This window comes from Coregonus clupeaformis, chromosome 8 (assembly GCF_020615455.1).
Source record: "Coregonus clupeaformis isolate EN_2021a chromosome 8, ASM2061545v1, whole genome shotgun sequence".
Taxonomy (NCBI): Eukaryota; Metazoa; Chordata; class Actinopteri; order Salmoniformes; family Salmonidae; genus Coregonus; species Coregonus clupeaformis.
Genome location: NC_059199.1, coordinates 29,020,047 through 29,092,135, shown reverse-complemented (window position 1 = coordinate 29,092,135; position 72,089 = coordinate 29,020,047). Strand labels below are relative to the sequence as shown.

The window sequence follows — 72,089 nt, the reverse complement described above, 5'->3', positions numbered from 1 at the left end:
TTTTTTATTTAGGCAATATGGCATTTTGGACTATCTGGACTGTAAATCAGGTTTTGATTTAGGGGAAGGCGAAGATGGGTAAGGCTGACCTTTTTTTTTTAAATTTAATTTGAAGATTGCACTGGTAGTACATGAGAAAGACCAAGGTTGTTTTTTGAATTTGATATGATATGGCCTAATTGTAGAGGTCGGGTATATTATGACTTAAAAGCTGTTACAGTGGGGAAAAACAGTATTTAGTCAGCCACCAATTGTGCAAGTTCTCCCACTTAAAAAGAGGAGAGAGGCCTGTAATTTTCATCATAGGTACACGTCAACTATGACAGACAAATTGAGGGAAAAAAATCCAGAAAATCACATTGTAGGATTTTTTATGAATTTATTTGCAAATTATGGTGGAAAAATAAGTATTTGGTCACCTACAAACAAGCAAGATTTCTGGCTCTCACAGACCTGTAACTTCTTCTTTAAGAGGCTCCTCTGTCCTCCACTCGTTACCTGTATTAATGGCACCTGTTTGAACTTGTTATCAGTATAAAAGACACCTGTCCACAACCTCAAACAGTCACACTCCAAACTCCACTATGGCCAAGACCAAAGAGCTGTCAAAGGACACCAGAAACAAAATTGTAGACCTGCACCAGGCTGGGAAGACTGAATCTGCAGCTTGGTTTGAAGAAATCAACTGTGGGAGCAATTATTTGGAAATGGAAGACATACAAGACCACTGATAATCTCCCTCGATCTGGGGCTCCACGCAAGATCTCACCCCGTGGGGTCAAAATGATCACAAGAACGGTGAGCAAAAATCCCAGAACCACACGGGGGGACCTAGTGAATGACCTGCAGAGAGCTGGGACCAAAGTAACAAAGCCTACCATCAGTAACACACTACGCCGCCAGGGACTCAAATCCTGCAGTGCCAGACGTGTCCCCCTGCTTAAGCCAGTACATGTCCAGGCCCGTCTGAAGTTTGCTAGAGTGCATTTGGATGATCCAGAAGAGGATTGGGAGATTGTCATATGGTCAGATGAAACCAAAATATAACTTTTTGGTAAAAACTCAACTCGTCGTGTTTGGAGGACAAAGAATGCTGAGTTGCATCCAAAGAACACCATACCTACTGTGAAGCATGGGGGTGGAAACATCATGCTTTGGGGCTGTTTTTCTGCAAAGGGACCAGGACGACTGATCCGTGTAAAGGAAAGAATGAATGGGGCCATGTATCGTGGAGATTTTGAGTGAAAACCTCCTTCCATCAGCAAGGGCATTGAAGATGAAACGTGGCTGGGTCTTTCAGCATGACAATGATCCCAAACACACCGCCCGGGCAACGAAGGAGTGGCTTCGTAAGAAGCATTTCAAGGTCCTGGAGTGGCCTAGCCAGTCTCCAGATCTCAACCCCATAGAAAATCTTTGGAGGGAGTTGAAAGTCCGTGTTGCCCAGCGACAGCCCCAAAACATCCCTGCTCTAGAGGAGATCTGCATGGAGGAATGGGCCAAAATACCAGCAACAGTGTGTGAAAACCTTGTGAAGACTTACAGAAAACGTTTGACCTGTGTCATTGCCAACAAAGGGTATATAACAAAGTATTGAGAAACTTTTGTTATTGACCAAATACTTATTTTCCACCATAATTTGCAAATAAATTCATTTAAAATCCTACAATGTGATTTTCTGGGGAAAAAAATTCTCATTTTGTCTGTCATAGTTGACGTGTACCTATGATGAAAATTACAGACCTCTCTCATATTTTTAAGTGGGAGAACTTGCACAATTGGTGGCTGACTAAATACTTTTTTTCCCCACTGTATATAGTTCGGAACGATTCGCTTTTAAGATAAAACGGAATAAATATGAATAGATCTAATGTAGGGCTAGGATTATATAATTAACAACCTGCCTAGGTTATCTATTGGAGTAGAACTATACGATCCTAAAATAATTGGTGTCATTATCCTTTTACATTAAAAAAATTAATCTCAATATAAAAAATTTAAAGGATATCTATTGTTCCGATACACACTGGCAAATGTATTACGTATTGTCAACAGGGTTGTTGTCTCTATTAGTGTGTGGCGGGCTGGTTAACACTGGGATGAACTGATTAAAGTTAACGGTAGAACCAACACAATAACTGGCTTATGGAAGTACTTCTCTAAGCAAAAGGTATATTATATATTTCTATATGAGCTATTTACGCTAACTTTTATATTGTTGATCCTAATGATATAGGCATTTTACATTTGACATTTTAGGCCTATGTGTAAGACAGCTGAGGTGATAGAGCAATGACCCTGGAATAAAAACTAAATGTGTGTGGGTGGAGAGAGGGTTGGTTTTACAGGTTTAATCGCTCTGGATTGTCAGTACTGCATGCCGTTAGAATCTATGTTCCTTTTTCCTTCTTTTTTTGTCGGAATAAAACAGGCTATAATGAGGACTACATGAAATAGGACATATTCTTGTTTCTCATGGTCTGAGTCCTTTAGGTGCCTTTTGGCAAACTCCAAGCGGGCTGTCATGTGCCTTTTACTGAGGAGTGGCTTCTGTCTGGCCACTCTACTGTAAAGGCCTGATTGGTGGAGTGCTGCAGAGATGGTTGTCTTTCTGGAAGGTTCTCCCATCTCTACAGAGGAAATCTGGAGCACTGTCAATGTGACCATCGGGTTCTTGGTCACCTCTCTGATCAAGGCCCTTCTCCCTTGATTGCTCAGTTTGGCTGGGCAGCCAGCTCTAGGAAGAGTCTTGGTGGTTCCAAACTTCTTCCATTTAAGAATGATGGAGGCCACTGTGTTCTTTGGGACCTTCAATGCTGCAGACATTTTTTGGTACCCTTCCCCAGATCTGTGCCTCCACACAAGCTCTACAGACAATTCCTTGACCTCATGGCTTGGTTTTGCTCTGACATGCACTGTCAACTGTGGGACCTTATATAGACAGGTGTGTGCCTTTCCAAATCATGTCCAATCAATTTAATTTACCACAGGTAGACACCAATCAAGTTGTAGAACATCTCAAGGATGATCAATGGAAACAGGATGCACCTGAGCTCAATTTCGAGTCTCATAGCAAAGGGTCTGAATACTTAAAAAGCACCATGATGATTAAGTGTCCATAAAGCTGTACCATAATATTTGCACTGTTAAGCATACTGTAGCTGCAACTTTGTAAACCTCCAATTGTCCTAATATTCCACCCACTAAAACCTCCCCTCATATCTACAGTGCATTCGGAAAGTTTTCAGACCCCTTGACTTTTTCCACATTTTGTTATGTTACAGCCTTATTCTAAAATGTATTAAAAACAAAAAAATCCTCATCAATCTACACACAATACCCCATAATGACATAGCTAAAAACAGGTTTTTAGACATTTTTGCAAAGTAAGGTATTTCTGTTTTGCAAAAATGTTAGGACTATTATATATTAGGACAATTGGAGATTTACAAAGTTGCAGCTACAGTATGCTTAACAGTGCAAATATTATGGTACAGCTTTATGGACACTTAATCATCATGGTGCTTTTTAATGGTAAGTTTACAAACATTGGTTGTGGTAAGTATAATTGAAACTTGGGTATCATTATGGTAAATTGGGAAATAAGTATAGCCAGTTACAATTGTAATGGCTTAGCAGATCATAAAAAAATAAGATCAATGCTTACAACAACAGTGAAATGCTTACTTACAAGTCCTTAACCAACAATGCAGTTTTAGGAAAAATAAGTGTTAAGTAAACAATAGATAAATAAAAAATAAAAGCAGTAAAATAACAGTAAAAATTATAGTAGCGAGGCTATATACAGAGTCAATGTGCGGGGGCACCAGTTAGTCGACGTAATTGAGGTAATATGTACATGTAGGTATAGTTAAATTTAGGGCCTTCCTCTGACACCGCCTGGTATAGAGGTCCTGGATGGCAGGAAGCTTGGCCCCAGTGATGTACTGGGCAGTACGCACTACCCTCTGTAGTGCCTTGCGGTCGGAGGCCGAACAGTTGCCATACCAGGCAGTGATGCAACCAGTCAGGATGCTCTCGATGGTGCAGCTGTATACGTTTTTTGAGGATCTGAGGACCCATGCCAAATCTTTTCAGTCTCCTGAGGGGGAATAGGCTTTGTCGTGCCCTCTTCACAACTGTCTTGGTGTGTTTGGACCATGATAGTTTGTTGGTGATGTGGACACCAAGGAACTTGAAGCTCTCAATCTGCTCCACTACAGCCCCGTCGATGAGAATGGGGGCGTGCTCGGTCCTTCTTTTCCTGTAGTCCACAATCATCTCCTTTGCCTTGATCACGTTGAGCGAGAGGTTGTTAACCTGGCACCACACGGCCAGATCTCTGACCTCCTCCCTATAGGCTGTCTCATCATTGTCGGTGATCAGGCCTACCGTCAGCAAACTTAATGATGGTGTTGGAGTCGTGCCTGGCCATGCAGTCATGGGTGAACAGGGAGTACAGGAGGGGACTGAGCACGCACCCCTGAGGGGCCCCAGTGTTGAGGAACAGCGTGGCATATGTGTTGTTACCTACCCTTACCACCTGGGAGCGGCCATTAGGATGTCCAGGATGTTTAGTCAAAGGGTCCTTAGCTTAGTGGTGAGCTTTGAGCGGCACTATGGTGTTGAACGCTGAGCTGTAGTCAATGAATAGCATTCTCACGTAAGTGTTCCTTTTGTCCAGGTGGGAAAGGGCAGTGTGGAGTGCAATAGAGATTGCATCATCTGTGGATCTGTTGGGGCGGTATGCAAATTGGAGTGGGTCTAGGGTTTCTGGGATGATGGTGTTGATGTGAGCCATGACCAGCCTTTCAAAGCACTTCATGGCTACAGACATGAGTGCTACAGGTCTGTAGTAATTTAGGCAGGTTACTTTAGTGTTCTTGGGCACAGGGACTATGGTGGTCTGCTTGAAACATGTTGGTATTACAGACTCAGTCAGGGACAGGTTGAAAATGTCAGTGAAGTCCTGGTAATCCGTCTGGCCCTGCGGCCTTGTGAATGTTGACCTGTTTAAAGGTCTTACTCACATCGGCTATGGAGAGCGTGATCACACAGTCGTCCAGAACAGCTGATGCTCTCATGCATGCTTCAGTGTTGCTTGCCTCGAAGTGAGCATAGAAGTGATTTAGCTCGTCTGGCAGGCTTGTGTCACTGGGCAGCTCGCGGCTGTGCTTCCCTTTGTAGTCTGTAATAGTTTGCAAGCCCTGCCACATCCGACGAGTGTCGGAGCCAGTGTAGTACGATTCAATCTTAGTCCTGTATTGACGCTTTGCCAGTTTGATGGTTCGTCGGAGGGCAATGCGGGATTTCTTATAAGCGTCCGGGTTAGAGTCCCGCTCCTTAAAAGCAGCAGCTCTACCCTTTAGCTCAGTAGGGATGTTGCCTGTAATCCATGGTTCTGGTTGGGGTATGTTCAGTTGAAGTCGGAAGTTTACATACACTTTGGGTGGAGTCATTAAAACTAGTTTTTCAACCACACCACACATTTCTTGTTAACAAACTATAGTTTGGTTAGGACATCTACTTTGTGCATGACACAAATAATTTGTCTAACAATTGTTTACAGAAAGATTATTTCACTTATAATTCACTGTATCACAATTCCAGTGGGTCAGAAGTTTACATACACTAAGTTGACTGTGCCTTTAAACAGCTTGGAAAATTCCAGAAAATGATGTCATGGCTTTAGAAGCTTCTGATAGGCTAATTTACATATTTTAAGTCAATTGGAGGTGTACTTGTGGATCTATTTCAAGGCCTACCTTCAAACTCAGTGGCTCTTTGCTTGACATCATGGGAAAATCAAAAGAAATCAGCCAAGACCTCAGAAAAAAAATTATAGACCTCCACAAGTCTGGTTCATCCTTGGGAGCAATTTCCAAATGCCTGAAGGTACCACGTTCATCTGTACAAACAATAGTACGCAAGTATAAACACCATGGGACAACGCAGCTGTCATACCGTTCAGGAAGGAGACGCGTTCTGTCTCCTAGAGATGAACGTAATTTGTTGCGAAAAGTGCAAATCAATCCCAGAACAACAGTAAATGACCTTGTGAAGATGCTGGAGGAAACAGGTACAAAAGTATCTATATCCACAGTAAAACGAGTCCTATATCGACATAACCTGAAAGGCCGCTCAGCAAGGAAGAAGCCACTGCTCCAAAACCGCCATAAAAAAGCCAGACTACAGTTTGCAACTGCACATGGGGACAAAGATCATACTTTTTGGAGAAATGTCCTCTGGTCTGATGAAACAAAAATATAACTGTTTGGCCATAATGACCATCGTTATGTTTGGAGGAAAAAGGGGGTCGCTTGCAAGCCGAAGAACACCATCCCAACCGTGAAGCACGGGGGTGGCAGCATCATGCTGTGGGGGTGCTTTGCTGCAGGAGGTACTGGTGCACTTCACAAAATAGATGGCATCATGAGGAAGGAAAATTATTTGGATATATTGAAGCAACATCTCAAGACATCAGTCAGGAAGTTAAAGCTTGGTCGCAAATGGGTCTTCCAAATGGACAATGACCCCAAGCATACTTCCAAAGTTGTGGCAAAATAGCTTAAGGACAACAAAGTCAAGGTATTGGAGTGGCCATCACAAAGCCCTGACCTCAATCCTATAGAAAAGTTGTGGGCAGAACTGAAAAAGCATGTGCGAGTGAGTAGTGTGATGTTGTTCCCCTAGATTATGCACCAAGTTGCACACAAGGACAGTTGAAGTAGGCCAGGTCAAGAGGGGATGTTAATAAGTTAATAATAATAATAATAATTCAATGTGTTTTCTTTATTTTATTATAGCTGCATAGCTAACGTAATTTTTTGGTGTACAAAACATTTTTATATATCTATATTGTAAATACACCTAATTGTAAAAGTTTTGTATATTTTGGTTTGGTCCATCGCGTGTTATCTGTACTTACGTACCCTCTTATTGTTTTATTTTGCCTGACCTTCAACTAGCAAGGTATGTTGTCCTTGGCGCTGTAATTTGTCAATATAAAACTGTGGTAAAGTTACACAAAGTGCTGTTACGCAACTATAGGTTTTGTTTCAATGTGGACAATATAAAGATTTATGTTAACAACTTTCACCGAGCTCGCTAATTAGGGTACCTATTGTAACTCGGGAGTATTTGGGACAGTGTTTGAGTGAGTTTCTATGTGCTCACGCAGGTGCCCGAGAGCTGTGACTGCACCAAGGGCTAACATATTGTGTGTTGTCTCTTCGTGTGCAGGTTGAATAAAAATTATCCAACCATCAGAATTCCAGTTGTAGCAGTGTCCTAAGTAAAAGTACACAATGCAGAACGAACCACACTACACGAGCAAGGAGGCCTACAATCCTGACTCAGTTACACCAGCTCTGTCAGGAAGAATGGGCCAAATTCACCCAACCTATTGTGGGAAGCTTGTGGAAGGCTACCCGAAACGTTTGACCCATGTTAAACAATTTAAAGGCAATGCTACCAAATACTAATTGAGTGTATGTAAACTTCTGACCCAATGGGAATGTGATGAAAGAAATGAAAGCTGAAATAAATCATTCTCTGTACTATTATTCTGACATTTCACATTCTTAAAATAAAGTGGTGATCCTAACTGACCTAAAACAGGGAATGTTTACTAGGATTAAATGTCAGGAATTGTGAAAAACAGAGTAAAAATGTGTAGTATTTGGCTAAGGTGTATGTAAACTTCCGACTTCAACTGTACGTACGATCATTGTGGGGACGACGTCATTGATGCACTTATTGATGAAGCCAGTGACTGATGTGGTGTACTCCTCAATGCCATCGGAAGAATCCCGGAACATATTCCAGTCTGTGCTAGCAAAACAGTCCTGTAGCTTAGCATCTGACCACTTCTTTATTGACAGAGTCACTGGTGCTTCCTGCTTTAGTTTTTGCTTGTAAGCAGGAATCAGGAGGATATAATTATAGTCAGATTTGTCAAATGGAGGGCGTAGGAGAGCTTTGTATGCGTCTCTGTGTGTGGAGTAAAGGTGGTCTAGAGGTTTTTTTCCTCTGGTTGCACATTTAACATGCTGGTAGAAATTAGGTAAAACTGATTTACATTTCCCTGCATTAAAGTCCCCGGCCACTAGGAGCGCCGCCTCTGGATGAGTGTTTTCCTGTTTGCTTATGGCCTTATACAGCTCATTGAGTGTGTTCTTAGTGCCAGCATCAGTTTGTGGTGGTAAATAGACAGCTACGAAAAATATAGATGAAAACTCTCTTGGTAAAAAGTGTGGTCTACAGCTTATCATGAGATACTCTACATCAGGCATTGTTCTATCTTGCTGATGCAGCGTAAACTCCGCCAGCTGTATGTTTTCCATGTCGTCGTTCAGCCACGACTCGGTGAAACATAAGATAATACCGTTTTTAATGTCCCGTTGGTAGGATATCCGTGATCTTAGTTAGTCTATTTTATTATCCAATTATTGTACGTTGGCTAATAGGACTGATGGAAGAGGCAGATTACCCACTCGTTGTCGGATCCTTGCAAGGCACCCCGACCTACTGTACGTCCCCGATATCTCCGTCTCTTTCTCCTGCGAATGACGGGAATGTGGGCCTTGTCGGGTGTCTGAAGTAAATCCTTCGCGTCCGACTCGTTGAAGAAAAAATCTTCGTCCAGTACAAGGTGAGTAATCACTGTCCTGATATCCAGAAGCTCTTTTTGGTCGTAAGAGACGGTGGCAGAAACATTATGTACAAAATAAGTTTCAAATAACGTGAAAAAACACACATAATAGCACAATTTGTTAGGAGCCCATAAAACGGCAGCCATCTCCTCCGGCACCAATTGAACATTATGAAACATCAAAGATACCATTATGCCAGTATGAAAAATTAAAAAATGATGTATGCACTCACTAACTGTAAGTTGCTCTGGATAAGAGCATCTGCTAAATGACTAAATTGTAAAATGTAAATACCATGCCTGGTCTTCATAGCAGATTTTGAAAAGGTGTTTGATAAAGTACAACTAGAATTTATATATAAATGCCTGGATTACTTTAATTTCGGTGAATCTCTTATACAACGGGTCAAAGTTATGTACAGCAACCCCAGATGTAAAATAGTGAGTAATGGTTACTTCTCAGAAAGTATTGAGCTTTTAAGAGGAGTAAAACAAGGCTGTCCATTGTCTCCATATCTATTTATTATGGCCATTGAAATTCTAGTGATTAAAATTAGATCCAACAAGAACATCAAGGGGTTAGAAATCCAGGGGATAAAAACAAAAGTGTAAATGTATGCCGATGTCTCATGTTTTTTCTTAAGTCCGCAATCTGGATCCCTGCACAGTCTCATTGACGATCTTGATCACTTTTCTAGCCTCTCTGGACTAAAACCTAATTATAACAAGTGTACCATATTACGTATTGATCGTTAAAAGACAGTGTTTACACTACCTTGTAGTTTACCGATAAAATGGACGGATGGTGAAGTAGACATACTTGGTATTCACATCTCAAAAAATATAAATGAACTTACAACAATCAATTTCAATTGAAAGTTTGCAAAAATAGATAAGATTCTGCAACCATGGAGAGTTAAATCACATTGATTAACTCTTTGGTCCTGTCACAGTTTACTTACTAATGGCGCTGCCTACTCCAGACGACTCGTTTTTTAAATCATATGCGCAAAAAATATTTCATTTTATTTGGAATGCTAAGCCAGACAAAATTAAATGTGCCTATTTATATCATGAATATGAGTTTGGGTGGCTAAAATTATTAAATATTAAAGCTTTAAACCTCTCACTAAAAGCTTCATACATAAGTTATACTTGAACCCAAAATGGTTCTCCAGTAGATTATTAAGAAAGATTCATCCTTTGTTCAGAAATTGCCTTTTTGCCTTTATACAGATTACAACATCTAATTTCCGACTAATTGAAAATGAAATGTTGTTTAAAGTATCGCCCTTTCGTAAACAAGCCATACAAAGCTGGTTACAATTTCAATTTTATCCTCCAGAACATATAGAACAAATATTACAACAAATGTTATGGTTAAACTCAAATATACACTACCGGTCAAAAGTTTTAGAACACCAAATCATTCAATGGTTTTTCTTTATTTTTTACTATTTTCTACATTGTAGAATAATAGTGAAGACATCAAAACTATGATATAACACATATGAAATCATGTAGTAGCTCAGCTGGTAGAGTACGGCGCTTGTAACGCCAAGGTAGTGGGTTCGATCCCCGGGACCACCCATACACAAAAAAAATGTATGCACGCATGACTGTAAGTCGCTTTGGATAAAAGCGTCTGCTAAATGGCATATTATTATTATATTATTATAGTAACCAAAAAAGTGTTAAACAAATCAAAATATATTTTATATTTGAAATTCTTCAAATAGCCGCCCTTTGCTTTAATGACAGCTTTGCACACTCTTGGCATTCTCTCAACCAGCTTCATGAGGTAGTCACCTGGAATGCATTTCAATTAACAGGTGTGCCTTCTTTAAAGTTAATTTGTGGATTTTTTTTCCTTTTTAATGCGTTTGAGCTAATCAGTTGTGTTGTGACAAGGTAGGGGGGGTATACAGAAGATAGCCCTATTTGGTAAAAGACCAAGTCCATATTAGGGCAAGAATAGCTCAAATACAGTGAGGGAAAAAAGTATTTGATCCCCTGCTGATTTTGTACGTTTGCCCACTGACAAAGACATGATCAGTCTATAATTTTAATGGTATGTTTATTTGAACAGTGGGAGACAGAATAAATAAAAAAATCCAGAAAAACGCATGTCAAAAATGTTATAAATTGATTTGCATTTTAATGAGGGAAATAAGTATTTGACCCCTCTGCAAAACGTTACTTAGTACTTGGTGGCAAAACCCTTGTTGGCAATCACAGAGGTCAGACGTTTCTTGTAGTTGGCCACCAGGTTTGCACACATCTCCGGAGGGATTTTGTCCCCTCTCCTCTTTGCAGATCTTCTCCAAGTCATTAAGGTTTCGAGGCTGACGTTTGGCAACTCGAACCTTCAGCTCCCTCCACAGATTTTCTATGGGATTAAGGTCTGGAGACTGACTAGGCCACTCCAGGACCTTAATGTGCTTCTTCTTGAGCCACTCCTTTGTTGCCTTGGCCGTGTGTTTTGGGTCATTGTCATGCTGGAATACCCATCCACGACCCATTTTCAATGCCCTGGCTGAGGGAAGGAGGTTCTCACCCAAGAATTGACGGTACATGGCCCTGTCCATCGTCCCTTTGATGCGGTGAAGTTGTCCTGTCCCCTTAGCAGAAAAACACCCCCAAAGCATAATGTTTCCACCTCCATGTTTGACGGTGGGGATGGTGTTCTTGGGGTCATAGGCAGCATTCCTCCTCCTCCAAACACGGCGAGTTGAGTTGATGCCAAAGAGCTCAATTTTGGTCTCATCTGACCACACTTTCACCCAGTTCTCCTCTGAATCATTCAGATGTTCATTGGCAAACTTCAGACGGGCATGTATATGTGCTTTCTTGAGCAGGGGGACCTTGCGGGCGCTGCAGGATTTCAGTCCTTCACGGCGTAGTGTGTTACCAATTGTTTTCTTGGTGACTATGGTCCCAGCTGCCTTGAGATCATTGACTAGATCCTCCCATGCAGTTCTGGGCTGATTCCTCACTGTTCTCATGATCATTTGTGACGACCCTCCCACTCTGTCTGCCGTATTCTCTCTCTTTACTCTTGTTTCCTTATTAGGATGCCGGTGGGCGGAGTTGGGAGGGTTGTCAGCTACATGGGAAACACCTGGGCCCGGGTGTGTCCCAGGATAAATGGACCTCTTCTACATTCATTGGGGAGACTCTCTCCATGCAGACACCTTGATTGATTTTTGTTGTGGTAGTTTTGTGGTTTTTGGTTGTTTGCTTTGGCACCTTTCAACACCTTGCATTATTACATTTATGCATGCATAACACTCACTTACACTGCTGATTACTGATTACACACACCATTGTTAAGTTTATTTAGTTTACTTTAGTTAATAAATATATATTTTGGTATTCCTTGTCTCCACGGTGTCTCCCTTTTTTTACGAACTTGAGCCGGTTCGTGACACATTGCAACTCCACAAGGTGAGATCTTGCATGGAGCCCCAGGCCGAGGGAGATTGACAGTTCTTTTGTGTTTCTTCCATTTGCGAATAATCGCACCAACTGTTGTCACCTTCTCACCAAGCTGCTTGGTGATGGTCTTGTAGCCCATTCCAGCCTTGTGTAGGTCTACTATCTTGTCCCTGACATCCTTGGAGAGCTCTTTGGTCTTGGCCATGGTGGAGAGTTTGAAATCTGATTGATTGCTTCTGTGGACAGGTGTCTTATATACAGGTAACAAGCTGAGATTAGGAGCACTCCCTTTAAGAATGTGCTCCTAATCTCAGCTCGTTACCTGTATAAAAGACATCTGGGAGCCAGAAATCTTTCTGATTGAGAGGGGGTCAAATACTTATTTCCCTCATTAAAATGCAAATCAATTATAACATTTTTGACAGGCATCTTTCTGGATTTTTTTGTTGTTATTCTGTCTCTCACTGTTCAAATAAACATACCATTAAAATTATAGACTGATAATTTCTTTGTCAGTGGACAAACGTACAAAATCAGCAGGGGATCAAATACTTTTTTCCCCTCACTGTATGTAGCAGAAAAGCTGTAAAAAAATAAATAAAAAGATGTGTCCTCCGAAGTGGATGGGTTAATAAAAATAAAATAATAATAATAAAGTATACTGGAGGACAATTTATTTTTAACTAAGACAAAATAATTTATAACAAATGTTCCAGTACAATATAGGTTCAGCAAATCCCCTTATTGTTTGGGATACCTTTAAATGTACCTTCAGAGGTCATTCAATTCAACATTCATCAATAATAAAAAAGCAGTTTCTGTCTAAAGAGACAAGACTAACAAGGGAAATACATGAACTAATAGTATAGATAGCAATAAAAACGATACTACAGAGATACTAAATAAGTTAGAGGAAAAACAAAAAGAACTGGACGAACTTATTCAAGAACGATCTAATGTATTCTATTACAAAAATAAAGCAAACTGGATGGAATATGGAGAAAAATGCACCAAATTCTTCTTGAATCTCCTCACCCTCTGAATGACGATTACTGTAAGGAATTCTTTCCAAATAATACAAAAAATGGAAAATTAACAAATGTACAAAAAGATCAGTGTGAAGGCCAAATTACAGAGGAATACCTTTTTGAGGATATTAAATCCTTTCAGTCTGAAGAAACCCCAGGGCTTGATGGCCTTTTTTTTGATATACTCAAAGCTCCATTATTAGCTTGTTTTACCAACTCTTATAGAAATGGTAGTCTGTCAGGTACTCAGCAGGAAGATCTGATTTCACTATTATTAAAACAAGACCAAGATGGCAAATATAAAGATCCAGTCTATCTAAAGAACTGGAGGCCTCTTACACTTCAATGTTGTGATGCAAAAATACTAGTGAAATGCATAGCACTCAGAATTAAAAAGGTTTTACCAGGTATTGTTCATCCTGATCAGACAGGGTTTTTACATGGACGATACATTGGAGATAATATACTAGAAATAGACAACTACTAGAAATAATAGAACAACATGAAACATCTAAGAAGCCAGGCCTGGTATTTATAACGGATTTTGAAAAGGCCTTTGAAAAAGTAAGACTGGATTTTATTTATAAATGCCTGTTTTTTTCAATTTCGGTGATTCTCTTATAAAATGGGTAAAAGTAATGTATAGTGTCGTGACAAGACTTGCATTAATGTGATGACTGTTATTTAAATGAATCATGTAACAATTAACTCATTAGGAATTTGGGGCACCACGGAAGAAGTTGTTTAACGAGTTACCATCTCCCGAATTAAACTCTTAGAAGATGTTACAGTGGCTTGGAATTTTTCCTATTTTGTTGCCTTACAACCTGGAATTAAAATGGATTTTTGGGGGGTTTGTATCATTTGATTTACACAACATGCCTACCACTTTGAAGATGCAAAATACTTTTTTTTGTGAAACAAACAAGAAATAAGACAAAAAAAACATAAAACTTGAGTGTGCATAACTATTCACACCCCCAAAGTCAATACTTTTTAGAGCCACCTTTTGCAGCAATTACAGCTGCAAGTCTCTTGGGGTATGTCTCTATAAGCTTTCCACATCTAGCCACCGGGATTTTTGCCCATTCTTCAAGGCAAAACTGCTCCAGCTCCTTCAAGTTGGATGGGTTCCGCTGGTGTACAGCAATCTTTAAGTCATACCACAGATTCTCAATTGGATTGAGGTCTGGGCTTTGACTAGGCCATTCCAAGACATTTAAATGTTTCCCCTTAAACCACTCGAGTGTTGCTTTAGCAGTATGCTTAGGGTCATTGTCCTGCTGGAAGGTGAACCTCCGTCCCAGTCTCAAATCTCTGGAAGACTGAAACAGGTTTCCCTCAAGAATGTTCCTGTATTTAGCGCCATTCATCATTCCTTCAATTCTGACCAGTTTCCCAGTCCTTGCCGATGAAAAACATCCCCACAGCATGATGCTGCCACCACCATGCTTCACTGTGGGGATGGTGTTCTCGGGGTGATGAGAGGTGTTGGGTTTGCGCCAACATAGCGTTTTCCTTGATGGCCAAAAAGCTCAATTTTAGTCTCATCTGACCAGAGTACCTTCTTCCATATGTTTGCCTCATGCCTTTTGGCGAACACCAAATGTGTTTGCTTATTTTTTTCTTTAAGCAATGGCTTTTTTCTGGCCACTCTTCTGTAAAGCCCAGCTCTGTGGAGTGTACGGCGTAAAGTGGTCCTATGGACAGATGCGCCAATCTCCACTGTGGAGCTTTGCAGCTCCTTCAGGGTTATCTTTGGTCTCTTTGTTGCCTCTCTGATTAATGCCCTCCTTGCCTGGTCCGTGAGTTTTGGTGGGCGGCCCTCTCTTGGCAGGTTTGTTGTGGTGCCATATTCTTTCAATTTTTTTATAATGGATTTAATGGTTTCCATGTGATGTTCAAAGTTTCTGATATTTCTTTATAACCCAACCCTGATCTGTACTTCTCCACAACTTTGTCCCTGACCTGTTTGGAGAGCTCCTTGGTCTTCATGGTGCCACTTGCTTGGTGGTGCCCCTTGCTTAGTGGTGTTGCAGACTCTGGGGCCTTTCAGAACAGGTGTATATATACTGAGATCATGTGACACTTAGATTGCACACAGGTGGACTTTATTTAACTAATTATGTGACTTCTGAAGGTAATTGGTTGCACCAGATCTTATTTAGGGGCTTCATAGCAAGGGGGTGAATATATGTGCATGCACCACTTTTCCATTATTAATTTTTTTGAATTTTTTTCAACAAGTTATTTTTTGAATTTCACTTCACCAATTTGGACTATTTTGTGTATGTCCATTACATGAAATCCAAATAAAAATCAATTTAAATTACAGGTTGTAATGCAACAAAATAGGAAAAACGCCAAGGGGGATGAATACTTTTGCAAGGAACTGTATATATCGATAACAGTCAAATCATTACCTCATCAGTCTCATTCTGAACGTTGCATAATCCTTGAACCTGCAAGAACCCTAACCTTATTGATGAATCAGCAATACACAAATTGGCTTAATTATTTATTTACTAACTAACTAAATAATAACACAGAATACAAACACACACACGGTATAGGTTACTGATTATTAACGTAATACAATGAAAACAGGTCCCTAGTGGACTGGACTAACAATAGCATGACAATAGCATGACGTGCTTCTACACCTGCATTACTAGCTGTTTGGGGTTTTAGGCTGGGTTTCTGTACAGCACTTCGAGATATTAGCTGATGTAAGAAGGGCTATATAAAATAAAATTGATTGATTGATTGATTGATGACTTCTTGGTTAGGGGAAGGAGGGGTCAATAGAAAGAGAGTGAATGGGAGAGACAGAGATTCAACTTATCGTTGTTACATTTGGAAACCACCACTCATTCGGATAAGAAATGCAATGCATATTTACGCGTAGCTGTCCTTGATCATTGTCTCTCTGTTGAACCACTTTCTCAAAAAGGGTTTGAGAGTCCTATCCCACTTCGGTGAGACTCGGCTTCGAATAGAGTGTGCGTTATTATAGATACTTCAGATGTACCAACGATTGTCTGAGAGGGATTGTCCTTCCCAACTCGTGTCTTTAGTGAAAGTTCTAGACAACTTTACATGTACAGCTGCAGACTGATATGATAAGGTATAGTGTGTGGTCTTCTTCTCGTGTAGAGATTGAGAGTTTAAGAGTTTCTCCATTTCAAACGTATGGACTAATGTCTCACGTTTTCTGGTCTGTAGAGTGTCAACCATTTGTAACATTCAGCTCCCGATGCACGTCGGCAGGTCTGTAGAGGTTCAACCATTTGTAACGTGAGCTCGCGCTTCACGTCGGCTGGTCTTTCTCATTCAAAGTTCTAACCATTCTAAACATGCAGTCGCCACTCTCACGTTTTCTGATCTAACCATTTTAAGCCGTGTAGCCACAGCTCCACGCTTCCTGGTCTAATGTTAAAGTTCTAACCATTCTAAACGTGCAGTCGCCACTCTCACGTTTTCTGGTCTAAAGGTTGATTTGTTTTTCAAGCCTTTATGCCCTCTTGGTAAAAGGGGCATTCCTACTTGCTGACACAATCTCTGATGGCACTTGGGGCGTGGCTAGTCACTGTGCATAGTTTATATGAAAAACTAATATCTCATTAGAAGACTAAAATCACATTCCTATCTTTACCAAAATACTCTCATACTTAATCATATATTTTATACAACATTTAGACGTAAACTTGATAGATAGAATATGTACACTTTACCATCCTTAATGACATCACAAAATAATAAACAATATGACATGATTATTCTTTAGATCCCCACTGACCATTCCAAACATTTGGAGGTCAGGAATAATGTTCCAATGTCCAATATTTTGATGTTATAGTTTTTAAGATCCCCAGATCCTCAAAAAGTTCTACAGCTGCAGCATCCTGACCGGTTGCATCACCGCCTGGTATGGCAACTGCTCGGCATCCGACCATAAGGCGCTACAGAGGGTGATGCGTACGGCCCGGTACATCACTGGGGCCAAGCTTCCTGCCATCCAGGACCTATATACTAGGTGGTGTCAGAGGAAGGCCCCAAAAATTGTCAAAGACTCCAGTCACCCAAGTCATAGACTGTTCTCTCTGCTACCACACGGCAAGCGGTACCGGAGCGCTAAGTCTAGGTCCAAAAGGCTCCTTAACAGCTTCTACCCCCAAGCCATGAGACTGCTGAACAATTAATCAAATGGCCACCCGGAATATTTGCATTGACACACTGCTGCTACTCGCTGTTTATTATCTATTCATAGTCACTTTACCCCTACCTACATGTACCTCGACTAACCTGTACCCCCGCACATTGACTCGGTACCGGTACCCCCTGTATATAGCCTCATTATTGTTATTTTATTGTGTGACTTTTTTTTATTTAATGTTTTTAACTTTAGTTTACTTAGTAAATATTTTCTTTACTCTATTTTCTTAAAACTGCATTGTTGGTAAGCATTTCAAGGTAACACCTGTTGAATTTGGCGCATTTGTGACAAATACAATTTGATTTGATTTAAGACATTGGCTCGAACGTAGGTTGTGCCTTTAGATTTCGAGAAAACTAAGGAAGAATTTTTCACTTCTCTCATTGACTTCTCAAAACCCCAAACCCCGGCCTGGACTGCTTGGTCTGTTTCACAAGCGTGCTTTTTTGTATATAATAGTAGTATAGTATAAATAGTGTTGTGTATTTCGTTAGTTGGGTAGCTACACTAAACAATAGCTAGCTAAGCTATACTGACATTCATTATTGTGTAAGTTATAACGTGTTGGATGTACGAAGGTAGCTAATGTTCAGTTGCAATATACTGCTGACTATCTACCAAGCTAGCTACTTCAGGGTAAGCGTAACATTTCTGACTTGTTATTGTTCATCAGTGTCAAACAGAGACAAGCTGAGTGGAGAAGTCAGCGTGAGGGCCTGGTGCTAAAGGTCAATGAAAAATAACGAGAAGCAACACAGTCTGAGAGTAGGGAGAAAGCTATGATATGATTGTTATAGTTTTGCAACCAGTTTAAGCAACCAGTTTAAGTTTAAATGTTGTAAATGATGGGCAATTACATGGCAGATTCAAAAGTTAGGGATGATCAGGGAGGGTAAGGGTTAGTCGTATGGTTACAAAATCTGCCTGCTGTATATCCACTGCCTAAAATGTTTGTTATGCTGTAGCTGTGCTCTTAATTCTATACTATCACACAGGCCTAAATTATCACTGTTTTTGATAATATCTGTAATCACATATTTTTTTGCTCTGGGATCTGTTTAGATTGTGCTTCGGGATTCTGACCCTGTCGTCCTCACCCATCACCATTGCACATGTGTAGCAGGCACTGCTCTCTGCAGTCAGTTGTATTGCTCTTCTAGACGGCTCAGTGTGCCAATTGTGCTTCCTGTTCACAGCTTTACAGAGGCAGAACAACGATGGCACAAACCTGGAACAACTGTAAGTGTTTTCAGTAAATTATATTGGCATTTAGAATGTCTAGATTTATCCACTGTGGCTAAATAACCTATCAGTGTTTACAAAAACACTGATAGGTTCTTATTCTCAGAGGTTGCAAACATAGCTCTGTATTGGTCTCACAGGGTGTGAAACCTGGGCCAATCAACAAGATTGTTATATCCAAGCCTACCCCAAAAAGCATGGCAGAAGGAGGAGTGAGGTAAGTTACTTTATTTTATTGTTTAAGATTGCATAATTTCTGTCTACAAATTCACTGATTCAGTGTTTCTATCTTGTATACTATAGAAGCACACTCTATAAAGGAATGGTTGGACTGTTGCCGGATCTGTCTGTGCTGAAGGTGGAAGAGACCTACAGGGATTTCCACATGTTGGACAAACCACTGGTGACCACCATGGTCATGACTGTTGACAGGCCTCTAGTGGAATCTGCTTTCGGGTTGGTGCAGAAGGGGAGTGTCCTTTCCTACCAGCAGCCGAAGCTTGCTACTAAGCACATCAAAGTCCACAAAGATGCTCCACCAAATCCATCCCTACCTCTAGTCGACTACTAGCTTTAACCAATGCAGTGCGTGTTTGTGTGCACTGAAGAGGAGCACTACCACCTAAAGAGCCTGAACGTGACCATGGACATGGCCCACAAAATTTAAAAAGCAATGAGGGATCAGAGCGCTGTCCAGGACTGGCATCACCTCAGAAATGCAAGAATTACATCCTCACATATTCGAGAAGTCTGCCATTAAGGGGGCAGAGTTCTGCAGAGTCTCTGGCGGAGAGGATCATCAGGGACACAAAGCAGACAGCAGAGATGAAGAGAGGGTCTGAGATGGAGTTTGAAGCAGCAGGATGAAGAATGTCAACTATTCCCGCTGCGGTCTCGTCATACACCCTGATGTCCCCTGGCTTGGTGCCTCACCAGATGGATTGATCTACGATCCCATGGAGTGCCCACCTTTCGGATTGGTTGAGATAAAGTGCCCCAATGTCAAAAACAATGTTGATTGTAAATATCTGCAAATGCAACATGGCACTGCTACTTTACAGAGGAGACATGCGTACTATTGGCAGGTGCAGGGCCAACTGCTCATTACTGGGCTACAGTGGTGTGACTTTGTTGTCTGTGCCCAAGAAGATGTGCTTGTGCAGCGACTGCACCTTGACCCGGAGGTCACAGGGGTGATCAGAGAGAAGGCAGACTACTACTACTACTACGTCAACATCTACATGCAGAATTACTTGTCTCTGAAGCCACAGCACTAAATCTGATTCAACCCAACTGCAGCCCCAAAATGTGTGAAGGCCTTAGATTAAATTGAACTGATTTTGGTTTTACCTGTTGTCACGCCCTGGCTCTGGGAGGCTTGTATGTTGAGCCAGGGTGTGAGTGTTCTTTGTTTTTCTAGTTCATGTATGTCTATGTTGGCCAGAGTGGTTCTCAATCAGAGGCAACGAGTGTCAGCTGTTGCTGGTTGTCTCTGATTGGGAACCATATTTAGACAGGCTGTGTTCCCACAGTGTTTGTGGGATCTTGTTCCAATTAGGTTTGTGTTTGAACCGAGGACATCACGTTATCGTTTGTTGTTTTGTTCGTGTGATTACTCATATAATAAAAATATGTTCACCTTCCACGCTGCGCCTTGGTCCTCTGTTCCCGACGATCGTGACAGAAGATCCCACCAAGACTGGACCAAGCAGCGTGTCCAGGAGCCATCGCCAGGGAGATCTCTAGCGGATCTCCTTCTCCTCCTCGACTGGGTCAAGCCGTGTGAGGAAGAGAGAGGCTGGACCTGGAAGCAGAAGGGCGAAAGTCTGGCGAGAGACATGGAGACCTGGTCCACGGGTAGGAGAGACGCCCAGAAATTTTTTAGGGGGGGGCTCACGCCGTGGACGACGGGGCAGCAGGAGGCCGCCAGGTTACGGGAGTCACTGGTCACCAGGGGGAAAGAGGATGTAGGGGCACGGCGAGAGGTACTGGGGTGTGTTACCAGTCCGGTCCGGCCTGTTCCTGATCCCCGCGTAGGGCCAGTGGTGTGTTCCCAGTACGGTCCGGCCCGCTCCTGCTCCCCGCACCAAGTCAGTGGTGCGTTTCGTCAGCCCGGTCCGGCCCGCTCCTGCTCCCCGCACCAAGTCAGTGGTGCGTTTCGTCAGCCCAGCTCGGCCCGCTCCTGCTCCCCGCACCAAGTCAGTGGTGCGTTTCATCAGCCCGGTCCGGCCCGCTCCTGCTCCCCGCACCAAGTCAGTGGTGCGTTTCATCAGCCCAGCTCGGCCCGCTCCTGCTCCCCGCACCAAGTCAGTGGTGCGCTTCGTCAGCCCGGCTCGGCCCGTTCCTGCTCCCCACACCAAGTCAGTGGTGCGCTCCGTCAGCCCGGTCCGGCCCGCTCCTGCTCCCCGCACCAAGTCAGTGGTGCGTTTCCGTCAGCCCAGCTCGGCCCGCTCCTGCTCCCCGCACCAAGTCAGTGGTGCGCTTCGTCAGCCCGGCTCGGCCCGTTCCTGCTCCCCGCACCAAGTCAGTGGTGCGCTTCGTCAGCCCGGTCCGGCCCGCTCCTGCTCCCCGCACCAAGTCAGGGGTGCGATTCGTCAGCCCAGCTCGGCCCGTTCCTGCTCCCCACACCAAGCCAGTGGTGTGCGTCGTCAGTCCGGCACAGCCCGTGCCTGTTCCACCGGTGCCTGGTTCGGCACGGGTCAGCTGCTTCACGCCGGAGCTAGAGCAATCCGCTCCACCAGTGTGCAGTCCAGCTCCGGTCAGCAGGGCCAGACCGGACCAGGGGTACTTTGGGGGGTTAGAGAGGGAGTGGGGATCATGCCCGGAGCCGGATCCGCCGCCAAGGCGGAGTGCCCACCCGGTCCCTCCCCTGTGGTATTTGGTTGGCGCGGTCGGAGTCCGCGCCTTTGGGGGGTACTGTCACGCCCTGGCTCTGGGGAGGCTTGTATGTTGAGCCAGGGTGTGAGTGTTCTTTGTTTTTCTAGTTCATGTATGTCTATGTTGGCCAGAGTGGTTCTCAATCAGAGGCAACGAGTGTCAGCTGTTGCTGGTTGTCTCTGATTGGGAACCATATTTAGACAGGCTGTGTTCCCACAGTGTTTGTGGGATCTTGTTCCAATTAGGTTTGTGTTTGAACCGAGGACGTCACGTTATCGTTTGTTGTTTTGTTCGTGTGATTACTCATATAATAAAAATATGTTCACCTTCCACGCTGTGCCTTGGTCCTCTGTTCCCGACGATCGTGACACCTGTTTAGAAGTTCCTTGCTAATTAGCCTGCTAATTGCAAGGTCCTGTTACACTAAGCTAGCAAATTTATTAGCCAGTTTGATACCTGAGGTAAATTGTACTTGCCACTGTGAATATATGCACATTCTGCCTTTGGTTAAATGAAGGTAATATTAAGTTATGACCTTTATCTGCACTTCTGCCTTCCGCCGTTTATGTTTAATATGTGAGCACTTTGGTAATTTATGTACAGTTGTTCTGTATCCTATTTCTGTATGTAACCTCGTCAGGGTATTGGGTTATTACAGCCTTGTTATTTGGGGCTTTTTTTGTAGAATTACAGTGCTTTATGCAACTTATTTGTCTCTTTATTGGAACTTTACATGTCGCCTGTTAATAGCTAAGATGACGGCTCCCGTCTTACACTGTCACGCCCTGGCTCTGGGGACACTTGTATGTTGAGCCAGGGTGTGCATTTCATTTGTTTATCGAGTATGTGTATTTCTATGTTGGCCTGAGTGGCTCCCAATCAGAGGCAACGAGTGTCAGCTGTCGTTGGTTGTCTCTGATTGGGAGCCATATTTAAACTGTCTGTTTCCCATTTGTGTTTGTGGGATCTTGTTTCAAGTCTGTTTATGTTAGACCGTGAACTGTCACGTATCGTTTGTTGTTTTGATCGTGTCTCTTAATAAAGAGTATGTTTGCCTGCAACGCTGCGCCTTGGTCCTCATCTGTTCTGGACGATCGTGACAGAAGATCCCACCTCGACTGGATCAAGCAGCGTGACGAGGAGAGAGGATGGACCTGGGAGGAGATGAGTGAGAGTCTGGCAAGAGGGATGGAGGCCATGAGCACGGGGGAGAGACAAGCCCATAATTTTTTTAGGGGGGGGCTAACGCCGTGGACGATGGGGCAGCAGGAGGCCGCCAGGTTACGGGAGTCACTGGTCACCAGGGGGGAGGAGGATATAGAGGCACGGCGAGAGGTACTGGCGTGTGTTGCCAGTCCGGTCCGGCCTGTTCCTGATCCCCACGTAGGGCCAGTGGTGTGTGTTCCCAGTACGATCCGGCCTGTTCCTGCCACTCGCACCAAGTCAGTGGTGCGCTTCGTCAGCCCGGCTCGGCCCGTTCCTGCTCCCCGCACCAAGTCAGTGGTGCGCTTCGTCAGCCCGGCACGGCCCGTTCCTGCTCCCCGCACCAAGTCAGTGGTGCGCTTCGTCAGCCCGGTCCGGCCCGCTCCTGCTCCCCGCACCAAGTCAGTGGTGCGTTTTGTCAGCCCGGCGCGGCCCGTTCCTGCTCCCCGCACCAAGTCAGTGGTGCGTTTCGTCAGCCCAGCTCGGCCCGTTCCTGCTCCCCGCACCAAGTCAGTGGTGTGCTTCGTCAGCCCGGCACGGCCCGTTCCTGCTCCCCGCACCAAGTCAGTGGTGCGCTTCGTCAGCCCGGTCCGGCCCGCTCCTGCTCCCCGCACCAAGTCAGTGGTGCGTTTCGTCAGCCCGGCGCGCCCGCTCCTGCTCCCCACACCAAGCCAGTGGTGTGCGTCGTCAGTCCGGCACGGCCCGTGCCTGTTCCACCGGTGGCTGGTCCGGCACCGGTCAGATGCTTCATGCCGGAGCTAGAGCAATCCGCTCCACCAGTGTGCAGTCCAGCTCCGGCCAGCGGGGCCAGACCGGACCAGGGGTACTTTGGGGGGTTGGAGAGGGAGCGGGGATCAGGCCCGGAGCCGGATCCGCCGCCTAAGCGGAGTGCCCACCCGGTCCCTCCCCTGTGGTGTTTGGTGGGCGCGGTCGGAGTCCGCGCCTTTAGGGGGGGGTACTGTCACGCCCTGGCTCTGGGGACACTTGTATGTTGAGCCAGGGTGTGCATTTCATTTGTTTATCGAGTATGTGTATTTCTATGTTGGCCTGAGTGGCTCCCAATCAGAGGCAACGAGTGTCAGCTGTCGTTGGTTGTCTCTGATTGGGAGCCATATTTAAACTGTCTGTTTCCCATTTGTGTTTGTGGGATCTTGTTTCAAGTCTGTTTATGTTAGACCGTGAACTGTCACGTATCGTTTGTTGTTTTGATCGTGTCTCTTAATAAAGAGTATGTTTGCCTGCAACGCTGCGCCTTGGTCCTCATCTGTTCTGGACGATCGTGACATACACCTTGCTGTTCTTAATTGGTACATCCAGCTTCTTTGTGGAGTTGTGCCTAGTGGTCATTTTAGGGCCTTATTATGGTTTACAAGTAATGTTGTATTCTGTATGCTTATGCCATAGCTCTTTGGTTGTATATTTAATTTATATGGCTACTATTTGTTTATGTACAGACTGTTTTCCATGTTATTTGGTTAGTTCTCTTAAAAAGCACCCTCATAGATATGCAATAGACCTTCGGGGCTTTGAATGTGTTAGTGAAGGGTGGCAGTATTGAATTATGTTATCATGGGACTGCCCATATTTCCCTCTGGCATACGCCAATTGGCGGCCAAGGGTTTGCCTTAGGATGCAAAGTTGCGTCATGAGTCAAGGAGATGGTCTGATAGTCTTAGTGACAACAGACCTACAGTGCATTCGGAAAGTATTCAGACCCCTTGACTTTTTCCACATTTTGTTACGTTACAGCCTTATTCTAAAATTGATTAAATTGTTATTTTCCCTCATCAATCTACACACAATACCCCATAATGACAAATTTATTTACATAACTATTCAGACCCTTTACTCAGTACTTTGTTGAAGCACCTTTGGCAGCGATTACAGCCTCGAGTCTTCTTGGGTATGACGCTACAAGCTTGGCACACCTGTATTTGGGGAGTTTCTCCCATTCTTCTCTGCAGATCCTCTCAAGCTCTGTCAGGTTGGATGGGGAGCATCGCTGTACAGCTATTTTCAGGTCTCTCCAGAGATGTTTGTTCGGGTTCAAGTCCGGGCTCTGGCTGGGCCACTCAAGGACATTCAGAGACTTGTCCTGAAGCCACTCATGCGTTGTCTTGGCTGTGTGCTTAGGGTTGTTGTCCTGTTGGAAGGTGAACCTCCGCCCAGTCTGAGCTCCTGAGCGCTCTGGAGCAGGTTTTCATTAAGGATCTCTCTGTACTTTGCTCCGTTCATCTTTCCCTCGATCCTGACTAGTCTCTCAGACCCTGCCGCTGAAAAACATCCCCACAGCATGACGCTGCCACCACCATGCTTCACCGTAGGGATGGTGCCAGGTTTCCTCCAGACGTGACGCTTGGCATTCAGGCCAAAGAGTTCAATCTTGGTTTCATCTACGGACAATACCTTCAACCTATTGGCTTGGTTTTTGCTCTGACATGCACTGACAACTGTGGGACCTTATATAGAGAGGTGTGTGCCTTTCCAAATCATGTCCAATCAATTGAATTTACCACAGGTGGACTCCAATCAAGTTGTAGAAACATCTCAAGGATGATCAATGGAAACAGGATGCACCTGAGCTCAAAGCAAAGGGTCTGAATACTTATGTAAATAAGGTATTTCTGTTTTTTATTTTTATTACATTTGCAAACATTTCTAAAAACCTGTTTTCGCTTTGTCATTATGGGGTACTGTGTGTAGATTGATGAGGGAAAATATTTATTTAATCAATTTTAGAATAAGGCTGCAACAAAAGAAAATGTGGAAAAAGTCAAGGGGTCTGAATACTTTCCGAATGCACTGTATATATTTATTGTAACAGTATCTACAGGGGTGTGTGTGTTTGGAATAGTAATGTCACTTACATTACATTTACATTTTAGTCATTTAGCAGACGCTCTTATCCAGAGCGACTTACAGTTAGCGAATACATGTATATATTTTTATACTGTCCCCCCGTGGGAATCGAACCCACAACCCTGGCGTTGCAAACGCCATGCTCTGTCAACTGAGCTACATCCCTGCCGGCCATTCCCTCCCCTACCCTGGACGACGCTGGGCCAATTGTGCGCCGCCCATGAGTCTCCCGTTCACGGCCGGCTGCGACAGAGCCTGGATTCGAACCAGGATCTAGTGGCACAGTTAGCACTGCGATGCAGTGCCTTAGACCACTGCGCCACTCAGGAGACACTTGAATTTCAATGTGTAGAGAACAGAAAATGTACAATTACTGAAATACTCATCCTAAACTATATGTGTAACTTGGCTCATTACACAAGATTAAAGCAATCATGAATGAGCAGCATTAGGTTGAAATGAATGACAGAAAATATTGAACAAATGCAAGATGTTTTCAAACAGTAACAGTTATTTTTTCTCATTATTTTCTCTCAAACATTGTATTTTTCATCTTCATCGCATAATGAGGGAACTTGTCGTGACAGCCGCTTGTAGGCATGTATGATGTAGAGATGAGGTCAAGTGTTGTCAACACACAAAAAAATAAGACCGTTGTGCCCACCAATGAAGTAGTGAACAAACAAGGAACATGCAGAACAACACGTAACAAAATGACAAGGAACAGATCATTGATTAACATTCAACTGAATAGCATGTAATAAAGATGATAAGGAACCGATTAATAATGAATAATAGTGAACTACAATGAGGTGAAATACTAAATGAAGAACGATTTAAGAAATAAACAACTAGGTGATAACTGAAGAACCAATTCAAACAACAATTAGGTGATATCATATTAATTGAAATGTTTAAGAAAAATAACAAAAATGTGGTTATCAATTATTCAATAAAAAACCTAAACCAGCATATTAATTCACAACTGGGATATCAAGGATAAAAAAGACTGTCACTGTCATAGGTTGATTGTAGCAGTCATAATGATATTAAATCAGCAGAAGGCAAGGCAGGTTGATGTGCTCAGATTGTAGATCTATTCACAGGTATTGGTGATCCAAACGTGGACTGATAAGAACTCAGCAAAGGCATCAATTTCATCATTAACTATCGTTATGTGTTGGTTTAAAGTAATCAATATACCTATTGTAGAATCGTATGTCCTCCTCTGATCACGCAAACCGCTGCAGACCAAAACGACTTCTGACAGTCATCTCTTCCAGCTCTCTCCTAAGCCTGGCTATCGCAGATTGCATCTCCTCCTTTTCAGACCGGGCCAAGTCAACAGCCAAGTCAACTTCTGCTGGCTCAGGTACTGCACATTAGTCGTGGTCCTGGGCAGAGTCCACAAATGGCACCATCCTCTGAATGGTCGGCGCTAAGTCTTTCTCTCCTCTCCCAAACACTCACCCGTGACTGAATAACATAATTGTTCCATTGGAACAGAAGTGGCACAGCTCCCTTCCTCAAACGACGTAGCCCTCCCGGAGTAGGCTCCACTACATCTTCAGGAAGAAAATGCCTGCCACAGACCATGGAGCTTTTGCTGATGGTGAAGTTGTCTCGTCGGATGTTGATCACCGACTTCTTTTGTAGCTCATCGGCAGGGAAAGAGTGAAATGACAGACCAGAGAATTTGGCAGAGGAGCTGCACAGCGGCAAGCAGCAATGTTCTGAGGAGCTGACCTCTCTTCTCTGAAACGTTACCCTATCTTTGTTCATGGTACACGTCTTGATCCTCTTCATGATGATGTTATTTTCCAACAGCTAACAACATTAGCTAATGTTACCGTTAGTGCCCATTGCTGTCGTTGACTAACGTTAACAGTTGAATTTGAAAATACTACATTTTAAGAAACTAAGTAACTAGCTAGATAACTAACGAAACACACAACACTACTTATCCTATATTACTTATACTACTATTATATACAACAACAAAAATAACTTCATTATATAGTTTATACCCTGAACAAAAATAGAAACGCAACATGCAACAATTTCAAAGACTTTGAGTTACAGTTCGTATAAGGAAATCAATCAATTGAAATAAATTCATTAGGCCCTAATCTATGGATTTCACGACTGGGAATACAGATATGCATCTGTTGGTAAAAAAAAGTAGTGGCTTGGATCTGTCACAAACCGTGCTAGAACTCCGGTCTCAGATGTGGAGAGCTGGGGGTAATACCCCTTAGCCACAGAGGAGGTGTAGTAGAACCCAAATGAAACACCCAAGGCAATACTCCAGGCCAGTAGATTTAATGTAAAAACAAAGGTTCTTCGCCATTCACAAATAGTCCAACAAAAGTTCTTCTCAGAAAGAGGTATGTTAACAAAACAGGAGGCAAAACAAAATAACTCCACGAGGGGAGAAAAACAAACTAAAGATAACTTAGAAAACCTTACTTGGAAAGACACGGTGGAACAAAGCAGGAGACACATAGCCAGGACTCACTAACCAAGTGAGAAACAAGGGGAAAACACACAGCTAAAATACACAAGGGGAAACAAGGCACAGGTGACCTGGATCAAGCAAATTAGGACACACGAGGAAGAACTAAGGCAGAGGGGAACACAGATGACCTCTAGAGGCCCGGAGACAAACAGGAGGCAGGAAGCTGACAGGACCCCCTCCTCTAGGAACGACTCCTGACGTTCCTTCCAGAACACCCCGGCCCCAGGGTGCGAAAATCTCGGATCAAACCTGGGTCCAGGATGTCCCTGGCTGGAACCCAGGAGCGCTCCTCTGGCCCGTAGCCCTCCCAGTCCACCAGATACTGCAGAGAGTTCTGGACCCTCCGGGAGTCCAGTATCCGGCGGACTGTGTAGGCTGGCTGGCCGTCAATGATCCTGGGAGGTGGCGGGGGTCTGCGTGGGGGGCAAAAGGAGAAGACAAGACAGGTTTAAGGAGTGAAACATGGAAAGTGGGGTTAACTCTAAGGGAGCGAGGCAGAACCAAACGATACGAAACAGGGTTAACCTTTCTAGCAATGCGGAAAGGGCCGATGTATCTCTGGGAAAGCTTCTTGGATTCGACCCGGAGGGGCAGGTTCTTAGTGGCCAACCAAACTCTCTGACCAGCTCGGAAACTAGGGCCGTCCGGCGGTGTCGATTAGCCTGACTTTGGTATCTCTGGGAGGTCCGAAGGAGGATACACCTGGCCTTCTTCCAGGTCCGCCTACAGCGTTGGACAAAGCGCTGGGCCGAGGGAACACCAACTTGCGCCTCTTCCTCTGGAAATAATGGAGGGTTGTAACCGAACTGGCATTCGAAGGGGGACAATCCGGTGGCTGAAGACTGGAGGGTGTTGTGGGCATATTCAGCCCAAATGATATAGGTGGCCCAAGACGTGGGATTACTGGCCGCCATACACCGCAGGGTGGTCTCCAGATCCTGATTAATCCGTTCCGTTTGGCCATTAGACTCTGGATGGAACCCTGACGATAGGCTGGCTGTGGCCCCAATAAGCCTGCAGAAGGCCCCCCAAAACCGGGACGAGAATTGGGGACCTCGGTCAGAGACCACGTCCAGGGGAATGCCAAATATCCGGAAGACATGGTTCATGAGGAGCTCAGCAGTCTCCTTAGCCGAGGGCAGCTTGGGCAGGGGAATAAACCGGGCAGCCTTAGAGAACCGGTCAACGATCACTAGGATGACGGTGTTGCCCTGGGATGGAGGAAGTCCCGTAACAAAGTCCAGAGAAAGGTGTGACCATGGCCTTCGAGGAATAGGTAAGGGATGGAGCAGTCCCTGGGGTCGCTGGCGCGTCGACTTTCCCTGGTTGCACACTGGGCAGGCCTCAACATAGACCTGCACGTCCTTCTTGATGGACGGCCACCAAAACCGCCGTCGGAGGAATTCCAGTGTGCGAGCACTGCCTGGATGGCATGTCAAGGGCGACTCATGACCCCACTGCAAGACGCGGGCCCGAACAGAGAGAGGAACGTACAGGCGACCGGCAGGACCACCGCCTGGATCGGGCTCATGGACAAGGGCTTCTCGTCCCTCTTTCTAGTTCCCACTGAAGAGGTGCGACGATCCTAGACCTCGGAATAATCGATGCCAAGGGCTTCTCTTGTACCTCGGGAGAATAGGCTCGAGACAGGGCATCCGGCTTGACGTTCTTGGTGCCAGGTCGGTAAGACAGGAGGAACTGGAACCGATTAAAGAAAAGGGACCATCGTGCTTGCCGAGGGTTCATCCGCTTAGCCTGTTGGAGATATTCCAGGTTCTTGTGGTCTGTGAGAACCTGGAACGGGTGCTGAGCCCCCTCAAGCCAATGGCGCCACTCTTCCAAGGCCAGTTTTACTGCAAGCAACTCTAGATCCCCCACGTGGTAGTTGCGCTCGGCCTCCGACAGGCGGCGAGACATGAAGGCACAAGGGTGTAATCTCCCATCCTCACCCCTCTGTGACAGGACGGCTCCCACCCCCACCTCTGAGGCGTCCACCTCCACCACGAAAGGTCTTTCTGGGTCAGGAGTCACCAGAATCGGAGCAGACGTGAAGCGGCGCTTGAGATCCTCGAAGGCCCCTGCTGCTTCCGGACCCCAGTGAACCTTGGTCCCTCCTCCCTTGGTAAGCGTCGTCAAGGGGGCTACCACTGAGCTGAAATTCTTGATGAACTTCCGATAGAAGTTAGAAAAGCCAATGAACCGTTGAACCTCCTTGACCGTGGCAGGTGTGGGCCAGCTGCGGACCGCTTCGACCTTCTTGGGATCCATCTCTAAGTGCCCGGGAGTGACAATAAACCCGAGAAACTGAGTCTGAGAAACATGAAATTCACACTTCTCAGGTTTAACATAGAGGTGATTGTCAAGGAGCCTCTGGAGAACCCGGCTAACATGCCCCTCATGCTCCTTCAGTGACCTCGAGAAGATGAGGATATCGTCCAGGTACACGAAGACGAACAGATTAAGCATATCCCGGAGAACATCATTAATCAGGGCTTGGAATACTGCGGGGGCATTGGTGAGCCCGAACGGCATCACCCGATATTCATAGTGCCCCGTGGGCGTGTTGAACGCCGTCTTCCATTCGTCACCTTGCCGGATCCGCACGAGATGGTAAGCATTGCGGAGATCCAGTTTAGAAAAAATGGAAGCCCCTTGAAGCAGCTCAAAAGCAGTGGCCATGAGAGGAAGAGGATATCGATTCCGAACCGTGATCTTGTTGAGTCCCCGGTAATCAATACAAGGCCTAAGACCCCGTCCTTCTTTTCAACAAAAAGAAGCCCGCCCCAGCCGGGGAAGTAGAGGCATGGATGAGGCCGGCTGCCAAGGACTCCTTAATGTAGGTGTCCATAGCTGCGTGCTCGGGGGAGGACAAGGAAAAGATCCGACCTCTAGGAGGGCAGCACCCAGGGAGTAGATCAATGGCACAGTCATACGTGCGATGAGGCGGTAAGGAAGTAGCCCGGGCCTTGCTGAACACAGCCTTGAACCGATGGTAAACACTGGGGACTAGGGAGACGTCAACAGACTCTTGAAACTGGGTACTAGGGGCTGAGGGACTCTGAAGCATGCAGGTGAGTTGGCAAGTGGAACCCCAGCTTAGAATGGTGCCAGTAGGCCAGTCGATCTGGGGATTATGTCTGCATAGCCAAGGGTGACCCAGGATAATAGGATACTCGGGAGAGTCAATGAGATAGAAGGTCTCCTCCTGCTGGTGTTGAGAGATGGTAAGTCGCAGGGACTGAGTCGCCTCAGTAACCTTTCCTGGTTCCAGAGGTCTGCCATCTAAGGCTGTAACTGCCTGGGGTTGAGGAAGTAGTTGGGTAGGGATCTTAAGTTCCTTAGCCAAGGTTACATCCATGAAATCACCTGCGGCACCGGAATCGATCATAGCCTGGACCCGATGCTGGTGGCCCTCCCAGGACAGAGTGGCTGGAATAGCTAGGACAGCGTTAGTAGGAGGAGCTCTAATTTTCCCCATCACAACCCTCCTGTAGCTGGGCGGGGACAGGCGTTTCCCGAAGCTCGGGGCAAGTGGAGCGGAAGTGGCCGGCAACCCCGCAGTAGAGGCACCGACGCTCCCTCATGCGACGTTCCCTTTCATTGGGAGAAAGCCTGGAACGGCCTAACTGCATGCTCTCCGGGAATCCTGGAGCAGTTCAGGAGCCGGGGAAGCTCTGAATGACGGAGTCCAAACAGGAGAAACAGAGCTGCTCCGAGGAACTTGGGACTGAGACACCTGGCGGCGAGCCGTTCTCCGCTCTCTTAGACGATTGTCCAGGCGGATGGCCAAGGCTATGAGGGACTCGAGATCTCCAGCTGGTTCTCGGGTGGCTAACTCATCTTGAAGGGGCTCAGATAACCCTCCCTGAAAGCAGACCCTCAGCGCTTCATCATTCCATCCGCTCCTTGCTGCTATGGTCCGAAAATCAATGGCGAAATCTGCCGTGCTTCGGGAGCCCTGACGGAGAGACAGTAGGCGCTTGGAAGCCTCCCGCCCACTGACAGGATGATCGAACACCCGCTTGAACTCTTCTACAAATGCAGCGTGGGAATCACAACAGGCCTCCTGGGACTGCCACACCGCAGAGGCCCAGGCGAGCGCCTTGTCTGAAAGAAGGGTAATGATGTAGGCAATCTTGGAACGGTCTGTGGGAAAACTTGAGGATTGGAGCTCGAAGGTGAGGGAGCATTGGGTGAGGAAACCCTGGCAAGAGCTAGGATCCCCAGAAAAGGGCTTGGGAGGTGGTAGTCGGGGCTCCGCCAACCGAGAAGGCCTGTCGTCACTGGGAGGTGACCTGGGGGAAGGGAGAGGACCAAGGAGGCGTTCAAAGAGCTGGTGAAGGGAACTCATCATTTCGGCCAGGAGTTGAGAATGTCTAGCCATCAGCTCCTCTTGTCGGCTGAGAACGGCTTCATGGCGCTGGAAAGAAGCCTCATGTCGAGTGATCACCGCCAACAGGTCCTGGGAACTGAGTGTTTCTGGGTCCATGATTGACTTGGTTATTCTGTCTCAAACCGTGCTAGAACTCCGGTCTCAGATGTGGAGAGCTGGGGGTAATACCCCTTAGCCACAGAGGAGGTGTAGTAGAACCCAAATGAAACACCCAAGGCAATACTCCAGGCCAGTAGATTTAATGTAAAAACAAAGGTTCTTCGCCATTCACAAATAGTCCAACAAAAGTTCTTCTCAGAAAGAGGTATGTTAACAAAACAGGAGGCAAAACAAAATAACTCCACGAGGGAGAAAAACAAACTAAAGATAACTTAGAAAACCTTACTTGGAAAGACACGGTGGAACAAAGCAGGAGACACATAGCCAGGACTCACTAACCAAGTGAGAAACAAGGGGAAAACACACAGCTAAAATACACAAGGGGAAACAAGGCACAGGTGACCTGGATCAAGCAAATTAGGACACACGAGGAAGAACTAAGGCAGAGGGGAACACAGATGACCTCTAGAGGCCCGGAGACAAACAGGAGGCAGGAAGCTGACAGGATCAGAAAACCAGTCAGTATCTGGTGTGACCACCATTTACAGTGATGGAAAAAAGTAGTTGATCGCCTGCTGATTTTGTATGTTTGCCCACTGACAAAGAAATGATCAGTCTATAATTTTAATGGTAGGTTTATTTGAACAGTGAGAGACAGAATAACAACAAAAAAATCAAGAAAAACGCATGTCAAAAATGTTATAAATTGATTTGCATTTCAGCATGACAATGACCCAAAACACATGGCCAAGGCAACAAAGGAGTGGCTCAAGAAGAAGCACATTAAGGTCCTGGAGTGGCCTAGCCAGTCTCCAGACCTTAATCCCATAGAAAATCTGTGGAGGGAGCTGAAGTTTCGAGTTGCCAAATGTCAGGCTCGAAACCTTAATGACTTGGAGAAGATCTGCAAAGAGGAGTCGGACAAAATCCCTCCTGAGATGTGCGCAAACCTGGTGGCCAACTACAAGAAACGTCTGACCTCTGTGATTGCCAACAAGGGTTTTGCCACCAAGTACTAAGTCATGTTTTGCAGAGGGGTCAAATACTTATTTCCCTAATTAAAATGCAAATCAATTTATAACATTTTTGACATGCGTTTTTCTGGATTTTTTTGTTGTTATTCTGTCTCTCACTGTTCAAATAAACCTACCATTAAATTTTTGTCAGTGGGCAAACGTACAAAATCAGCAGGGGATCAAATACTTTTTTCCCTCACTGTACCTCATGCAGCACAACACATCTCCTTCTGTCAGAGCGACGTGTATGCGGTAGGCGAAGTCAAGAGCAGGACACCTAGCTACTGGCACGTACTTTACTGAACACAATGCAATACAAAGTACAGACGCCAACCTCCTTACTGAGAGGAACAAAATAACCCGCACACATAGGCAACTGCCGAAAAGACGAGAAACAATTACGCACAATACACAATGAGAGACAGAGGGTTATAAAGGGAACACAATACAACATCATTGGAAACAGGTGTAAACAATAAAGACCAAACAAGACAAACACCGAAACATAGATAGGCAGCAGCTAGTACTCTGGGGACGACGAACGCCGAAGCCTGCCCGAGCAAGGAGGAGGAGCAGCCTCGGCTGAATCCGTGACAGTACCCCCCCCTTGACGCGCGGCTCCAACCATGCGCCGACCCTGGCCTCGGGGACGGCCAGGAGGACGCGGAGCAGGGCGAGTCGGATGACTCCGGTGGAAATCACTCAACATGGAGGGATCTAGGATGTCCCTCCTAGGGACCCAGCACCGTTCCTCCGGACCGTACCCCTCCCACTCCACGAGATACTGCAGGGCCCCCATCCAACGCCTCGAATCCAAGATGGAACGGACTGAGTACGCCAGAGCCCCCTCGATGTCCAATGGGGGCAGAGGAGCCTCTCGTACCTCACTCTCCTGGAGTGGACCAGCTACTACCAGCCTGAGGAGAGACACATGGAACGAGGGGTTAATGTGGTAATTAATGGGCAGTTGTAACCTATAACATACCTCGTTCAATCTCCTCAGGACTTTAAATGGCCCCACAAACTGCCGACCCAGCTTCCGGCAGGGCAGGCGAAGGGGCAGGTTTCGGGTCGAGAGCCAGACCCGATCTCCCGGTGCATACACCGATCGGCGCTCGCCTTTTGCCGCCTGATAGCCCGCTGCAGATGGACATGCGCAGCGTTCCAGGTTTCTTCCGAGCGCCGAAACCACTCGTCCACCACAGGGGCTTCGATCTGGCTCTGATGCCAAGGTGCCAGGACCGGCTGATAACCAAGCACACACTGAAAAGGCGTAAGGATAGTTGAGGAGTGGCGGAGTGAGTTTTGGGCTATCTCTGTCCAGGGGATATATCCCTTGGGAGTCTGCCAATTGCGCACGGCTGAAACGCGGTCAATCTCCATCTCCACCCCTGACGCGGACAACCGGTGTCCCAGGAAGGAGATGGACTCCTGGAAGAACAGACATTTCTCCGCCTTCACATACAGGTCATGCTCCAACAGCCTACCAAGCACCCGACGAACCAGGGACACATGCTTGGCGCGTGTAGCGGAGTATATTAGAATGTCATCAATATACACCACTACACCCTGTCCATGGAAGTCCCGGAAAATCTCATCCACAAACGATTGGAAGACTGAAGGAGCATTCATTAAACCGTATGGCATGACGAGGTACTCATAGTGACCCGAGGTGGTACTGAATGCTGTCTTCCACTCATCTCCCTCCCTAATGCGCACCAGGTTGTACGCGCTCCTGAGATCCAATTTTGTGAAGAATCGCGCCCCGTGTAATGACTCCGTCATACTAGCAATCAGAGGGAGAGGATAGCTGTATTTGATGGTGATCTGATTGAGACCACGGTAGTCAATACACGGGCGTAAACACCCATCCTTCTTCTTCACAAAAAAGAAACTTGAGGACGCAGGGGAAGTGGACGGCCGTATGTATCCCTGTCTCAGCGATTCGGTGACATATGTCTCCATAGCTGCCGTCTCCTCCTGAGACAGAGGATACACATGACTACGGGGAAGCACAGCGCCTACTTGGAGGTTGATCGCACAATTCCCCTGTTGATGGGGTGGTAATTGAGTCGCCTTCTTTTTACAGAAGGCGAGAGCCAAATCGGCATATTCAGGTGGAATGTGCATGGTGGGAACTTGGTTCGGACTCTCCACCGTCGTGGCCCCTACGGAAACACCCACACACCTCCCGACACACTGATCAGACCATCCCTTGAGAGCCCTCTGTTGCCATGAAATGTTGGGGTCATGAGACGTTAACCAGGGAAGCCCCAACACCATGGGAAACGCAGGAGAATCAATCAAATACAACCGAATTATCTCCTCATGGCCCTCCTGCGTTTTCATCCTGAGAGGTGCTGTGACCTCCCTAATCAACCCAGACCCCAAAGGGCGGCTATCTAGGGCATGGATAGGGAAGGGCACATCCACTGGAACAATAGGAATCCCTAACTTATAAGTGAACTGGCGATCGATAAAATTCCCAGCTGCGCCTGAATCTACTAGCGCCTTATGCTGGGAATGAGGAGAAACCTCGGGGAACACAACTGTAATACACATATGCGCAACAGGGAGCTCTGGGTGAGTTGGGTGCCTACTCACCTGGAATGACTCATCAGTGCGCTGCCTACTGCCTCGATTCCGAGGAGACCCTCCCCAGCACCGACCAGCAGTGTGTCCTCTGCAGCCACAGTTGGTGCAGGGGACGGCCTCTCTCCTGGTCTCTCTCCTAGTACCAGCACCTCCGAGCTCCATAGGGGTCGGCTCGGAAGTGCTGGGGGATGGAATGGATGGCCCCGAATCCTCCCTCAGGCTACATCTGTAGTGGTCGATGAGGGCCCTCTCATTCCATCCTGCGTTGGCCGCCAGCGTCCGGAAGTCCAGTGCGAACTCCTGCACGCTCCTCTTCCCCTGTCTGAGGTGGAATAGACGCTCACCCGCCGCTTTACCCTCTGGTGGATGATCGAATACTGCCCTGAAGCGGCGGGTGAACTCTGCATAGTTGACAGTAGCGGCGTCTATTCCCCCCCACTCGGCGTTGGCCCACTCCAGCGCCTTGCCGGACAGACAGGAGATGAGGGCGGACACGCTCTCGTATCCCGAGGGCACCGGGTGGATGGTTGCCAGGTAGAGTTCCACCTGGAGCAGGAAACCCTGACACCCGGCAGCTGTGCCATCATAAGCCCTCGGGAGCGAGAGCCGAATCCCACTGGACCCCGGTGGTGAAGCGATGGGAATAGCTGATGGTGGTGGTATCGTCGGAGGAGGTGTCGGCAAACCTCCTCTTTCCCATCGCTCCATGCTGCTCACCACCCGTTCCATGGCGGTGCCGAGAGCCTGGATCATGGCCGCTTGTTGTTCTACGCGCTCCTCAATTGATCCAGCTGGCACCGCCGCTCCTGCTGACTCCATGCCTGAAGGTGCGTAATTCTGTCAGAGCGACGTGTATGCGGTAGGCGAAGTCAAGAGCAGGACACCTAGCTACTGGCACGTACTTTACTGAACACAATGCAATACAAAGTACAGACGCCAACCTCCTTACTGAGAGGAACAAAATAACCCGCACACATAGGCAACTGCAGAAAATACGAGAAACAATTACGCACAATACACAATGAGAGACAGAGGGTTATAAAGGGAACACAATACAACATCATTGGAAACAGGTGTAAACAATAAATACCAAACAAGACAAACACCGAAACATAGAATGGCAGCAACTAGTACTCCGGGGACGACGAACGCCGAAGCCTGCCCGAGCAAGGAGGAGGAGCAGCCTTGGCTGAATCCGTGACACCTTCGCATAGAGTTAATCAGGCTATTGATTGTGACCTGTGGAATGTTGTCCCACTCTTCTTCAATGGCTGTGCGAAGTTGCTGGATATTGGCATGAACTGGAACACGCTGTCATACATATCGATCCAGAGCATCTCAAACAGGCTCAATGGGTGACATGTCTGGTGAGTATGCAGGCCATGGAAGAACTGGGACATTTTCATCTTCCAGGAATTGTGTACAGAGACTTGCGGCATGGGGCTGTGATTTATCATGCTGAAACATGAGGTGATGGCGTCGGATGAATGGCACGACAATGGGCCTCAGGATCTTGTCAAGGTATCCCTGTGCATTCAAATTGCCATTGATAAAATGCAATTGTGTTCGTTGTCCGTAGCTTATGCCTGCCCATACCAAAACCACACCGCCACCATGGGGCACTCTGTTCACAACGCTGACATCAGCAAACCACTCACCCACACAACGCCATACACGCTGCCTGCCATCTGTCCGGTACAGTTGAAACTGGGATTCATCCGTGATGAGCACACTTCTCCAGCATGCCAGTGGCCATCGAAGGTGAGCATTTGCCCACTGAAGTGTGTTACGATGCCGATCTGCAGTCAGGTCAAGACCCTGGAGGGACGACGAGCACACAGATGAGATTCCTTGAGACTGTTTCAGACAGTTTGTGCAGAATTTATTTTGTTATGCATAGGGATGTTACGGTGACCATATTACCGCCACACTCACGAGTCATGACCGCAGTCAAATTCCACGTGACCGTTCAGTCATGGTAACTAGGCTTCTCCAAGCTCTGATGCTGCTGATGGTCAATAGTAGCCTACCAAACTTGCTAACTGCCTGGTACTCAGCACTCTATTGTCCCTCTAATCACTCTGACATCAATGCAAATGTCATCGAAAATCAAATGAAACACTTAATGAGAGCCCATGAGCTCATGTTGTGCAACATTTCAATAGGCTAAGCAATTGCGTGAGAAAACAGAGTTTTGAGGGCCTCTATTAAAAAGAAGCGGATCCCATCTCAGTATTTTGTATTGCCGGGGTATTTTCCCCGTGTGCATGTTTGTTCCAGTGCAGGCAGCTTATGTTAGAGAAATTAACATTCAATGATGTGGCCACAGCTCTGGTGGACATTCCTGCAGTCAGCATGCCAATTGCACGCTCTCTCAAAACTTGAGACATCTGTGGCATTGTGTTGTGTGACAAAACTGGACATTTTAGAGTGGCCTTTTATTGTCCGTAGCACAAGGTGCACCTGTGTAATAATCATGCTGTTTAATCAACTTGTTGATATTCCACACCTGTCAGGTGGATTGATTATCTTGGCAAAGGAGAAATGCTCACTAACAGGGATGTAAACAAATTTGTGCACAAAATCTGAGAGAAATAAGCTTTTTGTGCTTCTGGAATATTTCTGGGATATTTTATTTCAGCTCATGTTACATGTTGCGTTTATATATTTTTTCAGTGTATATACACAATACTTCTAGCAATACTAATATATGACCAACGGCTAAAAACAGGAAGTAGTTCGCTGAAAGCAGAATGACGTGAACCTTTATAATAATAATAATAATATGCCATTTGGCAGATGCTTTTATCCAAAGCGACTTACAGTCATGTGTGCATACATTTTTACATATGGGTGGTCCTTTATTACCCGAAAATCATTTTATGACGTTGTGCAACAGATGGTTAAAAAGATCCAAGGACAGGACATACTGGTCAGCATTTGTAGTGCAGGAATGTGGGGTGGAAGTCAGGAAACGTATTACAGATCATCTGGCTGTATATACAGCGGAGCTGATGGCCATACTGTTGGCCTTGCAGTGGGTGGGAGGAAGTAAAACAAGACAGAGTAGTTATTTGCTCTGATTCATATGTAGTGTTAATGAGTCTCACGTAGCAGACAAGACCTGCTTTATGAGGTGCTACAAACCCATGGCAGGATTAAACAGATGGGTATTCAGATAAGATTTACTTGGGTCCCAGCCCATGTGGGGGTGGAGGGGAATGAGGCAGTAGATGAACAGGCTAAACAAGCACTTAGTAGTGGGGATGTTGATGTTGAAGTTTTAATGAGCAAGGCAGAGGCAAAAAGACTGATATATAGAGTGATGGTGCAGAGATGGCAGGAGCAGTGGAATAGAGATAATAAGGGAAGGCATTTATTTCAAGTACAGAGGAAAGTCGGGGAGGGGAGGACGGCAGGAAGGGACAGAAGAGAGGAGGCTATTTTTACAAGATTAAGGGTGGGACACAGCCAGTTGAATAAGACATTAAATGTGATAGGAAAGCATCCAACAGGAAATTGTGATTATTGTCAGGAAACAGAGACAGTGGAGCATGTATTGCTACAGTGTGGGCAGTATCAGAGGGAAAGAGAGAGGATGAGATCTAGTATGAGGGAGAAGGGGATACAGGAAATTAGTTTAAAGAGTATATTGAGTAGAACGTCATTAGAAATAGTCTCAAATATTTTGTTATCTTCTTTAAGAGCAACGGGGCTGGCAGGTTGGATTTAGTTTCTCCCTGTTCCTGGCCCACACTCCAGTACAGTAGGTGGCGGTAACGCACCATAACGTTGGATGCCAACCGCCGATAAACCCCACTGAAGAAGAAGAAGCTGACGTTGCTTAGTAGCAAGTAGCAGGTTAACTTCACTTCCGTTCGCCCGTAACCTGAGACTTCTCAACGAAAATACAACTGTTGACCACTAACTAGCAAGCTAGCTACTTGAAGAAATTCCAAAAGGTACGTTTAAGTTAAATTAGTAAAGTTAAGAGTAATAATGTTTACGTATATGCAATGGTTTGTAACTTGCTAACGTTATTGTTAATTCATAATTGTTCACTGCCTTAGTTACTTAAAAGTGGGCTAACGTTAGCTAACAACAATTTTGGTAAGAGCATTTACAACATCGCAATCCTTTTCAAAATTTGTATTTCAATACATAGATATACAGTATATAACACAATTAAGTTCATTTGCAGTTAAAGAAAAACATGTCGACATTTACATCACAATCCTTTTCAAAATGTGTGTTTCAGTACATAGGAGATATACAGTATATGACAAGTTAATTTGCAGTTAAAGAAAAAAATGTCAAAGGTTCACCTTCCACATTTACCTTAACACTATTTACACATAAAATTCTGCCTTATGTTTTATAACTTAAGAAGACATCCATGTAGATGTTATAATAGAAATGATCAAGCTTCTGTCGCATTGAGTGGATAATCTCCTCATCCCTAAAGATTCTCTCAACTGTGAAGTCAGTGCGGGTATCTGTAATGAAGTCACACCACTGAAGTCCGCTTAAGGCGAGTTGGCCTTGAACCTGATAGTAGTATTTGTGGCTCTTCTTAAGGCAGGCCTGGCCTTTAACTGTGATCAGGTGTTTAACTTGGGTAACATTTTCAACATCGCAACTCTTAACCTCAGCAAGACCAAATGGTGGTGCTTCTGTTGGGCAGAAGACTTTAGCATCCGGGCTGGCTGCAAGGTGAGGTGAATCAGGGTGGATGATGACCCCGCATTGTTTCAGAGAGACATCACAAAAATCAGAATATTGCCTCAGTATCTCAGGTTCCAGATCCAACCCTCTTCTCATAGCAGCTGTCTGAGGAGTTCCTCTCAGAATGCGGGTTGCAACTCCCCACGAACATGGCATATTTCACGGAATCTGCTGGCTGTCAGTCGGGGTTTGCGTACCTGGCTCCACAGCTGGCATTCTGACTGCATTCTTGTTTCTGCTTCAATAGCAGCAGACATCTCCTCTGACACAATCAGGCTGTCCAAATGACATTGTTGTATGTAGTTGGGCTCAAAATCAATGGGAAATTTAAAGTTGTAACCTTCAATAGGCAACTGAGGAAACTCACTGGCACCAGGGTGTTTAATAATATCTCTACTTAATTCTAGAGGGCACTGGTAAGAAAGCACAGACCCAAATGGCACAGGGCCAAATTTAGAGTCCACCAAATTAAGGCCCTCAAGCCCGTGCAGCAATTTGCAAATCCCTGGTTGTGGACGGATGTCTTTCAGTTTCTCAGCACTGGCCATGACGTGAGGATCCGGAATAGGCCCTGGCATGAAAGTGAGATATGTCAAGTTTAGATTTCATTAAATGCCACCTTATCTTTTTCACTAAAAAAGACAACCACACTCATCCAGTCTCGTACATGCTTCTAATACAAATAAAAAAATATCCACTGAAAGTCTATATAAAAAGTAACAAATAATAATCACTTTTATGTTTGTATTATTTTAGAAATGCACTAAAGTCTTTGTGCTCTAGTACAGGCGGGGGCTCATTCAGACTCACCATCATAGGCTCGGTACAGTGTGCACTTCACACCAGCTCTGACACTTGTTTTTTTCTTAGCCGCTGGTTTACACACCGCCATATCATTGGTGGCCTCTGGTACAATTCCCTGTGATATAATAATGATGAACAATACATTGTCAAAAGTCAATACAAACTGCAAAGTTCTGCATCAGTGTAACAAATAATGTCTGACCTGTGTCCTAGGCCGGTGCCAGGTCTGCAGTGCGCTGGTGCATGACAGAGGCAATGGCACTGTCTTAAAGCCCATGGTAACATAGTGAGCACTTTGAAAAAGAAGTGCTACTATGTGATTACATAGTGCTTTCCCAGCAGAGCAGGAACATGACATGTGATTGAGTACCACAGGAACCTCTGCAGAGTCTAGTGTAACCTGTTCATAGAGACATAACAATTAGTGCTGTACTTACAAAACATTTTTTCGCGTTTCATTATAAACTACTGTACACAATTTTCAAAACCCAATTTCTTTTTTTAATTAAGAAAAATTGGCTGTTCTGAAACCTTTGACAAGTAGTGCCAACACTTATCGAAAATTTGAACATTTTGAGTTATCACAGAATCTTTCCCAGTCTTTATTGCCGTCAACAACCCACATCGGTTTGTAAGAATTTTGTTGTGTATTAAGTTTAATGATACAAAATCAGAGCTCAGACTGAGAAACAAACTGATCCACAGTGGAACTTTGTGGAATCATTCTTATTAAATCTGCAACCGCAGCAAAACACAACAAAAAGAAAACTTATCTATCTTAACCTATCTTATCATAATGTTAGAGAACTGTTTATCTGAGAAACCTGAAGCCGATGAGCCTCCTCATTTTTCTTCATGGACCTGTAACATCGCCCTCTCACTGTCACCTCACCGTTAACTACACTTGAGACTGTTTCAATACAGTGATTGGGAGAAAGGGCGCAGCATTAGCCATTAATACATTACTGACTCTTATCTTACGGTCGATACAAACAGCAGTAATATTAAAAAGAGGCTGCAAAACAGAAACTCGTCAGCTCATAACCTTCGCTAGCATAGGGCTAATTTAAGCTAAATAAAGATAAACACGTACCTTCATAATCAAACAGGTAACCTTCAACGAAGAACTTGTAGCCTTTATCAAGCTTCGATCTTGAAGTAAGGGACCACTTGTCAGCAAGTCGTTCTACGTCGTTAAGTCGTATTGGTGGCAGATGTGAAAGGGACTGGGTGAACTCCATAATGATGTGCTACTAGCTAAGCGTTCCTAAGCGACACCGGATGTAAACATAACCTGCATCGCGGCAGAACGGAAGTTGTCTGACGTCACGTGAAAAGGGCCTATTGCAATAGTAGAGGGCCGCATCCGTCTAGAACTTCATGTGATTTAAATCGGAGAGGACGAAGAAAAGAAGGCGACCATGTTGAATTAGCAAGAACAAACACAATAGAGACGTTTTATTTTGAGTAAATTTAATCTAAGGTAAAATAGGTAATTGATCTGCCGCAAACATTTGTGATAAATAACATCAGAGGGAGAGAAAGGTGAGTGTTTCGGTCTGTTATATACCATTTGCATTAGCTATAAAGATTTAAAGTGACGTTCGCTAGGCAGCTAGCTAATGTACTAAGTAGCCTGTCAGACATTGAAAACGACAGCCCGCTAGCCATCAAAGTTGACGAAACTGGCTAGCTAGCTGGCTAACGGCAATTAAATATAACGTTACCCTAGCATATATATATAAATAAATAAAATAACCACTTTCATCTGTGGTGTAACGCTAGCTAACTAAATTAGTATTTACAGTACTGTTATTCAGCTAACTAGATAGCTAAGTTAACGTTAACTGGCTAACTAAATCTCTTCCTCTCAAGTTGGCAATATGAATGGCCTTTGTAGCACTAAATCAAATCGCGCTTGAGTTAGCACAATGTTAAGGTAGTTAACTACTGACTGGGAACATTAACTGGCTTCCTACCTTTATTTGGCCTAGAAGGGTACCCCCGTTGTTCGATCAGTTGTCTAGCTAGAAAATTAGCTAGCTTGCATTGAATGTCAGTGGTACGCTAGCATAACCACTAACGTTAGTTGGCCAGCTAGGTAGGTCGCATCTAACTATTAATTTAACGTATCTAACGTTATGCCAATGACTTGTTTATTAAGTTGTCCATACATTTGTAATTCACTTTAATTTAAATGCAGATGCTTCTATCTAATTTCCTCAAAGTTATTTCAAACTTTGCACGTGATTACGGCTATAAAGTTGCTATGAGTCCCACATTGTTGCCATTTATAGCCTAACGTTGCGCTCGTCTATGATCTGGTTCCATACTGTATGCGCTTGTAGTGTTGGCAACTCTTCTGTCATCTGTGGTCATGCCCTACACGAGTTGACTGGAATACACTACAGACTGATCCACCAAGCCAACATTATACATTTTTTTTTAGCCTTGTGCCTGCCAAATACATTTTTCAAATTATGTAGTTGGGGACTTGAACAGAATATGTGGGCGTCTATTCTACGTTGTATTGTTAAGTTTTAAAGCGAAGTCTAGGGCGAGGCCTATATAGTATTCATTCTGACTACTTATAAAATAAAATGTTCCTTCTTCCTGTCAGGTGACACAGGCTTGAGTTGTTGCAACGGAAAGGAGCTGAATACCACCCCACTCACACACAAAGCTACACACTTTGACAGAATACCTGTGGTGTCAAAGAGAGAGGAGGGAGACCCAGCTGAAACAAAGGGGACAGACAGAGGAGCCCAAGGGGAACTTAAAGCTGGTTTACTTTTTGGACTACAGTTACCCTTTGTTTTATTTTTAAACATCAGGAAACTACTTTTACACGTGGATGGACATTTACACACAGAGTGGAAAACAAATATTGAACAATAAGGACCATATTATTTTGGAGAAATATTTGTACAAATGTTTGAAAAACCATTTGCAAGGACATCGATGTTGCGCAATTCAAAGGGACTCGACGCAAAACAAGGAAATGTTGTTTAATTAAATAAAGCGATGTAACTTTTGAACAAAGATTATATTACAGATACTATTCCCTCTGTTCAAATCGTCTTAGCAGTTCTATTGCAGGACTTAAACTCCTTGATACTTGTTTACATCTTTTTTATATTGTGGGCAGGTATAAAAATATTTATGCATTTGAATGCACATAGCTCTTCATTTGGAAGAGCTCTTGTATAAATACTATTTTTTTTCATACGTCAGTAAACTCTGAAGGGGACTGAACTGCACGTACGTGTGTGTATATGTAAAAACTACAAATAGACTTCTGTTGTAAAAGCTTGAAAAAAAAGGAGAATAGTGTTTAATGCTTTATTAGACTCATCTACTTTCGAAGAGGCTTTTTAAGAAAAGAAAAAAACTAAGGGGGGGGATACGTACATCTTTGAGAATAAAAACAAAGGAAAGAAATGGCATCCGCAAGAATGGAGAACCTTGGCCCTGTTGTCATGGGACTGAACAAGCAGAACGGGCAGCTTAGGGGGGCGCCTAAACCGGCCTCTCCCCAATCAGGACCCCTCGTCCTGGGCTCTCTTTCAGGCAAGGCCATAGGTGCACCCCAGAAAGCAGGTGCTGCCCTGGAGGGAACTGGCATTAGGTACACATTTCTCTTACACCCCTGTTTCACCCAGTGACTAAAACAATTGTGTGCTGCTCGTATAGTATATTTTACTTTCATACCATGTTTTAGAAGTGATAACCCTGTAGATTTTGTTTTAGAAATCAGCAGTGAGTGTGTGCAGGTGTTCTCTTAATACCCTCTTAGATGTAAGGTCTCCATTTTAGGGGACCTGCATGGTTCTGGTACCGGTTCCAACCAACATTTTCGCTTATAAATTGATCTGTGGATACCATTGATCAAAATGGCTTGCATTGAGCGATAGCCTTGGTTCCTACGGACACTGTTTTTTTTCTGAGCATGTGTGATGTATATACCTGCAATCGTTACATCGTAGCGCAGCAGGAGGGAGTGGTTTCATCACGGTAGCACATTCAGAGATCGATTCTATAGACATTCATTTAAGATAATTCCGATATCAGAGCTTTGTGAGATGTTCACAGCGATGGGGGCAGACATTTTGATCAAGAGAGACCTTTAGAAAATATACACATTTTCTCCACTAAACATACAAATATGTATTTTACAGTTATAGGGAAGGTGAAATCTTATAGTTAGTAGTTTTATAATTTGATTATGCTATATTTAGAAAGCATGTCATTTCAAGCCTTATTCATACAGTTTTGTTGAATAAGAAATACATCATATAAAATATTTCATATTTGTACCGTGTACTTGAGCTTAAATCCTCAAATGACTACACCTCAGCAATTTATAAAAATGGTTTACCTGAAAGTTGAGATTGTAACCTTTGAGTATGCTGCATTACTAGTTATTGTTTATAGCCCTTTCATGATAAATAATTACTTTTGGGGATTACATTTAGTTACATATAACTGGTTAATTGCTCTCTTCTCTCATTGGTGCCCTTCATCAGGTTTGGAGATGACTGGAAAAAGAGCCTACAGCTCCCTCCCAAAGACACCAGGGTCAGAACCTCTGTAAGTTATGGTACAATGCAGCATGCTTTGTGTTTCACTAGCTCAGGATTTTCCCAGTGTAATTTTAATCAAATCTGTTACTTCTGATGTCTAACCCCTTCCTTGCTATGTCCCAGGATGTAACGTCCACTAAGGGAAATGAGTTTGAGGACTACTGTCTGAAACGGGAGCTCCTGATGGGCATCTTTGAGATGGGCTGGGAGAAGCCCTCCCCTGTCCAGGTACGACACTCACTGGGAGCTTCTCTGCCCACAGATCACCATTGAAACTGGGGGATTCCCTTGCTGTAAATTGGCTCCTGATTCTGATGCCTATAACCTATATAGCTACTTTAATGTGATGCGCCATAACTTTTGTATAATTTCAGCCAATAGAGCCAAAACAGATCCCCGTTTTTTGTGTACTATGTCATCCAATTGTGTACTACGTCATCCATTTCATATGATATGTTGCGTCTTGCAAAAATGTGTATTAAATGTTTTGAATCCAATTCGTACAATATGTTACGAATTTGTTGAACTTAAGATCCTGTACTGCATTTTTTAGTTCTGCATACCTGAAGTCTTTGGACTTTTGTAGTTTGTCATAGTGATAATGTTACACATTTTGATAATAGCCATGTTTTGTTTGTGATGATAAACTACGTTAAACCAGAGTTTGTCACTTTCAGGAGGAGAGCATTCCCATAGCCCTGTCAGGACGAGACATCCTGGCCCGAGCCAAGAATGGAACAGGGAAGAGTGGGGCCTACCTCATCCCTATGCTGGAGAGAATAGACCTGAAGAAGGACTATATACAGGGTGAGACGAGGCGCTTCACATGATACATACTTATCTCTACTACTACTACTACTATTACTACTACTACTACTACTCAGGGCTCCAGACTAACATTTTCCTCTGATGGCACTGGTGCCTAGGGCTGTGGCGGTCACTATTTTGTCAGACGGTTATTGTAATGTAAAAGACTACCGGTCTCACGGTAATTGACTGTTAATTAATATAAACACGTTTAGCATCTCCTGGCCTCCATGCATACAAGCTGCTGATGCGTGCCTTTAGAACATTTACATTTAAAATGTATTTCAGAAGAACAGAATGAGTTGGCCTACTGTATGTTATCTGGCTATGCGCCATGCCATAGGCCAGGGATGGGCAACTGCGGCCCCCCTTTTGTAGGCCTGTGGACCAATTTCACAGAATTGCATGAAAAGTATTCTCTCTGCCCCATGGCAAAAATGTGTAGAATTGCAACAAACTTGCTTTAAAACGGCAACATTTTCTCTACACCCCATGGAAAAATGTGCAAAATTGCAGGAAATTAACTTTATGTACGGATGTGGGTACACAGACCCCCGAGCAACTGCGGCCCCTCATGAGTTCCATTTATTTTGTGACCCTCACCCCAATCAAAGTTGCCCATTCCTGCAATAGGCTTGTTCATTAACCAGACAAGATACAGTATGCTTATAAGTCCTGTGCCATTTTTATATTAAATTATTTTATAGTAAGAAGAATATAATTGAACTTAGCTGAATAAAATGGAAAGGATTTTTCCCATTCAGGAGTTATTTGGCAACTTTGATAGTGATTTTTGTGTGATAGTTTATAAAATATATAGCCTAATTGACAAGTGAACACTGAATATTTTAGCCTTTACAAATAGATAAACCTCTTAGTTAGCCATCTCGTCCACCTTAGCAATTTGATCCCTGGTTCATTTAATAAGGGAATTATTTTATAAAGACATAAAGTATTTGGTTGTAAAGTTGCAGGGTGATCAATCATCCTCCAGGAGAGCTACTGGGTGTGCAGGCCTTTGCTCCAGCCCTGCTCAAACACACCACAATGTAAAAAATGAGTTGCTCAACAGGACCTTGATAAGCTGACAGGTGTGTTTGAGCAGGGTTGGATCAAAAGACTGCACACCCAGTAGCTCTCCAGATGAAGGGTTGACGGACCACATGTGTTTTATACAGTAGCCTATCAATGCAGTGACTTGAGCTTTCGGACAAGTAAAAAATCAGGCCTACTTGTCCAAAGGACAAGTGGCTAAAAAAATGAATGTCTAGCCCTGTATATGCTATTGATGATTTGAGAAAGTCGCCAAAAAAAGCTCTTCCTTGCCTCAGGCTGCAAACACTGTTCTCTCATGAAGTGATTATATTTTCACCCATCTGACTATTTTCAATTTAATCTTGTCTTTCCTAATATGTAAAATTGGTTTCGATTTAGGATGGCCCATTATCAAATGGTCAGGGGGGAAAAAATACATGTCATCCGTATGCACTCGAATAGCGAATGGAGGCCGCTTTCCCGCCAGTTTGTTTTTCAATCCTCCCGGGTAGGCTACTCCGGTTATTTCATTCCACGCATCAACCACTGTTTGAGGAGCATGCAGCCTCTCGCTGCGTGACAGGTGATTATTCCACCCAAAGTCTGTATGCCGTGTGCTCTCCAACCCTGTTCCTGCAGCTACCCAGTGCTTAATTTGGGAAAGTAAGTGATATCTGTTTGGGAACATCGGTGGTAACAAGCTTTCACATCGAAACAACATATTTCATTAAACTGTTGACAGCCCCTCTCTCTGCACGTTCGAGAAAGGAATTAAGGAGAGCGAGGAGATGGAAATGCACAGTGGTGAGATTCTGTAGGTTAAGGTAATGTCAGCCTAAAATGCCTTATTACTAGGCTAATCAAAATCAAATACAAATTCACTATAAGTGTACGCTAACTCTGTAAGCCGCCCTGCACAATCAATGAACCAACAGCATCGCCTAGCCCTATACATTCTCTCCTAGACTCATGGATAGAAAGTTTAGAGCGTAGCATATCTAACCAGTCCATCCAGTATGCATAATAATACAGTCCTCACTCAAAAGGAGATTACTAGAATTTGTTTAATTTTGGATTATAGGCTAGACCAATTATGTACCAAAGACATCTTAAATCTGTATATTTTTTTAATGCATAATATGCGGTAGGCTATGTATTGTATAACGGCAATCATTATTTTAAATTAGGTTTTTTTCGGGCTTGGGCTAATATATAGGCCTATGCGTATCGGTGTTTTGAATTACATTTACATTTTAGTCATTTAGCAGACGCTCTTATCCAGATCGACTTACAGTTAGTGCATACATTATTTTATTTAAAAAAATATATATGTATTTTTATTTTCATACCCCCCGTGGGAATCGAACCCACAACCCTGGCGTTGCAAAATTTTTCCCCCGCAAAATCTCTGCACTAATTTGAGATAATTTCCACACTATCACGTAGGGCTGCACTATGTGGGCAAACAATCTAGGCCTTATTTTTAAAAGAATGATGCAATTGCGATTTCACTTGTGATAAGAGCAAAACACTTGTGTGAACTGTTGGAATCATGGAAATAGCAGGATTATTCTAATTCCATAGTTAGAATATAATAGTGGGCACTTTGAATACAGTGTTTGACGTGACAATGATTGAAAATGCCAGGGGGGAGTTATTGTGACAGGGTAGGAACCAAAGTGTCTGTGTTTCCTAGGCGATGTTATAATCTTTGGGTACATTGAATGTTTTCTCTTAGCTACTTCATGTAGCTGACATATTCTTGCTTCATGTATTCCTCTTTGATTTAAAAGATGCTGTTGCACAAACAACATGCTGATTTAGGTCTACACCATCACTGGTATTATCAGGCTGTATAGCTAAATACAATTGCTCTGACTCAGTACATTTATTAGCTAGCTAGCGATTTCACATTAGCGGCTAATAAGATTTAGGCCCAACTTGCTAAGAAAATACTAACTGTTTGCAGATGTAATAAACACACACTAATAGTGTAATTATAGAACGCTAAAGGATTTACATTAAGAAGCAAAGTGAAAACGGCATTGTTGTCATCAACATTGTTGCAGACTGAAAGCAAGTGTCTCGTGGTCGAGGAACAACAAATGTGCTCTTTGAGTGATGGGGCGGGGCTAAGTCTGTGTGGAAAGCGGCATGGAGAGCGAGCGCGGAGAGGGATGACTCAAGTAGCGAAGTAAACTATAAAAATGGATGTTACACACGGCGTGTCATTTAACAAACCAAACATGCAAATACCGTTATAGAAGGTAAAGTAAAAACCCAAACCGGTCCGTGCATCAATACTGGTATATCGTAAAATACGGTATACCGCCCAGCCCTACTGTACCCCTCTTCGTACATTCTCTCCCTATCTGTCAAACCTCATCGACTTGCACTTTTCATATCTATACCTCTTACACTTACCCATATCCACCTCTTCCTCTCTCCCAAGCCATTGTGATGGTGCCCACTCGTGAGCTGGCCCTGCAGGTGAGCCAGATCAGTATCCAGATCAGCAAGCACCTGGGTGGAGTGAAAGTAATGGCCACCACGGGCGGCACCAACCTGCGAGATGACATCATGCGCCTGGACGAGACTGGTAATGACCCAACAGCATCACATTGTCACTTCATACCAAGAGTGGTATCTTGCGACGTATAAATGCACAATATACAGTGGGGTCCGAAATTGACACCCTTGATAAAGTTGAGCAAAAATGACTGTATTGAGCCTATATTGTGTGCTCCAATCTTTATTTGATTTTTTTCTAAAATGTTTTATGAGTTGGAGAACACATTGGGAGGGATCTTAGACCAATCCTCCATACAGAATCCTTCAAGATCCTTTATCATTCATCTGTGCTTATGGACTGCCTCTTCAATTCAAACCACAGGTTTTTGAGTTTCAAATCCGGAGACTTGAGATGGCCATTGCAAAATGTTAACTTTGTGGCCAAAATACAATTTCTTTGTGGATTTTGATGTGTGCTTGGGGTTATTGTCTTGCTGGAAGATTGACTTGCGATCAAGTGTCAGCCTCCTAGCGGAGGCAACCAGGTTTTTGGCTAAAATGTTCTGGTACTGGGTAAAGTTTATGATGCTGTTGACCTTAACAAGGGCCCCAGGACCAGTGGAAGCAATATAGCCCCATAACATCAAAGATCCACCACAATATTGTACATACAGTACCAGTCAAAAGTTTGGAGACGCCTACTCATTCCAGGGTCTTATTTTTTAAAACTATTTTCTACATTGTAGAATAATAGTGAAGACATCAAAACTATGAATTTACACATGGAATCATGTAGTAACCAAAAAAGTGTTAAACAAATCAAAATGTATTTGAGATTCTTCAAAGCAGCCACTCTGCCATGATGACAGCTTTGCACACTCTTGGCATTCTCTCAACCAGCTTCATGAGGAAGTCACATTTTTACATTTTAGTAATTTAGCAGACGCTCTTATCCAGAGCGACTTAGTAAGTGAGTGCATAATTTTTTTTTGCATACTGGCCCCCCGTGGGAATCGAACCCACAACCCTGGCGTTGCAAACGCCATGCTCTACCAACTGAGCTACACGGGACTAGTCACCTGGAATGCATTCCAATTAACAGGTGTGCCTTGTTAATTTGTGGAACTTCTTTCCTTCTTAATGCGTTTGAGCCAATCAGTTGTGTTGTGACAAGGTAGGGGTGGAATACAGAAGATAGCCCTATTTGGTAAAAGACCAAGTCCATATTATGGCAAGAACAGCTCAAATAAGCAAAGCGAAACGACAGTCCATCATTACTTTAAGACGTGAAGGTCCGTCAACACGGAACATTTCAAGAACTTTGAAAGTTTCTTCAAGTGCAGTCGCAATAACCATCAAGCGCTATGATGAAACTGGCTCTCATGAGGACCACCACAGGAAAGGAAGACCCAGCGTTACCTCTGCTGCAGAGGATACGTTCATTAGAGTTAACTGCACCTCAGATTGCAGCCCAAATAAATGCTTCAGAGTTCAAGTGACAGACACATCTCAACATCAACTGTTCAGAGGAGACTGCGTGAGTCAGGCCTTCATGGTCGAATTGCTGCAAAGAAACCACTACTAAAGGACACCAATAATAAGAAGAGACTTGCTTGGGCCAAGAAACACGAGCAATGGACATTAGACCGGTGGAAATCTGTCCTTTGGTCTGATGAGTCCAAATTGGAGATTTTTAGTTCCAACCGCCGTGTCTTTGTGAGACGCAGAGTAGGTGAACGGATGATCTCTGCATGTGTTGAAATGAGTGCATGCGCAGAGAAGAATCCCATACATACTGTAAAATATGGTGGTGGATCTTTGTTATGGGGCTATTTTTCTTTCACTAGCAAAAACCTGGTTGCCTCTGCCAGGAGGCTGACACTTGAATGTAAGTGGCTCTTCCAGCAAGACACTAACCCCAAGCACACATAAAAATTCACAAAGAAATTGTCATTTGGCCACAAAATCAACATTTTGCAATGGCCATCTCAGTCTCTGGACTTGAAACCAATCTGTGGTTTGAATTTAAGAGGGCAGTCCATAAGCACAGACAAAGGATATCAAGGATCTGGAAGGATTCTGTATGGAGGAATGGTCTAAGATTGCTCCCAATGTGTTCTTGAACTTGTAAAACATTTTACAAAAAGGCTCAGTGCCGTTATCCTTGCAAGGTGAGGTATTGAAAACAGGGGGTCAATAATTTTGACACCTACCTTTTTGAGAGACTAAAATTACTTGTTAATTACTATTACTTGTTAAACAATCTCTTTCTCTGAGCAATTGTATAATTTCCCAATTCGTTTTGAGCATACAAAATAGCACTGTATTTGAATAATTTTATACAATCATTTTTGCTAATCTTTATCAAGGATGTCAATAATTTTGGACCCCACTGTACACTACAAACAAGTCACAAAACCTCAAAGCTGTACACAAAGGCACATCTGTAATGGTGGTGTTTCTGATTCTCTCTCTCAGTGCATGTGGTCATAGCCACACCCGGCAGGATCCTGGACTTGATAAAGAAGGGCGTGGCCAAAGTGGATAGAGTCCAGATGATGGTGATGGATGAGGTGAGTGTGTGAATACGTGGTACCTGAGTCAATCAACCACTCAATATACTAAGCTACTGTAGATGACTCCAGAGAATCAGTCCTTGAGCTATTTTGTTACAAGCCACTCATCAGGGCCTATCAAATCTGTTCTGGTTTATCAACCTACCAAAGAGGTTAAAGGGGATATATGTAATGTGTTCCCCTGCAACCAGCGCCAAATGTCAATTACATACCAGTAGTAGAAAATGCATAGAAATCCACGAGAGTAAAACATACTTTTTAGAACGCTGCTAATGCTCCTCTTAATAATAATGTAATCTGTTCCTCTCAGGCAGACAAGCTGCTGTCTCAGGACTTTGTGGTGCTCATCGAGGATATCATCAGCTACCTGGCCAAGGGCCGTCAGATCCTGCTGTACTCTGCCACCTTCCCCATCAGCGTGCAGAAGTTCATGGTGAGTAGTGCTACATGGCCCTGAGTCTCACCAACAGGCCAATCTGTTTTGCTCTTCCATAAAGAGACGATATACAGTGCATTCGGAAAGTATTCAGAACCCTTGACTTATTCCACATTTTGTTATGGTACAGCCTTATTCTAAAATGGATTAAATATATATATATATATTAGGGCTGTCAAATGATTAAAATTTTTAATCAAATTAATCAGAATTTTCAGTGGATTAATCATGATTAATCACTATTTGCAATTACACCTGAATCCTAACCATTTTTTTTCTGAAATGCATACCAAAAGATAAATAACAGGACACAGATACATAATTTTCAGTGAGTCCGCTGTCAGCAAGACTCACTGTGACACTTCTCTGCACCATGTGAGCGACACAGTTCATGTGTTCATAGCGTGTAAGTCGAATTGCGGCAACCATGTTGCGTGCACTGTCAGTCCCAATGGTTGTAGTCTTGCCCTCGATGTCCCACTCACGTGCAACAGACAGGAACTGTTCTTTACAAGCCTCCGCAAAATGACGCTCCTCAGTTTTTAATATAGTCAGCGCAAAAGACTTCAGTTCCCACGTGTCACTGATTAAATGTGCAGTTACTCCGAGGTAATTGTTGTTACTCACTGATGTCCAATGGTCTCCTGTTAGGGCGATATGATTTACTTGATCCAAGACGTCTTTCCTTTTTTCTTTTTCGTTTTCATAGAGCTCGTGGATTTTCTTCATAACTGTGGCTCTTGACGGTGGCTTATAGAATGAGTCTTGAGACGCCACTTGCAAAACATCAAGGAAACCTGAGTCTTCTACAATGCTAATGGGTCTACAATCCTTTGCAATCCATTTTGCTATTGTGTTGGTCAAATTATCTGAGGTTGATTTTGTTAATTGCCTGCAAACATTCAGCGTGGTCTGGCGCAAACCACTTGCTGAATCTGACGGCCCAGCAAACGCATGTTTGGCGTTGACATGGTACTTCAAGCTTGAACAGCTCCGGTGAAATTGAAACTCCTTCTTACAAATCTTGCAAATAACCTTGTACTTGTTAACTGTACCATCATCATTCTTTTTATATTTGAATCCGTCAATAGGCCCACTTTGCTCACCTTGCTCCATCTCGCCTCTAGCTCCCAACCACTTTCCTGACCTGAATAATTTGTCACACTGCGCATGCGTGAAATGCGTTAAAAAAATTGACGTAATTAACAGCAAACAACTAATTAACGTCGTTAACGCGCTATTTTTGACAGCCCTAATATATATATATCATCAATTTACACACAATACTCCATAATGACAAAGCAAAAACAGGTTTTTAGAATTTTTTGCAAATGTATTACAAATAAAAAAAAACGATACCTTATTTACATAAGTATTTAGACCCTTTGCTATGGGACTTGAAATTGACCTCAGGTGCATCCTGTTTCCATTGATCATCCTTGAGATGTTTCTACAACTTGATTGGAGTCCACCTATGGTAAATTCAATTGAATGGACATGATTTGGAAAGGCACACACCTGTCTACACAGTTGACAGTGCATGTCAGAGCAAAAACCAAGCCATGAGGTCGAAGGAATTGTCCATAGAGCGCTGAGACAGGATTGTCGAGGCACAGAGCTGGGGAAGGGTCCTAAAAAATGTCTGCAGCATTGAAGGTCCCCAAGAACACAGTGGCCTACATCATTTTTAAATGGAAGAAGTTTGTAACCACCAACTCTTCCTAGAGCTGGCTGCCCGGCTGAACTGAGCAATCGGGGGGAGAAGGACCTTGGTCAGGGAGTTGACTAAGAACCCGATGGTCACTCTGACAGAGCTCCAGAGTTCCTCTGTGGAGATGGGATAACCTTCCAGAAGGACAACCATCTCTGCAGCACTCCACCAATCAGGCATTTTATGGTAGAGTGGCCAGATGGAAGCTACTCCTCAGTAAAAGGTACATGACAGCCCGCTTGGAGTTTTCCAAAAGGCACCTAAAGGACTCTCAGACCATGAGAAACAAGATTCTCTGGTCTGATGAAACCAAGATTGAACTCTTTGGCCTGAATGCCAAGTGTCACATCTGGAGGAAACCTGGCATCATCCCTACAGTGAAGCATGGTGGTGGCAGCATCATGCTGTGGGGGTGTTTTTCAGCGGCAGGGACTGGGAGACTAGTCAGGATCGAGTGAAAGCTGAACAGAGCAAAGTACAGAGATCTTTGATGAAAACCTGCTCCAGAGCGGTCAGGACCTCAGACTGGGGCGAAGGTTCACCTTCCAACAGGACAAAGACCCTAAGCACACAGCCAAGACAATGCAGGAGTGGCTTCGGGACAAGTCTCTGAATGTGATTGAGTGGCCCAGCCAGAGCCCGGACTTGAACCCGATCGAACATCTCTGGAGAGACCTGAAAATAGCTGTGCAGCGATGCTCCCCATACAACTTGACAGAACTTGAGAGGATCTGCAGAGAAGAATGGGAGAAACTCCCCAAATACAGGTGTGCCAAGCTTGTAGCGTTAAACCCAAGAAGACTCGAGGCTGTAATTGCTGCCAAAGGCGCTTCAACAAAGTACTGAGTAAAGGGTCTGAATACTTATGTAAATGTGATATTTCAGTTTAATTTTTTTATACATTTCCAAAAGTAAAAAAAAAAAAACAGTTTTTCCTTTGTCGTTATGGGGTGTTGTGTGTAGATTGAGAGAAGATAAATAATTTATTCCATTTCAGAATAAGGCTGTACCATATCAAAATCAAGGTTGTGGGGTCTGAATACCTTCCGAATGCACTGCATTTCATTGTCCATTTACATGGAAATTAATTTGCGACGTCAGCATACAGACACAATATATTACATGCAGTACGGAAAACTGGAAAGTTAGTACACAAGTCACACATTTACATTTTAACATATTCAAGGTCTGTATGGCCTACTGTCCGACCGTGTATTGGGCCTGCATCTGTCCATGTTCAGCATCCGGATAGCTGATGGAGTGAAACTTGCCTTGCTCTTATTCTTTCTGAAAAGTGGTACCCTTGATCTCCTTTCAGAGGGCAGCAGCTCAAAACATTGGGCAAGATTGTGTGTGGCGTCTTCTGATGTGCTTTGCCTTGCCCGTTGATCATAGAGGCCCTGAAGCCCCTTGCACTGCAGCCCGCAGAGCTTGGACCCCATGTTCAGTCTGACTGATCATACCCGTATTAGCCACTACCAGCCCAGGAAGCAAAGTCGGCACACTCTATAAATGGCAGGTGTAGTTGGAGAGTATCCTGGTGTTGACATTCAGTTGTCTGAGTCTGCGCAGGAGGTATTGTCGTTGTTGGCATTTTTTATTGATGTTCTGAGTGTTTGCATTAAGAGTGTGCTGTCCATGATGGTTCCCAGGTACTTAACTCCCCACTCTACCTCGTCACCACCCAGGACGAAGTGGCTCATTGGGTCTGCCTTACGGAAATCAATGAGCAGTTATTTTGTTTTGAGTGTGAGGTAGTTATTGCACCAGTCATGAACCCTGTTTACTTCTGTTTGGAAATGCAGCGTGTCATCTGAGAGGTCGACAAACGCTGTGTCATCTGCATATTACACTGCCAAGCAGTCGCTGTCGGAGCCTCTTAGATCATTGATGTATATGTGTACACAGATGAAGGGATGTTGTTGTTGAACTTGACATACTGCCACCTGTTCAGCAGGAAGTCCAGCAGCCACAAGGTAATGCTGGTGTCCATCTGTAGGTTGTAACATAGGTGAGGCTGCATCCGTGAAAAAGATGCACACATAAGTGAGGCCTCTCCAGGTGTCATGCACTATGCAACACCGCCAGGGCTGCATCCTCCACTGATGTTCTTCCTGTATGCAAACCTTCTTAAAATAATTATATATAGCTTAGTAGAACCCCACCCCCTCTCCCAGCTTAGACTCTTATGGGGTTTAAAGAGAGCGCAGAAGATGTCTGCCAGCTCATCTGAGCATTCCTTCATTAGCTGTCCCTTGATTTTGTCTGGTCCTTGCGCTTTGTTGGATTTGACTCTCTTGAAGACCCGTCTCACCTCCTCAATGGTTTGCTCCATCCAAGGCCTGGAGCTCCAGTTGTTCCCTCAGGCTTTCTGTTACAGTGGAGAAGTCGTCATTATCAAAGTGTTGTTCATTGACAAACTGTTCCTTGTCCTTTGTTTTTCCCTTGGGTTTTCTTCTTGGCTTGCCCGGTTGGGGTTTGCAAGGCCCTGCCTGCCTGAGATTCCCTGTGTGGAACATGGTTTCTTTTTGTAGTTGTCCTTAGCTTGGGCTATTTGTTGTTTTACTGTCCTCTGCAGGGTTTTCACTTCTTGGTTGCCAGCAGAAAAGTCTGTTGTCTTAAGTTGCTACAAGGGTCTAGCCGTGTGTATGCAGGCGCCCACGCAGACACGTGTTATCCTAGCATTGATTTACTCGGGCACTTCCATAACCCTCTCCTCTCCCTTTTTTCTCTGTCCCCCTTTCTTTCCTCCCCCACTCCCTGTCCTCCCTCTCTCCTTCACAAGGCCAAGCACCTGCAGAAGCCCTATGAAATCAACCTGATGGAGGAGCTGACTCTGAAGGGCATCACCCAGTACTACGCCTACGTCACTGAGAGACAAAAAGTCCACTGTCTCAACACACTGTTCTCCAGGGTAAGCCTTGGCACTATCAAACACACACTACGTGTGAATGTACATGTAGTCTGGTATGTGGGCACAGATTAGTGTACCATAGAGCCTTTACAGGCAGCCTTTATTACCATTTGTCTAACTCATTACTACAGTCTTTTAAGGCTGTGGCTGCAGATCTGACTTTTCCCTGACCTTTTTTTCCCCGGACTAAAGGTCCTGAACAGGGTTGGAAATTAACACCTGCCAAATGCGGGTATATTTTCTCTAATTGGCGGGTAAGAATGTCTATTTCACCAGCTATGTTGGCGGGTGGTCACACAGAGCATTTGGGAATATACCGTACCAGTCAAAAGTTTGGACACCTTTACTATTTTGTACATTGTAGAATAATAGTGAAGACATAAACTATGAAATAACACATGGAATCATGTAGTAAGCAAAAAAGTGTTAAACAAATCAAAATATATTTTAGATTCTTCAAATAGCCACCCTTTGCCTTGATGACAGCTTTGCACACTCTTGGCATTCTCTCAACCAGCTTCACCTGGAATGCTTTATCAACAGTCTTGAAGGAGTTCCCACGTGCTGAGCACTTGTTGGCTGCTTTTTCTTTACTTTGCGGTCCAAATCATCTCAATTGGGTTGAGGTTGGGTGATTGTGGAGGCCAGGTCATCTGATGCAGCCACTCCATCACTCTCCTTCTTGCCTGGAGGTGTGTTGGGTCAGAAAATTGTCCTGTTGAAAAAGAAAATTATATCCCATCTGGTTTGCGCTTAGTGGGACTGGCGTATCGCTGCAGAATGCTGTGGTAGCCATGCTGGTTAAGTGTGCCTTGAATTCTAAATAAATCACTGTCAGTGTCACCAGCAAAGCACTTCCACATCATCACACCACCTCCTCCATGCTTCACGGTGGGAACCACACATGCGGATATCATCCGTTCACCTACTCTGCGTCCCTCAAAGACACTGCGGTTGGAACCAAAAATCTCCAATTTGGACTCCAGACCAAAGGACAGATTTCCACCGGTCTAATTTCCATTGCTCATGTTTCTTGGACCAAGCAAGTCTCTTCTTCTTATTGGTGTCCTTTAGTAGTGGTTTCTTTGCAGCAATTTGACCATGAAGGCCTGATTCACACAATCTCCTCTGAACTGTTGATGTTTTATTTGTCACATACACGTGTTTAGCAGATGTTATTGCGGGTGTAGCGAAATGCTTGTGCTTCTAGCTCCGACAGCGCAGTAATATTTAACAATTTCACAACATATACCCTATACACACAAATCTAGTAAGGAATGGAATTTAAGAATATATACATATATGGACAAGCAATGACAGAGCGGCATGGACTAAGATGCAGTAGAATATTATAGAATACAGTATATACATATGAGATGAGTAATGCAAGGTATGTAAACATTATTAAAGTGACTAGTGTTCCATTTCTTCGTGGCCAGTGATTTCAATAGGCAGCAGCAGCCTCTAATGTGCTAGTGATGGCTATTTAACAGTCTGATGGCCTTGAGATAGAAGCTGTTTTTCATTCTCTCGGTCACAGCTTTGATGCACCTGTACTGACATCGCCTTCTGGATGATAGCAAGGTGAACAGGCAGTGGCTCGGGTGGTTGATGTCGTTGATCTTTTTGGCCTTCCTGTGACATCGGGTGCTGTAGGTGTCCTGGAGGGCGGGTAGTTTGCCCCCGGTAATGCGTTCGGCAGATTACTTTTTTTATGTGATTTTTGTCCATAAGGCCAATGTTATGTCTATTTCAGGCATATAATACTCCAAATGGGCAAAATGTCCACTTGTCTCACATGATCATAGGAAGTTCCAAACCCAAAAGTGAGTGAACCATGTCCAGATGGCCTATATAATGTCCAAATGGTATATATCAGTATGTTAAGTTCCGAATCAGCCTAGGTCTATTTGTCATGTTTGATCATAGGAAGTCAGAATTTCTTGTTGGTGTTGATTTCAGCCTGTCAATTTGGTGATGGTAAATCCCTACTTAAATATATTGCCAGTGCCAACATTTGCAGTATGAACCATTTGATCTCAAACCGTTTCATGTGGGTATACATTTAGATCAGGGGTCTCCAACAGGTCGATCACCAGCTACCAGTAACTCGCAGCCCATCTATGAGTAGCTCGCCAAACAATTCTGAAAGTACATGCATGACCAAATCTCACAAGTATCTTTCACCGCAAGCTCTCAGCTACTATATAATTAAATCAACATTGACATCCCACCTCTGGTTAGGTTTGGCTTTTTAAGCTAACACTATATCGGCCAATTAATTTCCAGCAGTATTGCCCCGGTCTGTCTGTGGTGCGCGCATTTGTCTATCACGCCGTGTGTAGCCAGTTGATGTGATAATTGTCTTGTGGGTTGACAGAAATACTTCCCCCAAAACCTTCTCAATTAAATGTTAACTGCAGAGTAGGCTTACCTGGCAGAAGTATATCATGAGTAAGTATATGATTTGTATCTATTATTTGTTATTTGCCAACTTTGCCATGAAATGAGCAGCAGCAGTACAGAACCATCGCTAGACCGGTACATTAGATGCCACATTCCTCACTCACTAGATGTGCAAATTAAGGTCCAGATGTGCAATTAAAGGGGAATTTCACTTAAATCCAAATGTTTAGTTTTCTTCCAGACCTAAAAACATTTGTCTTCTAATGTGATTTCAGCATTGGCATGGACTCAGAACATCCAATTTAGTTGTTTCTCTATTTTTGACTCTCAAAATAACAATTTAATACCAGGAAAAATAGAACAGAATATAATTTGGGAGAATATAAAACATAAGATTTTATAGGGCCCTCCCTTTTAGTTGTTTACTTACCATTATTTGACCAGGTATATTGGCAGAAAACAGTGCACTACTTTCTCTTGTACGCTAAGGACCTGGGGAAGACTTGTGGGGAAGCATTGCAGGGGAGAAGAGAAGAATGTGCATATTTAATGGCTAGAAATAAAGAGTAGCTCGCGACATGTTTTATTTTTTTAAAAGTAGCTCTCATGCTAGAAAAGGTTGGAGAACCCTGATTTAGATATTGAGTTATACAGTGTTGTTTCAAAGTAGTCTACAGTGTTTTGAATTATGTACAGTGAGTGAATTGTATAGCAGACGGTGTAAACAAACTGTAGCCTACCTATGTATTTTGCTTAGTCATGCGCTGAGAGAGATGCGGTGGTGTTTTTGTCTTACCGTAACGTTATACTATGCTATTATATTTGTTGCTGTTATGTGGAATACTATTTTGTGATCTTGCAGACATTTGATCTAACTTTAATAAACAAGCACCATTTGCCAGAGTAGCCTGTTCTCTACTAGCCTGGGAACCAGTCTCTTTAGCTAATCCACTCTCAGTACTCCATGTCATGTGCCAAAGAGACTGGCCTTCCTGCCATCTTCAAATATGAATATTCTATCATTAATGAGCTTGGGGAGAACAGAGGGTTTCATCCTGATTGGATCACTCTCACATCCATCCTCCAATCACAACGATTATGTAAATATTGGAACTATCACTTTTTTTTCTGCACAGAACATGTTGGTATCTGGTTGCTAAGCAACAGTTTTTGGATTGCCCAGACGAAACCAGTCAAGTTGCTAGCTCATGACTAAATACAAACTGCAATTCCAACCACAAAACGTCTTAGTTTTGATTTTAAGCCTCAAAATACAAAAACTTGCTTAGCTAACAGCTAAATGTTTGTTTTTGACATTCTATTTTTGAGGCTCAACATTTTGTCAGGGAAAATATTACTCTTAATTCCAACAACCATAAATCCAGCGCATATTGGAACGTTGAGATTACCGAAAGGCCAGTCTCTTTGGCAATGTCCGGGAAAAGTCGGATCTTTTAAACCCTATCAGAAATGTTTACATTCATGTTAAACCATTGCCTAAGACCTGCCAGAACCCTGTATTTGTTTTTAAAGCTTTGAGATGCTCATTATTATGAAAAGCGCTATATAAAGTACATCTTATTATTATTATTATTATTATTGTTTGTTAGATTTAACATTTCCTTTCTCAGTTGCAGATCAATCAGTCCATCATCTTCTGTAACTCCACCCAGAGAGTTGAGCTGCTGGCCAAGAAGATCACCCAGCTGGGCTACTCCTGCTTCTACATCCACGCCAAGATGATGCAGGTCAGCGATTTAGAGTCACTCTTATTGTCCTACAAGAGGAAAATCTGCAGCCACTTGAAAGGAGGGGAAACATTATCAGGGGTTGGAACCAAAATTATTTTCCAATCGTTTCGTTCTGAACAGAACCATTTTTATATTTTTTTTTTTTCACTGTTCCGACCAGCAAAATAAAGTTCTGAAACTGTTTAAACCCCAAAAAAGTAACAGCTTATATCGTTCCTTTTTAAACCTCTGAAATCTTTTTTTATTTTTATTCATTCAATTACTTCACCAATCAGTGGAGATGGAGCAGCTTGCTATGGAGCGGGCAAGCTATTTACATGCATTGGACAGATGAGTGAAGGATGCGACTGAAATTTGCCAGGTGGGGAGAGAGAGTGTGGAGGAGGCTTTGCTCGGTGGCCATCTTGTTATGACATGCATCTGACTTAGGCCCACAGAATTATACCTACAGGGGAGCGGCTTCTATGAAGGAACTTTGAATGCCTTTGAAGTAACAAGCTTGTGTGTGCAGAGCGGCAATATAATTCAAATAAAAACGTCTTACCTTATTGTAGTTAAAAATCCAATGTGAAACGTGATCACTACAGTATCCTTAACTAGCATTGAAAAGGTTAATCCATTCTTCTCTAATTAAAAATCTCTCTTCCTAACTTCTGAATCACGCTTGTAACGTCAGTAGGCTACTAGACTATGCTTCTGAGGTGGAGAGGCAGGTTGCCTACACACACACACTGGCAAAGATTTTCTGGTAGGCAGACACTGGAATACGTTTGAGTGACAGAGTGAGGGCTTAGTTTTTTGTGGGACTGGGGAAAAAATGCCCGGAATGTAAAAAACGTTATTAACCGGTTCCCATGCTTTTAAAATAACAGTTCTGTTCCGGGAACTGTTTAGATCTCTTTCGTTAACGGTTCTGATTCTGTTACTCTAATAATTTTATGTTTTGTTCCCTGAACCGGTTCCTTCTCCTGATTTTATTATTATGGTCTACAAACCATTCCAGATTTAATGATGAACAGATTCATATTTATTGTCCTACAACAAAAAAACCTGACCAAAGAGGAGACAACCTTTTGGACAGAAATATATGGGGAATATATGAGATTGTGCTAGTCAATGTGTGGGAGCCATGAGAAAAGATGCAATTCTGAGGTTGTGTTCAGTGCTCTCATGCAGTGTTCTTTTAATCCTCACAGGAGTACAGAAACCGTGTGTTCCACGACTTCAGAAATGGACTCTGCAGAAATCTTGTCTGCACCGGTACGTGTCCACAGGGCTCTAAAGTGCAACCATTTTGGTCGCATATGCTCCTAAATATTTAGCTGTGCGACCTGGTATATTAATTTGGGAGCACCAGTGCGGGCAGAAAAAAAATCACCCAGATAATAATTGTTGCAATGATTAGGCTTCGCTCCACCGTTGTCAGTGCCCTAGAGAAAAAAGTGACGCATATTCGTTAGCATCATGGTTGTACCCAGGCGCGTTAATATTAGAGACGGGTCAATAATATACCATGATGAATTTGAGTGATTGGAAATTACTTTATAAACATAAAGCTTTAGACCTACACCACATAGTGCTACCTTATTTTATGATTGAATCCCCCTCGCCGCAAATTATGCTTTTGGTTTTGTCCGGTCCTCAGGTTTGTGAAGGGGAAATAAGTTGAGCAAGGCTGGTAAGGTGAACAGAGAAATGCACACCATCTCCTCTTTCACTCTCTCTCCTCTCTTCTTAACAAACACTAAAATATGTGGGCTAACTTGGAACAAATAAAATGGTGCAGTCAAATTTAACATGGTCAATTCATAAGCAAGAATTATATTGAAAATGTACATTTTTCAAATGGAGAAAGTTTCTATTGCGATGTGACAAGATGTGCATCTCGCATCCGAGTGCTCTTTCTCAAATGAGTGATAATTGGTAACGGTCATATAAACCTTAACATATCTGGTTTCTAGTATACAGAATTATTACAGAATTAGACATGGGCTGTTGCGCTGAACCTCAGGCAGTAGGCTGTTGATGTGCCCTTGAGCAAGGCACTTAACCCTAATTGCTCCTGTAAGTCGCTCTGAATAAGAGCGTCTGCTAAATGACTAAAAATGTAAAATGTAAATGTAGGCTTAAGCAACCCTGTTTCTCTCCCCAGTCAGAGGCAGCCTGCCTCAGACTCTGACCAGTAGCAGCAACCTATCCTCTTTATTTAGGTTAGAAAACTGATTTGAAGAGGAAGCACTAATCATGTTTAGGCAACCTAATAATCACCCTTAGAATACTTCCAGAACCAACTTCATTTTTAATTTCAAATTGAGAATCTAAAATAGATATTGGCCCACCCTAGTCTTCATTGATAGGGATGCATGTGAAATTGCACAGCGGTAAGCTGGTTTATTTCTCCTTTATTTGAATTTGTATTTCAATATGGAGGGGGAACCAGGGAGGAGTAAAAGGCTACATTTAAATTGTTATTCTTATACCATATTTGTGTGTAACAATAGTAGCAGTTTATTCAATTTGGGGAGCAGAGTGAGCATTGGGGGGGGGTGTGCTACCAATGGGCGACCCGACCAAATTCAGAAATGTGACTTTTATTGAAATGTCATTGAAAGCAAATCTAAGAAGCGGTCGATCTGGTCTATGTGCGCTATTTATATGCTTCCCGTTAAGTTTTGTTTTTACTTTCGGTTTTGTACACCAACTGAAAATACAATATTTTGGGTTATTGAAAATATATTTCACAGCTGTTTAGATGGTACAATGATTCTCTACACTGCATTGCTTGTTTTGTCACAAACTGAAATTAGGTGAACTTAGGGCTGGGCGGTATACAGTATTTTACGATATACCGGTATTGATGAACGGACCGGTTTGGGTTTTTACGTTACCTTCTATAACGGTATTTGAATGTTTGGTTTGTTAAATGATACGCTGTGTGTAACGTCCAATTTTATAGTTTACTCCGCTACTTGAGTCCTCTCTCTCTCCATGCCGCTTTCCACACAGACCTAGCCCCGCCCGTCACTCAAGCGCATTTGTTGTTTCTCGACCATGAGACACTTGCGTTCAGTCTGCATGGTCAATGCAGCACATGCAACAATGTTGATGACAACGATGCTGTTTTCACTTTGCTTCTTAATATAAATCCACTACCGTTCCATAATTACACTTAGTTTGTTTCTTACATGGGCAAATGGCTAGTTTGTCTTTTCTTAGCAAGTTGGGCCTAAATCATGTTAGCCGCTTATGCTAATCGCTAGTTAGGTGGCAGAGCAAACGTAACTAGCAATACAGCCTGATAATACCAGTGATGGTGTAGACCTAAATCAGTATGTTTGTGCAACAGTACCTGCTAAATCAAAGAGGAATACGCAAAGCAATAACTCCACCTGGCATTTTCATTTGTTGTAATGTCACACAATAGTGTTCAAAGTTCCCACTATTATATTCTAACTATTTTACATTTTAGTCATTTTAGCAGAAGCTCTTATCCAGAGCAATTTACAGGAGCAATTAGGGTTAAGTGCCTTGTTCAAGGGCACATGGACAGATTTTTCACCTAGTCGGGTCGGGGATTCGAACCAGTAACCTTTCGGTTACTGGCCCAACGCTCTTAACCGCTATGCTACCTGCCGCCCTATAGAATTAGAATAATCATTATATTTCCATGATTTCAACAGTAAGGTGCTACAGAGGGTAGTGCATACGGCCCAGTACATCACTGGGGCCAAGCTTCCTGCCATCCAGGAGAGATATATATATATATATATACACACACACACACACACACACACACACACACACACACACACACACACACACACACACACACACACACACAAGGCGGTGTCAGACGAAGGCTCAAAAAATTCGCAGACTCCAGTCACCCAAGTCATAGACTCTTCTCTCTGCTACCGCATGGCAAGCGGTACCGGGGCGCCAAGTCTAGGTCCAAAAGTCTCCTTAACAGCTTCTAACCCCAAGCCATAAGACTGAACAATTAATCAAATGGCCACCCGGGCTACCTACATGTACAAATTACCTTGACTAACCTGTACCCCTGCACATTGACCCGGTACCACCTTTATATAGGCAAACTATTTAGCATTTTTGTAACAAAGAAATGGCGGAGCCATTTCTGCATATTGCACCTTTAATTTAGAGCCCTGTGTGTCCATATGAATTTTTTTCCTGTATTTTTTGTTTGGTTATATCAGATTTTACTTGGGTATGTAGTACAGTTGATTAAACTGTTTTATGGTTTACTGTTTGAAACAGATCTGTTCACCAGAGGTATTGACATCCAGGCTGTCAATGTCGTCATCAACTTCGACTTCCCCAAGAACGCCGAGACATACCTGCATCGCATCGGAAGATCAGGTATGAAAACTGTTTTGTGTGGTATAATGTCAATGCTTTTTATATTCTTGTAATATCTGAATGCTTTGTTTTGAGAACCTGGCCACATGTTCATTCCATCCCTCTGTGGTATTGTCTCAGGGAGGTTTGGACACCTGGGCTTGGCCATCAACCTGATCACCTCTGAGGACCGCTTCAATCTGAAGTCTATCGAGGACCAGCTGGTCACCGACATCAAGCCTATCCCTGGCAGCATCGACAAGAGCCTGTATGTAGCAGAGTTCCACGCCGCCAACCCCGATTGCGAGGAGGAGCTGAAGGAGACAGGCCGCCTACAGGGGGAGCCCTAGAACCCCTCAACTGGTGAGTCATTCACTCTGACATACAATATAGGCAGTCTTTTATTTATATATATATATATATATATATATATATATATATATATATATATATATATATATATATATATATATATAACACACACACACACACACACACACACACACACACAGCTGTGGAAAAAATTAAGAGACCACTGCAAATGTTTCTTAAATCAGCATCTCTACATGTATGACAGCCATTCCATTCCAGTCTTTTTGAATTCCAACACAGGCACACCTCATTCTACTGAATTAGGTACTGATTAGGTGATCACCTGAACCAAATCTTATTTAATGAGGAAAAGTATAAAAACCACTGCTGTGGTTATCACTATCCTCTTGCAATAGGACCAGCTGGATGGCAAAAACAGTGCTAATAGTACCTCAAAAGTAATATTAATCAAAAAATAACTATTGACCATGCCAAAAGAGTTGAAAAGGAAAGTTTTGAGTGAGGAAAAGAAAGGTTCAATTCTGGCTTTACTGGCAGAGGGATACAGTGAGCGTCAGGTTGCTTCCATCCTGGTTCATAAGAACAAGGTCAAGCAGCAGACATTGGGGACAACAAAGCTACAGACAGGCAGAGGGTGAAAACGACTCTCTTCTGACCGGGATGACCGCCAACTCATTCGAATGTCACTCAACAACCATAGGATGACATCAAGTGACCTACAAAAAGAATGGCAAACGGCAGCTGGGGTGACGTGCACAGCGGGGACGGTTCGAAACAGGCTCCTAGGGGCAGGGCTGAAGTCGTGCAAAGCTAGAAAAAAGCCCTTCATCAATGAGAAGCAAAGAAGAGCCAGGCTGAGGTTTGCAAAAGATCATAAGGATTGGACCGTAGAGGAGTGGAGTAAGGTCATCTTCTCTGATGAGTCCAATTTTCAGCTTTGCCCAACACCTGGTAATCTGATGGTTAGACGGAGACATGGAGAGGCCTACAAGCCACAGTGTCTCGCACCCACTGTGAAATTTGGTGGAGGATCGGTGATGATCTGGGGGTGCTTCAGCAAGGCTGGAATCGGGCAGATTTGTCTTTGTGAAGGACGCATGAATCAAGCCACGTACAAGGTTGTCCTGGAAGAAAACTTGCTTCCTTTTGCTCTGACATTGTTCCCCAACTCTGAGGATTGGTTTTTCCAGCAGGACAATGCGCCATGCCACACAGCCAGGTCAATCAAGGTGTGGATGGAGGACCACCAGATCAAGACCCTGTCATGGCCAGCCCAATCTCCAGACCTGAACCCCATTGAAAACTTCTGGAATGTGATCAAGAGGAAGATGGATGGTCACAAGCCATCAAACAAAGCCGAGCTGCTTGAATTTTTGTGCCAGGAGTGGCATAAAGTCACCCAACATCAATGTGAAAGACTGGTGGAGAGCATGCCAAGACGCATGAAAGCTGTGATTGAAAATCAGGGTTATTCCACCAAATATTGATTTCTGAACTCTTCCTATGTTAAAATATTAGTACTGTGTTTAAAAATGAACATGAACTTATTTTCTGCATTATTCGAGGTCTGACAACACTGCATCTTTTTTGTTATTTTGACCAGTTGTCATTTTCTGCAAATAAATGCTCTAAATGACAATATTTATTTGGAATTTGGGAGAAATGTTGTCAGTAGATTATAGAATAAAACAAAAATGTAATTTTTACCCAAACACATACCTATAAATAGTAAAACCAGAGAAACTGATAATTTTGCAGTGGTCTCTTAATTTTTACCGCAGCTGTGTGTGTATATATATACACACTGCATTCGGAAAGTATTCAGACCCCTTGACTTTCTTCCATTTTGTTATGTTACAGCCTTATTCTAAAATGGATTAAAAAATTATTATAATAATATACACAGAATACCCCATAATGACAAAGCAAAAACCGGTTGAATAATTTTTTGGCAAATAAATATTATATATATCACATTTACACAAGTATTCAGAACCTTTTACACAAGTATTCAGACTTGTCCCGAAGCCACTCCTGCGTTGTCTTGGATGTGTGCTTAGGGTCATTGTCCTGTTGGAAGGTGAACCTTAGCCCCAGTCTGAGGTCTTTAGCGCTCTGGAGCAGATTTTCATCAAGGATCTCTCTGTACTTTGCTACGTTCAACTTTCCCTCAATCCTGACTAGTCTCCCTGCCGCTAAAAAACAACCTCACAAGATGATGCTGCCACCAACATGCTTGGCATTCAGGCCAAAGAGTTCAATCTTGGTTTCATCAGACCACAGAATCTTGTTTCTCATGGTCTGAGAGTCCTTTAGGTGCCTTTTGGCAAACTCCAAACGGGCTGTCGTGCATTTTTAATGAGGAGTGGCTTCCATCTGGCCACTCAACCATAAAGGCCTGATTGGTGGAGTGCTGCAGAGATGGTTGACCTTCTGGAAGGTTCTCCCATCTCCACAGAGGAACTCTGGAGCTCTGTCAGAGTGACCATAGGGTTCTTGGTCACCTCCCTGACCAAGGCCCTTCTTCCCCGATTGCTCAGTTTGGCTGGGCGGCCAGCTTTAGGAAGTGTCTTGGTGGTTCCAAACTTCTTCCATTTAGGAATGATGGAGGCCACTGTGTTCTTGGACATTCAATGCTGCCAACATTTTTTGCTACCCTTCCCCAGATCTGTGCCTCGACACAATCCTGTCTCGGAGCTCTACGGACAATTCCTTCGACCTCATGGCTTGGTTTTTGCTCTGACATGCACTGTCAGCTGTGGGACCTTTATATAGACAGGTGTGTGCCTTTCCAAATCATGTCCAATCAATTGAATTTACCACAGGTGGACTCCAATTAAGCTGTAGAAACATCTCAAGGATGATCAGTGGAAGCAGGATGCACCTGAGCTCAATTTCGTATTGTGTGTAGATTGATGAGGAAAAAAAATGTATTTAATCCATTTTAGAATAAAGCTGTAACGTAACTGTGGAAAAAGTCAAGGGGTCTGAATACTTTCCGAATGCACTGCATCAGTCTGACATGCCAGTGAAAATGTCTATTTTAGGTCAACCCTAACTTAGATCTGAAAGGGTCAGGGTAAGCAATATGGCTCCATTACCATCTTGCTTATGTCTATCAAATAATTGTGGCTCTACACAAGGGGATAAGGAATATTTTGATTTGGGCACTGGTGTTGCGACGTGTGTGTGTGTGTGTGTGTGACCCATCTTTTTAATCCTTGCCACCCTATCTTCCATCCAGGACAACAGGATATACCCGGCTTTTGCACAACATTCAGCTCTTGCAGCTCAGACACCTCTTCAACGTATCTTTTCTCAACCTTCAGAACCTGGCACATGGATGTTAAGGGTGATTTTTGTTTTGGCTGATTTGTATGTTATGTTCTTATTCCCCCTTTTTATTTCATTAGGAGCTGCCTGCATTTTTTGACTGAAATAGTCTTAACCATGTTATTTTGCACTAAAGGTAACTTGCCCAATGCATACTTAATGATATCAGTCCTTTTTTGGCTTAAGACATTTTAGGATTGTATCCTGGTATTGCAAGGTAATAATCAGCTGAAAAACTTGAGATAGGTGAGGAACATTGCCACACAAAAAAAGCGAAGAACCTTGCAAAATATTGATCCAATTTGTATTGTTTCCAGCTGAATACGTCATCCACTTTTATCGGCAGTAGGCTTGGGCGATATAACGTACATTGGGGTATTTCAAAATACTGACTGATTTTCAGAACTGTTTAAAAATGTATTTTTTGGGGGCACCCGGGGGCTGCGGGGGTGTGTGCTACGCCACTGCCTATAACTCTAAGATATATAAATTATATCCAGCTCAGGGCTCCAGCTTTGCATTTGGTTTGCTAACTTGCTAGGTACTTAAGTGGCTAGATGTCAAGATCAAGCTTCTTGGTTACAGCAGACCAACCTGGGTACCAGTCTCTTTAGCTAACATTCCACTCCTTGTCATTGCCAAAGAGACTGGCTTTTCTGCCATCTTCAAATATGAACATTCTATCATTAATGAGCTCGAGGAGAACATGGGACTTGATCCTAATTCGATAACCCTCACCGCTATCCTCCAATCACAACGATTGTCCAAATATTGGGGCACTACTTTTTTTTCAGACGAAATCGCTGTCAAAAGTTGCTAGCTCATGTCAAAATTTTCTAAGTAAATTCACACTGCAAATCCAACCACAAATCTTCTTTGCATTGATTTTAAGCCTCGAAGTACAACTTGCCTAGCTAACAGCTAAGTGTTTTTTTTTTTTTTTTACTTTGTTCTAATTCTAATACACATGTTGTCATTGAAAATGTTGTTATTTCTAACAACCAATGAGCAACTCTGCCTTAAATCCAGGTGGATTGAGACCCAGCCCATGCAACAAAACTAGCTCTCTACCTTAAACAGACGGATTTTGATGGGGATTTTTGTATTATGTTAATTAGATTTCCTTGGGGGACAGATTGTATTCCAAGGGTTAACCTTAACAACAACCACGAAAGGGTAAAGAAAGCTTCAGAATGTTGGAAAGCCCATTCACTTCCGTGCGTTTTTGCTTGAAATTAAGATGCTATATTTGGGGGTTTAAACGTATTCACAAATGGTTGGACAATAGATCCTTTGCTACAGCACTACTAATATCCAACTTCAACTTGAATAATGTCTCATCTATACCAGAAATATCTAGCTAGCTAGCTGCCCATTGCTAGCTGGTTGCGTGCTGTGGGCAGCCAGGCAGATTGGAAACTGGACTTCTTGCTAGCATTACAGAAAAATAAACAAGCCTTAGCTGCGTAATCAAACAAATGCCTGTATTAGAACATAGCTTGGTGGCTTTACGTTGCTTTAAAGTTGTCACTTTCAAAATGATCAACAGCTAGCTAGTTCAGCAGCTTGAGTCACATACACTTTCGGCGGCCCAGTCCGTCCCAACCGTAAAACATGTTTAGGTTATTCAAACCTGATCTGTTATCGATGACAACTAGCAGGCTCAAG

General features: G+C 43.7%; 1 protein-coding gene and 1 long non-coding RNA gene across 2 annotated transcripts; both read left to right on the top strand.

Annotated features, from left to right (window-relative positions):
- The first annotated feature begins 42,959 nt into the window (after window positions 1-42,959).
- On the top strand, window positions 42,960-44,708 carry LOC121571385. The gene is made up of 2 exons (XR_006001713.2): window positions 42,960-43,211; window positions 44,287-44,708. It is a non-coding gene; the product is annotated as an uncharacterized LOC121571385 (long non-coding RNA).
- A 361-nt stretch (window positions 44,709-45,069) lies between these two features.
- Window positions 45,070-70,581, top strand: LOC121571384 (probable ATP-dependent RNA helicase ddx6). The gene is made up of 13 exons (XM_041882799.2): window positions 45,070-45,294; window positions 46,193-46,256; window positions 46,373-46,477; window positions 46,927-47,056; window positions 50,544-50,690; window positions 53,081-53,175; window positions 53,489-53,611; window positions 58,111-58,239; window positions 62,277-62,393; window positions 63,593-63,656; window positions 66,675-66,776; window positions 66,897-67,118; window positions 70,333-70,581. Exons 1-12 carry the CDS (start codon window positions 45,107-45,109, stop codon window positions 67,103-67,105), a joined length of 1,473 nt encoding a protein of 490 aa, XP_041738733.1. The 5' UTR covers window positions 45,070-45,106; the 3' UTR covers window positions 67,106-67,118; window positions 70,333-70,581.
- Window positions 70,582-72,089: the final 1,508 nt, after the last annotated feature.

Bases quoted from the DNA above. Each gene is read 5' to 3' on its own strand.
- LOC121571384 (XM_041882799.2), top strand. From the start codon at position 45,107: ATGGCATCCGCAAGAATGGAGAACCTTGGCCCTGTTGTCATGGGACTG. The intron at 53,612-58,110 runs GTGAGTAGTGCT...CTCCTTCACAAG, and splicing joins TCAGCGTGCAGAAGTTCATG to GCCAAGCACCTGCAGAAGCC. The intron at 66,777-66,896 runs GTATGAAAACTG...GTATTGTCTCAG, and splicing joins GCATCGCATCGGAAGATCAG to GGAGGTTTGGACACCTGGGC.